Source organism: Mirounga leonina, unplaced genomic scaffold (assembly GCF_011800145.1).
Source record: "Mirounga leonina isolate KUSES-001 unplaced genomic scaffold, KU_Mleo_1.0 Mir_174, whole genome shotgun sequence".
Taxonomy (NCBI): domain Eukaryota; kingdom Metazoa; phylum Chordata; class Mammalia; order Carnivora; family Phocidae; genus Mirounga; species Mirounga leonina.
Window position 1 is genome coordinate 84,093,858 of NW_023270451.1, and position 68,240 is coordinate 84,162,097.

The following is a 68,240-nucleotide window of genomic DNA, read 5'->3' on the forward strand; positions in this document are numbered from 1 at the left end:
GATCTCTCTGCCATGGGGCCTTACCTTGCTCCTTGAAGAGCAGGCCCGGGAGCTTCCCCCAGGGACTGTGCTCATCTGGAACTGTACCCGCTGGTGAGGGCCAGGGGGCTGGGGTGGGGAGGGGGTGGAGGGCAGAGCTGCTGAGAATGGCGGTGGGGAGCAGGGCCTTGGAGGCATCGGAACCCATGCTTCTGTCTTCCCAGTATCTGCCGAGATGGAGCCTTCAACTGCTCCCTAGCCGACTGTCATGGTGAGATATGGCTGTCTAGGCCCCTGCCAGTCCTTCCAAAGGCAGGGGGGGTGGTTGGCCCTGCTGAGGGCAAAGGCAGTGCTATCTCTTTCAAGAAGCCCCTTCCCTGCTCTGTCCACAGTGATGCTGACGGCATTCCTGTGTGTGCACAGAGCAGGGCTGTGAGCGATGCAGGAAGTGGAGGGTTCTTTCCCTGCAGAGGAGGAAGCAAAGGTTGAGAGCGTGAGCTCAAATAGGATCCTTGTCTGGCAGTCCCCAGGCAGGTGGTATCTGCCCTGTGCTGTTTTGCCCCCATCTGGTCAAAGTCAACAGGCCTTTGCTAAGGGCTACCTGTGCCCCGCCCTGGCACACTGGGCTCTGTGTGGATTCAGAGACACACAGGTATGGTGAGCCCCGAGTACCCCAGCCTGGTGCTGCTGCTGAGGGCAGACTGACCCACCAGAACAGAGACAGGAGACGGTTTCTGGCCCACTGACAAGCAGGCTGCACCCACAGGACGGGAAATCAGTGCCACAAGAGGAGAGGTCGAGGTGGACAGGACTAGTCAGGGGAGGCTTCCTGGAAGAGGCAAGATGCGAGTTAAGTCCCACTGGTATTTGGGAAGGTGGATAAGAGCAGAGGGCTGTGTCTGGAGGCCTACAAGTGCAGAGTGGGCAGCACTGGGGAGGGAGGAGGGACCCTAGGGGTGCCTGGCGTGGGACGGGGGAGAATCGAGGCTGGACCCAGGGCTGACCTGAGTGGTGGTGGTGGGGGGGGGTCTTCCCTGGCAGAGTGCCCCTCCGGGGAAATGTGGCAGCAGCTCCCTGGGGAGCTGGGGCTGTGCGAGCGGACGTGCCGGGAGCCCAACGCCACGGAGACCCAGGGCAGCTGCAGTGCAGCGCGGGCCCCGGGCTGTGTGTGCGGGCACAGGCACTTGCGCAGCCAGGCGGGCCTCTGCGTGCCCGCGGACGGCTGCGAGTGCTGGCGCCGCGGGCATCCCCACCCGGTGAGACACCGCTGCCCTCCTCAACCCCGGCCTCCCTCCCCTCCGCGGGCTCCTCCCCTCTGCGCCAGGGCCATCCCACCGGGACAGTCTCTGGGCTCCGTCAGCCCCCCTCCCTCCTGAAACGCCTGTTGCCGCCTTCAGTCTCTGGCCGCTCGTTTCAGGGAGGGGGTAGGAGCGTAGAAAAGCCTAACCAGCAGAGAGATGGAGATCGAGGTGGAGAGGAGGATGTCCCGCATTCTCCCCAGCCCGGATCCGAATGGCAGGAGGACTGTGACAGCTGCCGCTGCGTCCGCGGGAGGAGTGTCTCACCCAGCGCTGCCCCCCCCCTCACCTGTGCCCAGGTACCGCCAGCAGCCCTGCTGCCCTCTCAGAGCGGCTCCCTGGGGTCCTTCCTGCGTCCCTCCCCAGAGGCTGGTCTTAGGGCCTCGAGCAGGCAGTGCCGGGGCGCCTGGGCCATCCTCCTGAGTGGGCTGGGGACCACTCCCTCTGCAGGGCGAGGTGACTGTGCAGGAGCCAGGGAGCTGCTGTCCCACTTGCCGCCAAGAGACCCTGGGTATGCAGGGGACCTGGGGTACTTCCTGCCGTGCCTCTTCCTGCTCTGGGCCCTTCTCCCAAACTGCCCCCATGCCCACCCTAGGAGGCCTGCCTTCCCCAGTGCTGCCTACCATGAGGATTAGCGGAGTGGAGACCCCTAGCGCTGCCTCATGGCACCTGGCCAACCCTGTCCCAACAGCCGCAGGTGCCCCTCGGGTCCACACGCTGCTGTCCCCTTCACACAGAGTCCCCTCATGTTGGCCTTCTCTCTCTGCCGTGCCCCCACCTCCTGCATTCACCTGCTCCTCCCCACAGAGGAGCAGTCAGCCTCCTGCTGGCATCTCACCGAGCTGCGCAACCTCACCAAGGGCCCCTGCTACCTGGACCAGGTAAGAAGTGAGCTACTGTCCATCCAGCACCAACGTCATGCCTGAGGTGAGCCAGGGGGCTGCCGTGCACCCTGAGGGCCTACCACTGCGAGCCTAGACCTGGGCAAAGCCCCGGGGACGTGAGGGACGCGGTCAATCTCAAGGGGATACAGATCAGAGCCCGGGTGAGTTTTTACCAAGGTGGTGGCCTCCACCTGCTGCTTGGCCCTGTGACCCTCCGCCGGGCTTGGGCTCCAGAGCCTCCTGCAGGCCTCCACCCCTGCCAGGGGGGTCTTCTCCTGCTGTGGGCCTACCAGGACATGAACAGGAAAGGCATAAATTAGGAGCTAAGTTAGCCTCCGAAATCACAGCCCAGCCTATAGTGAGAAGCTCTGTGGGACAGGCCGTTTACACACAGCCTCGTCCCAGACATTCCTGGCAAGGCGTTATGAGCATGTCCCAGAAGACGGACTGGGCTCTGCCCTGCACTTGCTCTCCTCGGGCCCAGAGCCCTGCTCCTCCCCGACCCGGCTGGCTGCCCCGCTTGGCGAGGAGTGTTGGGATCTGGCCCTCCCCGGGATGGGAAAGGCCACCGGAGGGAAGGCGGGTGTTTTGGGCAAACGCGTTTGGCCCCGCCCCAGCTCAGCCACGCCCCCCCGCAGGAGCCGTACCTGCAGAGCCAGCGAGGCTGCTGCAGCTACAGCCGGGCCCCCGAGAGCCCCGTGCGGATCCTGACCCTGCGCTGTCCCGGCGGCCGCGCGAGCCGGTGGTGCTGCCCGCCATCCGCAGCTGCCAGTGCGGCGCCTGCCAGGGCGGGTCTGGGCGGGGCCGGGCTGGGGCGGGGGCAGGCGGGGCGCGCGGGGGGCTCCGGGGGCGGGGCGGGGCCCGGCGGGGGCGGGGCCGGGACAGGCCTTCCGAAAGGCGGCCCGTTTCCCAACTCGCAGGCCCCCGCGGGATTCTGCCTTCCTCACCCCTTCTGACCCGCTCCATCCCGCTTCTTGGCTCTCTTGTTGGGTTCTTCTCCAATCATACGCACGCTTGGGGGTTTGGAGTCAGTCAGAGCTGCTTCATAGCAGCCCTTCTCTTTCCTTCTTTGCTCAGCGTCCGTGACCTCAGCCTCACCGCCTGGCTGACAATGTGCACGGGCTTGTTGGGAGGGCTTAGTGAGAGCGCACGTGTGAAGCGCCTGCCAGGTGCCTGGTTCTCGTTAGGTACCCGAGGCCACACTGTGGCAGGTGAGAGAAACAGGTGCAGGGACACTGGTACCGCCTGGACGGAGCGCAGGGCTAGAGCGGGCCTTTCTCTGGCCTTCCTCCTGGCGGGTCTCCCTCTCCTGCCAGTTTGCGCCGCTGCCCATCCCTTCCGGGCCTGACCACTGCCTCCTTGCTAGTGCCTCTCCCGCTCATTCGTCCTCCAGGAGGTGACTTCTCAAAGCACCGATGGCTCCCCTGCACGAGGCTGCCTCCACCCCTCCTGTCATCACCGGGCTCGGAGGCACTGACCCCCTCCTCCCGTGCCGACCCGCCCACACCATGCCCTGGTACCAGCATTTCCCAAATAAAGTGACACTGGCAGCAAGCCCGTGTGCAGAGTCTGCCTCTGGGGACAAGGGGGTAAGGGGGGCAGAGTGGGTCTGAGCCCTGATCTCGACCCGCACAAGGACTGTCTCCAGGAGGCTTCTGTTAATCTGCCATGCTGGTGAACTTGGGCCAGTCACTTCCCATGTATGTGCCTCAGTTTCCACATCAGCAGGTTGCACATAAAGTCTGAAGTTCTCTGGTGCATGGCTTCTGCTGGCCAGTTCTGCCCCTTTGTCCCGCAAAGAGCCCTCTTCCAGTCTAGCTGGTGCTGCCCAGCTCCACCACCCTCTCCTGCTTCCAACTGCCATTTCCCCTCATCCAGAGAAGAGTTCAGCTGGTGGGTCCTACTCCTTGTCGTGGACATTCCACGTGGATAATCCATTCAGTTCTCACCCCTTTATGTACAGTGACCTTCCCCTTCACTCCACAAACTCAGCCATTTTCAAACACTTTCAAATACTTACGTACTGATCATGACTTCCCATCCTTCCAGCTTATGTGCTCTAGTACCCCACTGCTATAATTTATTTCAAATTCATTGAGCCCACCGGGTTCTCACTTTTCATTAGCTCCCTCCTGTCTCCCCTCAGGAGTCACGGTCTGCATGGTGATTCTCAGCACCAACTGCACATTAGAATCACCCGAGGAGCTTTTGAAACCCTACCAATGCCCAGACCCCATCCTGAGCCCATTAAATCAGATTCTTTGGAAGCCTCGTGGGTAATTCCATGTGCACCTAGCTGGAACTGAGAACCACCTTTCTGTCATTATAAATCTCTCCAATGCAAGTACCGTTAAATCCCTCACTTTTCTATCTCCATTCATCCCCACCTGGCAATATTCCAACTCAAAAATCTGCCTAAGTTTCTGCTTCTAGACAGAATTTTGCAGATAGGCTGTTTTTACCTTAAATTTGTGATCACAAACCTCAAACAGGCCTTTAATTCAATTTGATCATCCTATCTCTTCTGTTTCCCTATAAACTCTATTTCCTGTTCTCTGCAATGACTATACATGCCTTCTCTTCCCCCTCCCCTACATTTTCATGAGATGACCTTGTCCCACAGAGATGTCATCAGATGGGAAAATCTATAGCAAATCTATAACAAAACAAACCGACATCCGCTCCATCTCCTTCTTCCCTCGTGGTGTCATCTAGAAGTATCCCTACCTCTGGAAAGGGCCCTTGGTACTATGGTCCTGGCTCCTCTTGCCTCCTCAAGGTCTTGGGTCCTTGCATTGCCCCACCTGGGCTTAACCATCAGTTCCCTTCCCATCAACAGAAACACGATCTCGTGTCTCACATCTTAGCCTCCTCTCTTGACCCCACATTTCCCTCCAGATACTGTCCCATCTTTCTATACCTTTTCATGGAGAAACTCTTTCAGTTACCAACCCTAGCTGTCTCAACCACCTCACCTCCAGTGTTTAACCCCCCAAACAAGAATTTGTTATAAGGAGGCAGGGATAACTCACGGGCAGAAATACAGCTCTCTGGGGTACATACAGAGAGGGATAGCTATGACTGAGCTGGGAGCTGGAGGTTAGAAGGCCACCTGGAGTCCTCGATCTCATTTCTGTGCAGCTGTCTCATTTTTCTTTCTCAGAAGCACAGACTCCCCTACCAGTGACTGCACCTGGCCAGAGGGAGGCTGCTTAAAGCACTCAAAGCTATGAACTGAATTGTATCCCTCCCAAACTCCTCTGTTGAGGCCCTAAACCCCAATGTGACTATATTTGGAAATAGGGCCTATACAGAGGTAATTAAGGTTAAATGAAGTCAGGAGGCTGATAGGATTAGCGTCCTTAGAAGAAGAGACACCAGAGAGCTCATTCTCTCTCTCTCTCCCTGAGAACACACAGAAAATAGGTCATATAAGGACACAGTGAGGCGGTACCACCTGCAAGCCAGGAAGAGAAATCTCACCAGAAACAACCAACTGGAGACTTCCAGTCTCCAGAACTCTGGGAAAGTAAATTTCTCTATGTTGTTATGGCAGCCTGAGCTGAGGTCAAATATTACAGTTCTACTCACATGGATTGAATGCTCTCACATTTCTAGAAAAGGTATTCCCATTGACCCCTGCTGAGTTTAGCTCTATTCAACCCTGGCTAGAAGAGCAGAGTCGTATAGTATAATGGAAAATGGTTACTTGGGACCTGCTCAGGGGTGATAATCAAAATATTTAACAATCAGTATGGCAATATGTATTAATAAAAATTTTAAACATAAACTATGTTTGCTTGATTTTTTTATTTAAAACTTTGAACTGTGACTTAAAACGCACACATGTAAAAGTACATCAAACATTTTTATAGTTAATTTTACCAACACCTTTATAATAATCACTTCCTTATTTTCTGTCATTTTCTGGCTCCAGGGGTCCCAAACAGACCAGGTTCAGCCACTCACTGCAGACAAAATCCAAAGACAGAGAGACGAGCGGTGGTGAAAAGAGAAAGGAATTTATTTCAGTGAGGCCAGCGGCAAGAAGACAGCAGATTAATGTCTCAAAGACTATCTCCAAAGTGCTGAAAATACTTCTAAGTTTATAGAAGGCAAATGTGGGACAAAAGTTGATGGGCACATGCAGGTGGGCAGGAAAGGTCAGGTTGATCGGTGTCTTGAGGTCAGTCATGTGGGGTCTTGCTGGCTCAGGGCAGTGGTTACTGCTCAAGGGGACAGTCTTGGTTCCCATCACAGAATGCTTTGCCTGAGTTAAGACATGAGCTGGAAAGAACTGAATCAGTTACGAAGTACAAACTGAGGTCAAAATGGAGGCAGGTGAAGTCTTCTTTCATGTCTTTTAAAGATCAGAGAAGAAAGAGCAAGTATATTTTTATAGAGTTTGGTCTTCTTTCTTTCCTCCTTAAATTCACCCTCTACTCTGCAGTAGGACTGATCCAACTAAAGTGCAAATTTGCCCACAACATTCACTGGCTTAAAACTCATTTCAAATGCCCTAAGGGAGCATACACTGCCTTCCACATCCAGCCCCCAAGTATCTCTCCAGTGCCATTTCCCATAATTTCCTGTCTCACACCATCCCTGCTCACACCATTTGCTCAGCTGTCTGGCTTTGCTTATGCTATTTCTTATGGCCAACTGCCCTCTTTGCAACACCTTTCTCCCCCTCCTGTTTTAGTTAACTCAGGCTACCATAACAAAATACCATAGACCGGGTGGCTTAAACAACAGACATTTATTTTCTCACTGTTCTGGAGAATGGGAGTTCAAGACCAAGATGCCAGCATGGCTGGGTTCTGGTGGGGACTCTCTTCCTGGCTTACAGACGCTGCCTTCTCGCTGTTTCCTCATATGGCAGAGAGAGACAGCAATCTCTCCGGTGTCTCTTCTTGTAAAGACACTAATCCCATCATGAGAACCCCATCCTCATGATCTCGTCTAAACCTAACTACCTCCCAAAGGCCCCACATCTAAATAACGTCACATAGGGGTTACATACAAATTTGGGGGTAAAAAATTCCATCCATAGCACTTCACCTCGCTACCGCCTACCCCTTAATTCAGTTCAGGTGCCATTTCCTCAGGAAATCCTTGACTAACCATCCCGTAGATTCCCACCACCATACTCTAGACAGTGACAAAGTGTGCGTTAGTGGGGTCTTGTGCTTACCTCTTTCCTTGCACTTGTGTCTTTATTTTATAGTTATCTGTTTCTGGTCAGTTTCCCCAATAGACTATAAGCTCCTCGAAGGCAAAGTTTTGTTTCATTCAGCTGTGCATTCCCAAACCTCGCACAGTGCCTGGCACGGGGCAGGCAACCAATGATGCTTTTTGAATGAATGTTAAAAAAAAAAAAAAAAAAAAAATTTCCCTCCTAGATTAAATAAAATCTGAAACCTTCAAGGCTGACGCTGGCCCTAAAAGTGAGAGGGAACAGACGCAAGAACAGGCATTCTCACAGCCCAAAGAGAACGGTTTGCCCTCAATGCAGGGTCTGGGAGAGCGTGGTGCGGGAGCTACCTAATAACCACCGCCCTCCAGCGAGGCGGGAAGGGCGGAGAGCGAGCTGCTCGGCGCCCAATCAGGGCCCAGCATTTCGGGAACCAATAGCTGTTTGAGAGCCGCTTAACTAGGCGGGACTACGCTTCCCGTGATGCCCCGCCGTGTAGGGCCAAGCGGCTGCCGTAAAGCGGTTCGCTCGGTACGGCTCTAGTCCCCGCCGCTCGCCTTTGCCGGCACAGGGAGCGCTCCCGCTCTCCCGACGAGGGAGAGCAAGTTCCTGGCCGTGCTCCCTCCCCGTCCGGGCGCCCTGCCCTCCGGGGGCCCGGGTCCCCAAGGTGGTCGCGGCGGCGGCATCCTCAGGCCAGGCCGCGGGGGGAGGGGGCGGACTGGAGGCAGTGGCGGGGTCAGCACCGGCCACCGCAAGCGGGGCCATGGAGCCCAGGGAGTCGGGGAAGGTAGGCCTGGAAGGGCCCTGGGGCCGCCCTCTCCCCTCCGGTGGATCCCTGACCTGGGCTCCGGCGAGGCGGGCGCTACGGGCGGAGTCCCCGCTGATGAGCCAGCCTTGCAGGGAAGGACTCGCCCGCTCGCCCGCCACCTCTTCCCTCCGCACTCGGGCGGCCTTCTCCCCGCGGGTGTCGCAGGGAGGAGCGAACGCACCGGCCCCGAGCCCCGCGCGGCCTCGTTGCCCCCCTCCCTCTCCCGCTGGCCGAGCCGCCTTCTGCCCAGTGGCCCGCTCGGTTGATACTGGGGTGGGTGACCCGCTCAGTGTAATGATGTGAAGGTGCTTCCTGTTGTCCCACACCTCCGTCGGGAGTTTCGAAGGGGCCCAGCGTATTTTAAGGCTGGTTAAGACCGAAGTGGAAGCCAAGGGGTATGGGGTTACGGAGAGGCAGGGTAAGGGTTTGGCCTTGACTACGTAGATCCCCCTTCCCAAGAAAGGGCTGAGAAGAAAAAGAAGGCATCTGGCGTATTTCCTGCCCACTTAAAGTTGCTAGCTTATCTACTTCGTATAGTAGTAGAATCGCCTGGAAGCATATTCCATAAACTTCCTTCAGGCTTGGGGCAGGAGGCTGTGAGCTGGAAGAAAAGGTGGGAGGAAGTGCTTGACAGTAGAGTGAAGTGGGTTTGACAGGATTGCCAGAGCTCAGAGGCAGTGTCGAAGAAAAGACCAGCTTGGTTGTAGGCATTTGATTTGGAGACAGTGGCAACCTCTTGGGACCAAGATCTTTCTGGATGTTCTTTGCTGCCTGCTTCCAGTTCTTGAGGATTGCTTCTTTGGAGCAAAGGGAATTCCTTCCACGTATTTTCCAGTGTGTATTGAGTCTCCTTAAAAAAAAAAAAGTTAATAAACATGTGATCAGTGGTTTACTGTGAGGGAGATGGTGGAATACAGGATAAACAAGAAGTGACCACATTCCCTGAGGAGTTCTTCCCACAGATCTGACTTTAATAACTAGGACAAGCCTGGAAGGCTTGTCCCATAGACGAAAGAGAGAAAGGATAATGAGGTTATTATTCACGCTGTAGCTTCTCCTGAAAAGGCTGGGAAGGACTGAGTTAACAAAAGAAGGTACCCCTTACTTAAGCCTCTCTTCCACACTCCCTCCCCTTCACAAGCTACAGGGATGCATTTAACAGTTGAAACAACCAAAGTAAACAGTCTAAGACAAATAAAGCTCAACGGAACCTAACTAAAAGATTGAAGGTGAACTGTGTGCCAGCCTTATGTTAAGCACTACAGGGGATATCAAAGAAGTAAAGGAAATGGCCCTTACTCTCAGGTAATATCCCTGGATTCGTTTTGACTGAACCAAGTTTGGGGAGCAAAATGTAATGGGGAAGAAGGATCATAAGCAATTGGCACTGAAAGTTGGAATTAGTAATTTGAGGTTGATTTCAAGCTATTCTGTTTAGTTGTAGGCTTTCTTAGCTTCTGTTACCACATTTTATTTTATTTTCTGTTTTTGGGAGAGAGAGAGAGAGATTATGTGGAAGAGGGGCAAAGGCAGAGGGAGAAAGAATCTTAAGCAGGCTCCATGTGCATAGCCCCATGCAAGGCTTGATGACCCTGAGATCATGACCTAAGCTGAAATCAAGAGTCAGTTGTTTAATTGACTGAGCCATCCAGGTACCCCTAGGCTTTCTTGGCTTTTAATGGGAGAAGAGAGAAATGTAAACATTTTGGGAGGTAGGGGAGAGATTTGATGTCCTCTTTAGGCCCAACCACTAACTGAAAACCCTGGGGACTGGAACTTTCACTCTAGATTCTAATCTTGATTGCAGGGTGTCTCAAAAAGATGCTCACCCTTCCACAGTGTGTCAGTTTCCTAACCTGGGAAATTAGAAGGTTATCCAAAGATGAAATAAAGTGATTGCAAAACAAACTGGCAGTGTTAGATATCTTGCAAATGAGTGGCAGCACCTAGGTTGGGTAGAATGTCTGTGTTATATTAAAGTTCCCTTGTGAGTATATATATACATGATTGGCTCAAGCCTGGGAGACTGGGGGTCTACTTGAGGTAGTGGCTTGGTCTATTGTTAGTATCTTCCTTTGGTGCTATTTTGTGATATTTATTAACTAAAAGCAGTCTTGGGCTATTGGATTGGGTGTGGGGTATCTTGCTTGCCATTGGCAGAATAATGGATAGAAGTCAAAGACTTGCCGCCATCACTCTATCCCATTATCCTGTTTTATTTTCTTCCCAGCCCTCATTACTATATAAAATTCTCATATTTATTTATTTACATGTGTGCTGACTTTACTCTGTGCTATATCCCCAGCTAGGACAGTGGAGCCGCATCTGGCATTTCATAAGTTCTCAGTATTTTTGGAATGAATGACTCATAAAATAGCATCATTCCAGGAGCCCTTCTGCTACAGGGTGTGAATGCTCTGAAGAACACTGCAGTCTGAACCTCCTGTGCCCTCTGGGAGACATTTGATTTTTGGTGCTGCCAAATAGGAGTATTTATCGTGTATGTATTTACTGCCTCCGCATTTCTGGTTCCTACCCCCTCTGTCTTTTCCATGGAAGTGGTCATTCTGATCTCATTTTTCTCTGGGCCCAGTTCTGTTATTGCACTTATATCATTGATGCCTGTCACCTCCTGATAGATTTTAATCTCCTTAACAATAGTGGTTTTGTTTTCCATGTCTTAGGATCACCATGCACCAAACACGTGAGAAACAATAGTAAATGTATGTTGAATGAAGTAATTAAGTGCCTATGAAAAACTGTCTGCATAATGTGGTGGGGGGACGGGGTAGGTGATGGTGAAGAGGTTATAAAATAAGCCAGTCAGCCTAGGCTTCCCGAGTACCTCCAGCTCCATGAGGGATGCAAAGGCTTCCTTGCATAAATCAGGTGGTTAGGGAATCCCTCTTGAAGGAGATGGAAGGTGAATAGGACCCTGATGAGTGGGTAGACTAAGTAGGTAGGAGGAAATAGGCAGAGTCAGGGAATCTAAAGGTTGGGTGTGTAGAGGGAAGAAAGGTGCAAGATATGTTAAGTGATTGCAATTACACTAATCTATCTGCAATAGAGATTCCAGGTGGAGCTAAAGTTAGGAAGGTGGGTTATGTTCAGATAGAGGGAACTTGGTGCTGGCCTATGTCAGAGTTCTGCCCTATAGACAGTGGGAACCAGTAAAATAGAACATCCAGAGATATTCTTTGTTTTATATTATAGATAAGAAATTGCTCTTATTCAAGATTTGTGTTTTCTTTACATTGGAATCAGAAGGCTCTTGCCACATATTGGTTAAAAGAGAAATACCAGAGTTAGGGCAGTCACTCTTGTTGGGAAGACACTTCTTTATTATCTAAGCATTCAGTCCTGCCCGTACTCTTTATCCTTGTGGATGCTAAAGCTAAAGTGATGGATCTCTTGGCTTTCATTATAAGCCCACCTGTTCCCTCAGGAAGAAGGGGGGTTGGGCATCAATAGGGAGTCCTGCTTGTCCTTGGTCACAAGTTTAACCTGTCCCAGTCGGAACAGCTTGCTTGCTAGTCCTGGTGTACAGTAATCATCCTGGGATCTGCCTTCAGTATGATCTCAAATGTTCTCTTCCCCCTTCCCCATGTTGGCTCTCCTTAGCCCATTTATTTTTTTTAGATTTTTAAAAATTTATTTATTTGACAGAGAGAGAGAGACAGTGAGAGTGGGAACACAAGCAGGAAGAGTGGGAAAGGGGGAAGCAGGCTTCCCGCTGAGCAGAGAGCCCGATGCGGGGCTCAATCCCAGGACCCTGAGCTGAAGGCAGATGCTTAACGACTGAGCCACCCAGGCGGCCCTCCTTAGCCCATTTCTTATGTGTACCCCTTTCCTGTCTGACTGCCTTGTTTCGTGGAGCCCATCTTCCACCAGGATTTTGGAAATATAATCACATTTTGCTTTGGAAGATACTCTAAGAGCAAATAGTTATTTAAAACGTACACATTTGGCAGGGACAGTTCTATTTTTTTAAATTTTATTATTGAAATATAGTTGCCATACAATGTTATATTTGTTTCAGATATACAAACATAGTGATTGGAAAATTCTATACATTACTCAGTGCTCACTGCAAGTGAGGTTACCATCTGCCACCACACAACATCATTAAATATTATTGACTATATTCCCCATTCTGTATTGTTCATCCCCATGTCTAATTTATTTTATTACTGGAAGTTTGTACCTCTTAATCCCTTTCACTTATTTCTCCCACCACCATCCCTCCATCCCTCTGGCAACCATCAGTTTGTTCTCTGTGTTTATGAGTCTGTTTCAGTTTTTTTGTTAATTTGTTTTGTTTCTTAGATTCCACATACAAATTAAGTCATTCTATTCGTCTTTTTTGTCTGACTTATTTCACCTAGCATAATACCCTCTAGGTCCATCCATGTTGTCACAATGGCAAGATCTCATTCTTTTTTATGGCTGAGCAATATGTATATAAAACATCTTCATCCATTCATCTATCAATGGACACGGGTTGCTTCCATATCTTGGCTATTATAAATAATGCTTTAATAAGCATGGGGGTGCATATATCTTTTTGAATTAGTACTTTTGCTTTCTTTGGGTTAATACCCAATAGTGGAATTATGGATCATATAGTATTTCTATTTTTAATTTTTTGAGGACCCCACCCATACTGTTTTCCACAGTGGCTGCACCAATTTACATTCCTACCAACAGTGCATGAGTGTTCTCTTTTCTTTATATCCTCACCAGTACTTGTTATTTCTTGTCTTTTTTCTTTTAAGATTTTTAAATTTTTAAGTAGTCTCTACACCCATTATGGGGCTCAAACTCACAACCCCAGGATCAAGAGTCACATGCTCTACTGACTGAGCCAGCCAGGTGCCCGTGTTATTTCTTGTCTTTTTGGTACTAGCCATTCTGACTGGTGTGAGGTGATCTTTCATTGTGGTTTGATTTGTATTTCCCTGATGATGAGTGATGTTGAACATATTTTCATGTGCCTGTTGGCCATCTATATGTCTTCTTTGGAAAAATGTCTATCCAAATCCTCTGTGCATTTTTTGATCAGATTTTTTTTGGTGTTTACTTGTGTAAGTTCTTTATGTATTTTGGATATTAACCAGATATATCATTTACAAATATCTTCTCCCATTCAATAGGTTGCCTTTTTGTTTTGTTGATGGTTTCCTTGCTGTGCAAAAGCTTTTTATTTTGGTATGGTCCCAATAGTTTATTTTTGCTCTTACTTCCCTTGCCTGAGGAGATATCTGTAAATATGTTGCTAAGGTTGATGTCCAAGAGATTACTGCCTATGTTTTGCCTTAGGAGTTTTATATGATTTCAGTTCTCGTGTTTAGGTCTTTTATCCATTTTGAAGTTTTTTGTGTATTGTGTAAGAAAGTGGTCCAGTTTCATTCTTTTGCATGTAGTTGTCCAGTTTTCCCAGCACCGTTTATTGAAAAGTCTGTCTTTTCTCCATTATATATACTTGCCTCCTTTGTCATAAGTTCATTGACCATATATGAGAAGGTTTATTTCTGGGCTGTCTATCCTGTTCTGTTGATCTATGTGTCTATTTTTGTGCCAGTACCATACTGTTTAGATTACTATAGCTTTGTAATATATCTTTATCTTGAAATCTGGGATTGTGATACCTCCAACTTTCATCTTTTTTCTCAAGATTGCTTTGGTTATTCTAGGTCTTCGAGGTCTTTTGTGATTCCATACAAATTTTAGCATTATTTGTTCTAGTTCTATGAAAAGTGCTGATGGTTTCTTTCTTTTTTTTTTAATTTTATTTTATTATGTTATGTTAGTCACCATATATTACATCATTAGTTTTTGATGTAGTGTTCCATGATTCATTGTTTGCTATAACACCCAGTGCTCCATTCAATACGTGCCCTCCTTAATACCCATCACCGGGCTAACCCATCCCCCAACCCCCTCCCCTCTAAAACCCTCAGTTTGTTTCTCAGAGTCCATAGTCTCTCATAGTTCGTCTCCCCCTTCATTTTCCCCTTCCTACTATCTTCTTTTTCTTTTTTTTTTAACATAAAATGTATTATTTGTTTCAGAGGTACAGGTCTGTGATTCATCAGTCTTACACAATTCACAGTGCTCACCGTAGCACATACCGTCCCCAATGTCCGTCACCCAGCCACCCCATCCCTCCCACCCCCACCACTCCAGCAACCCTCAGTTTGTTTCCTGAGATTAAGAATTCCTCATATCAGTGAGATCATGATACTTGTCTTTCTCTGATTGACTTATTTCGCTTAGCATAATACCCTCTAGTTCCATCCACATTGTTGCAAATGGCAAGATTTCAGGTTTTTGATGGCTGCATAATATTCCATTGTATATATATTCCACATCTTCTTTATCCATTCATCTGTTGATGGACATCTTGGCTCTTTCCATAGTTTGGCTATTGTGGACATTGCTGCTATAAACATTTGGGTGCACATACCCCTTCAGATCACTACATTTGTATCTTTGGGGTAAATACCCAGTAGTGCAGTTGCTGGATTATAGGGTAGCTCTATTTTCAACTTTCTGAGGAACCTCCATACTGTTTTCCAGAGTGGCTGCAATGCTGGTGGTTTCTTGATATGGATTACATTGAATCTGTAGATTGCTTTGGGTAATATGGACATTTTAACAGTATTGATTCTTTCAATCCATGAGCATAGTATACTTTTCCATTTGTGTGTGTGTGGTCTTCATTTCTTTCATCAATGCCTTATAGTTTTCTATTCCTAAGTCTTTTATTTATTTATTTTTTTGGTTCAATTGTAAATGGAATTGTTTTCATGATTTCTCTTTCTGCTACTTTGTTATTAGTGTAGAGAAATGCAACAGATTTCTGTATATTAATTTTGTATCCTGCAACTTCACAGAATTCATTTATTAGTTCTAATAGCTTTTTGGTGGAATCTTTAGGGTTTTCTATGTGTAGTGTCATGTCATCTGCAAATAGTGACAGCTTTACTTCTTCCTTACTAATTTGGATGCCTTTATTTCTTTTTCTTGTCTGATTGCTGCAGCTAGGGCTTCTGGTACTACATTGAACAACAGTGGTAAAAGTGGACATCCTTGTCTTGTTTCTGATCTTAGAGGAAAAGCTTTCAGTTTTTCATCACTGAATATGATGTTAACTGTGGGTTTTTCATATAAGGCCTTTATTATGTTGAGATATGTTCCCTCTAAACCTACTTTGTTGAGAGTTTTTATCACGAATGGATGTTTATTTTGTCAAACGCTTTTTATGCATCTATTCAGATGATACCACTTTTAGCCTTCCTTTTGTTAATGTGACGTATCACATTGATTGATTTGTGAATATTTAACTGTCCTTGCATCTCTGGAATAGATCCCATTTGATTGTGGTGAATGATGTTTTTTAATGTATTGTTGAATTTGGTTTGCTAGTATTTGTTGAGGATTTTTGCCTATGTTGATCAGGGATATTGGCCTGTAGTTCTCTTTGTTTGTGGTGTCTTTGTCTGGTTTTGGTTAATGCTGGTCTCATAAAATGAATTGGGAGGTTTTCCTTCCTTTTCTATTTTTTAGAATTTTGAGAAGAATAGGTATTAACTCTTCTTTAAATGTTTGGTAGAATTCACCTGTGAAGCCATCGGGTCCTGGACTTTTGTTTATTAGGAGTTTTTTGATTACTGAATAAATTTCATTCCTAGTACTCAGTCTGTTCAAATTTTCTATTTCTTCCTGATTCAGTTTTGGAAGATTGTATGTTTCTAGGAATTTCTCCATTTCTTCTAGGTTGTTCAATTGTTGACATATAATTTTTTATTGTATTCTCTTATAATCCTTTCTATTTCTGTGGTATCTATTGTTATTTCTCCTCTCTCATTTCTGATTTTATTTGTTTGAGTCTTCTCTCTTTTTTTCTTGATGAGTTTGGCTGAAGGTTTATCCATTTTGTTTATCTTTTCAAAGAACCAGTTCTTGGTTTCATTGATCTTTTCTATTTTTTTTTTTGTCTCTATTTCATTTATTTTCACTCCGGTCTTAATAATTTCATTTCTTTGGGCTTTGTTTCTATTTCTTTTTCTAGTCCCTTTAGGCATAAGGTTAGATTGTTTGAGATTTTTCTTGTTTCTTGAGGTAGGCCTGTATCACTATAAACTTCCCTCTTACCTTGCTTTTGCTATGTCCCAAAGATTTTGGATCATTGTGTTTCCAAACCATTTTTATTTTTAAAACTGTTCATTCATACATACTTATAGACAAAAGACTGGAAGGTTACATACCAAATGTCAATAGTACTTCTTGTTTTAGTAAGGGGGTTGTGGGTGATCTTAACACTTTTTTTCTGCTCACTGTCTAAATTTCCTGCAGTGAACATGTATTGACTCATAAGAAAAGTACTCGAATTATTTTTTTAAGTATACAACTCAACAGTGACTGGTAAGAATTATCTGTATTGTTTTTCTCAAGAAGTTTCTACTGTTGAAGTTAAAACAGATATTTCATGTGCTTGAAATTTGACCATAAAGTTACAAGGCGATTTTAGACAAATATACTAGAACTTGTCCTAGATGGAAAAGAATGTGTCCCTTTCACAGTTGTCACTCTGGAAGGACTTCTACTTACCCCAAGATACTGTTTCCCAAGATGTTGTTTTGCTTTGGCGGTGGGGAATTTATTTTTTGTTAATAATTTTATTTATTAAACTAGGTGATAAATGTTCATGGTATGAAATTAAAAGGATAAACAGAGCAATGGTTTATATTTCCTTTTCTGGTTATTTCTTTTATAAGGGTTTGTTGCATGGCCACAGTAGCTTACCTCTCTGAGGCTACGATGATAGTTTTATTTTTGTAAAGTTTTCTTCTCCATGCCTCATGTTCATTTCCTCAGTTCCTGCCTGCTTCTTGTCCCTGCAACTGTCTGTTTTGGTCTCTTCAGCCCTGTGAGAGACTTTCCTCAGATGTCTGGTTGTCAAGCTGTTAGCTAACACTTAATAGTCAGAAACCCAAATTCTAACTGGAAGCTCTGAGCCCATAGAAGGGAGGCTTGTCAGCGCAGAGCCGTGCAGGGGAATCTGGACAGTCTTTTGTTGGAGAACAGCGTCCCACCCAACCCCTTCTTGTGGTCTTAGCCTTACTGCCTTCACTCCCAGGATGGAGGTTCTTGGTGCTGCAGATCCTGAGCCTTTTTTGGATTTTCTGGCATAAATTGGGTTGTTTCTCAATTTGTCTGCTGCTGGGTGAGGATTTGATTTTCTTGGATCTGCTCAGTTATTTTTCATGTGCTTTTCAGTTCCCAAAATCATATTACTTTTGTCCTCTTGTTTTGTTTCCCACCCTGGTGGGGATTTTGCTTTGGAGTGTTTTGGTGGGGAAGGTATCTTCTAAATTCACAGGAAGGATACAAAATTCAGTGTACTTGTTCAATCTGCCATCTTATTCCAGTACTCCCCAAAATATTTCCTGAACCCCATACCCTTTTTTGGCAGAACAGAGCCACTTTACAAGCCCCATGGGATATAGTTCTCCACTCCAAAGCTTTGTCTATCTTGATCACTGATTTCATTGACAGACATAGTTCTGAATGACTTTCAACTGTTTCTAGGAATCAGATACATCCTCCTTACCAGGTTCAAGATTTTGTACAAGAATGTGCCGTAAGTTGTTGCTGAGGCCCTGGCTGAGAAGTGCTGCGTACTGGGGAGGGAAAGAGCATGTTAGGGAAAGGATAATGGAATCCCTGAGTCAGCTTTCTTGATGACTCCCATTTTGGTGTGTGACCCTTCCTAGAAGAGAGTCATTCCCACTGTGATTTGGACCCAGGAGGTGAGAGAGGTGGGGTGTGGATCTTATATGGAGATGGACAGTGCCCCTCCCCCAATCTGATAGGTTCCCAGAGTACAGGTGCCTTCAAGTGGTCATGAACACAGGTGTGGAAGGCTAATCTAAGGAGGAAGTTGGAAGTTGGCTTGTGTCATTTTTCCCTCCAGGCTCCTGTGACGTTTGATGACATCACCGTATACTTGCTTCAGGAAGAATGGATGCTGCTGAGTCAGCAACAGAGGGAGATCTGTGGTTCTGACAAGCTGGTGGCACCACTAGGTATGGGTTTCTTTTCACTTTCCTGCCACCTGAATCTAGATCAGCATTCCAGATTGTATTCAACTATGACATACTTGAGAATTTTCTGGACTCCTACCGTTTTTTTTCAGACCTGTTTACATTATTCATCTGCTCAGTCCCATATGTAACTTAACTGCACGTGGATTCACATCCCACCCTTTCTCTTCTCCCCTTCAATTGGCCAAGAGAAGTGGGGAAGTCGGGCATGTCAAGGCTGGACCTTGATGCCTCACCATATCACAGGGTGCCAGGTGGGAAGCTCCACCTGTGGTCTGTGGAGCTGCAGGGTGGATTTTGTTTCAGGTGCCCATAGGGCCCTGGGAAGTAGTGAGTGGTGGTAGAAAGAGGATCATCTGGTATGTGGGAATCTGCTCTTAATCCCAGCCTCCACCACATGACACTGGTGTGCCTTCGACCAAACCCTTTCACTTTTTTTTTTTAAGACTTTATTTAGAGAGAGAGTGTGTGCGTACGGAAGGGGAGGGAGAGAGAGAACCTCCGGCTGACTCCGTGCTGAGCGCAGAGCCCAACACCAGGCTTGATCACACAACCCTGAGATCATGACCTGAGCCGAAACAGAGTCAGATGCTTAATGAACTGAGCCACCCAGGTGCCCCAAACCCTCTCACTTTTTAAGCCTTGGTTTCCTTCAGAGGGCTGTCATAGAGGCTTAATGAGATAAAACAACTTCAAACTTGGTGCCCATGTAGGTATTTTTCATCTTTTCTGTTTTCTGAGGGTCTTTTCTCTGCTCCTGTGGGTAGACTTTCGGTACCATGGACAGAGGTGATGGTCGTTCAGCTGTGGGTACAACATACATACTATTTTCTCAGTTCGCCTCGATGACCACCTGCTGTACCTTTCTCTTCTTGTCATGTTGGCCCCTGTCCAAGGCTAATGGGAGCAACAGTCTCAGCTCTCTGTGGGTGGAGGGATTGCAGCTGGGTTGGGTCTTTTCCCATGCCTGCCAAAACCAGTTTGAAAACTTCTGATTCTTTTAAACCAGAAGTTGCAGAGTAGCAGCTCATGGGCCTTTTTTTTGGCTTTCATCACTTTTGCTTGGTTTCTTTACAATTAAAAAAAAATTTTTTTTAAGCTTATTTAAGTAATCTCTACACCTAACATGGGGCTTGAACTGACGACCCTGAGATCAAGAGCCACACGCTCTTCTGACTGAGCCAGCCGGGTGCCTCAGTTTCTTTACAATATTTAATAAGTTGTCAATATTTAACCTGTGGGAACTTTCACATGGAATTATGATTTCTGGTTTTTCTTGAAAAGCAGGACAGTCTGGCTATGCTGACCCTGAGTTCCACATGGTGGCCTCCCCCTGGGGGAGAGCAGCGGCTGCCCCCACACACAGGTCACCACAGCCTCCTCATCTGGCCTGGTTTCCTCAGTTATGTTATCAGTCTGACCCCTCTCAGCATTTGAGTTTATGAGCCTCTCTTCTGAACCAGTAGTTTTCATACCTCTTCAGCCTCAAAAGGGGCACAGAGCCTTGCTTGTGCCCCTCCTTGCATTCACTCAGACCCCCATTCTTTTGGGGACCTCATGGATATCTGAGTTTCTGTCTGAGTTTCCAAACCACTGTGCTAAAGCATCGAGATTCCTACCTGTGTCCTTGACCAATTATCTTACAGTGCGGAGAGGATGTCCCAGGTAGACCCTTCCTTAATGTTGTGATGTGACCTGGATCCAAGACTTCATAAGTGCTTCTCTCTGTTCCTGACTCAGGACTAACTATTGCCAACCCAGAGCTGTTCTACAAGTTTGAGCAAGGGCCAGAGCCATGGCTAGGCAATGTCCAGGGCCAGAGGAATGTCCTGAGCCACCACCCAGCTAAGTGTGGATCCACACCGGAGGAGGGGTGCTAGCTGGAGAGAGGGAGCAGAAAGATGGGCACTAGGACTCCTGTCTCATCCTTGGCCTCTCCCTGTTCTCTGCCAACTCACTCACACGAATGCTGTCCTTCCCCAGCCACCACCTTATCTGAAATATGCACACCTCCCTCAATATCGTCCTCCAACCTCTCCATCTCCCTTTATTTTATTTCTTCCTGAGAGTATATGTTGATTTATAATTCTATATGCGAAGTTCCATGGAGGCATGACTTTGTCTTGTTGACTCCTATAGTCCCAGTGCTGAGACCAATGCCTGGCGTACGGCAGTTGCATGATAAATAATCACTGAATGAATGAACAGATGTTTGTTAAATTCTAGGGATTTATCTTGGCTTTTCTCCTCTGAGAAGCCTGTCCTGTTGAGGGACTGGCTTGGCTAGAGTCAGGCCAGGTGACATCTTGTCATTAGATGAGATGGTTGAGTGGAGCAGCCCCCACTGTAGGAGAAAAGGGAGGCCAGCTCTTACAGGAGCCGACTCACAGGCATCTGCTGTCCCCTGTGATCTGTCTCAGAGGGACCATAGGGAGCCCGAGACTTAAGAGATACTAATTTATTTTGTTTTCCAATGCTTGGCTCTTTTAAAAAAATATTTTATTTATTTATTTGACAGAGAGAGCGCATGTGCACAAGCAGGGGGAATGGCAGGCAGAAAGAGAGGGAGAAGCAGGCTCCCTGCTGAGCAGGGAGCCCGATGTGGGGCTCCATCCCAGAACCCTGGGATCATGACCTGAGCCGAAGGCAGACCGACTGAGCCACCCAGGCACCCCCAATGCTTGGCTCTTAATTTTGACCCGGCTTTCTCTTTATTAGCCATTTTGTGCTCCTGAGTTGGCTACAATTGGAGCAAATACCATTGAGTCCTTGGCCACTGGGCATCTGCACTTACGTTGATGCACAAGAAATGGCTCTGGAGGATTTTAGAGCTGTCTAAGCTGCGTTTCAACTTAGGAGTGAATAAAGAAACTTCTAGTTTAGCTTGAGGAAGAAAAATATTAGTGAGTTCATGAGAGTTGTTGCCTCTTTGGAAGGGCTGTGGTGTGAGAGAGGACTTGTGTTTCTCTGGAGGGCTGAAGTAGAGACCCTGGGTGGAAGTTACTTAAAAGTGGAGCACAGCTAAAGGCAAACTCTGGGGACCAAAACCATCTACCTAGGAGGTGGTAGGTGGTACCCTTGCCCGAAAGGTACGTGAGCAAAGTGCAAATGCCTGTCTGGCAGGGGTGCTGGAGAAGGGGATTCCTGCTGAGGATGGAGTTGCAGGATTTGGCTTTAATTATCTTCCTTAACTGACATTTTATTAAGTTCAGCGTTCTTATCCATAAGTAAGTTGGAACTCCTGAAGATGGTTGCACTATCTTAGGTTGCAGAGATGAAACTGTAGAGATCTTTTTGGCCAGGCGTATCTGCCCTTTAAACTTCAAAAAGGGGGAGATGCTTAAAGTTCATTTGATTGTCTTCTGGGTCAGGTGAGGTGGGCCTGGGGAGCTAGGGGTCTGAAAGGAGAGAATTCCAAGTAGAGCCTGGGCCACTCTTGTGTGTGATTTCCAGCTCTCATATTTGCTACACCGAGAGGCCCATGAGGTGCAGTGGCTCTAACTATAGGATTTCTGAGCAAATTGCGTTGGTCTCTTTTCTCTAAAGGGAAAAACGAGATGGGCTGCATGGAAGAAAAGGACTCACGAAGTCCTGCCAGAGAAGCCGGACTAGATCTGCCCCCACAGAAGAAAGCCTGTCTTTCCCACTTCAGCACAGAGCGTGGCAACATTGAGGTAGACTGTACAGGGAAAAGCAAAAAGCCCTTGAAGTCCCGCTCTATCCAGAAGTCTTGGTTTGTGCAGTTCCCATGGCTGGTCATGAATGAGGAGCAGACGGCTCTCTTTTGCGCTGCTTGCCGCGAATACCCATCTGTCAGGGACAAACGGTCAAGATTAATAGAAGGTTATACAGGACCATTCAAGGTGGAGACTCTCAAATACCACGCCAAGAGCAAAGCTCACCTGTTCTGCGTCAATGCCTTGGCAGCACGGGACCCCATCTGGGCGGACCGTTTCCAGAGCGTCCGAGAGGAATCTGGAGATGTCCTGGCCAGCCCTGAGCACCTCTTTACGGCAGACTATCCCATATTGTACCCCCCGGGGCCTCTGGGAGCCTATGATAACATGGCCCAGCTCCTGCCCAGCCCAAGAGCTGACCTGGAGGACCCTGGGGGGAATGGAGCATGTCCTACATTGTATCTAGACTGCATTTCTGAGTTGAGGCAAAAAGAAACTGCTGATGATACCCACAGGTCCTCAAATGTCAACGTTTTGCGTGATGCTGCTGAACCCGGTGGCCAGGTAATGTGTTTGTAATGATTGCTGTGTCTCAAGGGGAAGGATTCCATACTAGCAACAACACGTGTTGCGTGACAATGACGGGAAAATTACAATAGCCATACCCGCTGCAAACATTATAATGTTCTAGACCCTAACATCCTTCGGTGCACTAGGCGTTTTATGTGCTTTACTAGTGTTACCTCATTAATTAATTTATTTAAAGATTTTCTTTCTTTATTTTAGAAAGAGAGAGCACGCATGGGGGGAGGAGCAGAGGGAGAGGGAGAGAGAATCTCAAGCAGACTCCCTGCTGAGCGTGGAGCCCATGCGGGGCTTGATCTTACCACTCTGAGATCATGACCTGAGCCAAAATCAAGAGTCAGTGATTAACCAACTGAACCACCCAGGCACCCTCTGTTATTTATTTAAGACAACAGCCCTATTCTTTTCTTTTTTTTCTTTTTAAAGATTTTATTTATTTGAGAGAGAACACATGAGAGGGGGGAGGGTCAGAGGGAGAAGCAGACTCCCCGCCGAGCAGGGAGCCCGATGCGGGACTCGATCCAGGGACTCCAGGATCATGACCCCAGCCGAAGGCAGTCGCTTAACCAACTGAGCCACCCAGGCGCCCCAGCCCTGTTATTTTCATCTCCTTTCGCAGATAACAAAACATAATTAGTGGGACAGAACGTTCCAACATCTGATATAAAGAAAACTTCTTAAGTTCAGGACGATAACCTTTATCCAGAATCCAAAACAGTCACAGAACTCAATAAATAATACGTGACCACGGAACAACCACAGAGCTCTTAAATAATTTCTAAAATGCTTTTAACTTTAACTTCAGAATCATGCAGCAGCGTTAAACACTGCAGAACTTCCTCACACGCGTTGTTTTATGTAATGTTTTTGATGCTGCTCTGAGGCTGGTGGAGCAAGTCCTAGTACCTCGTCTTGTTGGGAGGACACAGAGCGTGGGAGGACTGACCTGGCCAGAGCCCAAGGGCTCGTGGTGCGCCTGCGCTGGAGCGTGGCCACCAGCCGGCGGCACCGCCCCTCCACTCCCTGCGCACGCGCACACGGGGCCGGAAGCTCTAGCGCTCACCTCGCGGGTACCTTGTGAGTTCTAGTTCTTTGCAAAGGTGGCTGTAAGGAACCTTGTGTGAACTGGAATTTTGATTAACGACATCCTTCATTTCTCAACTATTTCATATAAGCAAGATTTTACTAGAAACCATTTTGAGTACCCCTTGGGTATTCCCATGAGAATAGCTCAGCTGTTCCTCAGGCCACACATCATAAGGGCCCAGCCAAAGTTAGTAAGCTTGAATTTTTCCAGAATCTAGAAAAGTGACGAAGCTCATTTCTCTTCATGTTCATGTTCCTTCTACTTTTTAGTATTAGAAGCTAATAAATAGGTCTAACCGTTTATATTTGAATTCCTTTAGCAATAAGGCATGTGTCAACCGAGTCACTGAATACAAGCATCTTTCGTTCTTCTGTACTACTTCTTTTTTCTTCCTCTCCCAGTGGGAAATCTTAGCAGGTGCTAGAGGCAGATGGTCACCATTGTAGTCATGGATGAGTAGAAGGCACCGCCTTAGGACTGTATAGGGCAAGGTGCAGTCATAAGGCTCTGCCAGGACCCCTGTTCTTCAGTGCATTTTTATTTCCTCCTAAGAGACCCTAGATCAGACTGAGGCTCTTTTTTTTTTTTTTTTTTTTTGGCCTACTAACTCTGGGCCTCACAAATTTGCTTCTCTGACTTTCGATGGATACATTAATTCCTCAGTTACATCTGGGCCTCTTGGCAAGCCTCCCAAGGGAAATAGGCCTCGAGAAGGACCCTAAAAGTATCACGCTGGGTGTCTGGCGTAAGAGGCGTATTGAGTGACTACTGCTCTTTGTTGCAGGATCCTTCTGAAGAGGGGCTGTTTGAGGAGGTTCCTGTGGTGTTTGAGGAGCTCCCGGTGGTGTTTGAGGATGTGGCGGTGTATTTCACCCGGGAGGAGTGGGGCATGCTAGTCAAGCGGCAGAAGGAGCTGTACAGAGACGTGATGCGGATGAATTATGAGCTGTTGGCTTCCCTGGGTAAAGATTCACGTAGACCTTTGTTCGCCACCATCATCTGACATGGGAAACCCACAAGGGCAGCTGTGGCTTGTGGTCATCTTCCCATTTCTGCCCTCTCCCTGTACATAGACAGAGAGAGAGATTATATTTTTTGCACCCCAGAACTCTCCCTGCCTTGGGATACAGTACTTTATCCACTCTTCATCCATCTCTCCATCATCCATCCTCCACCAAACATTTATTGACTACCCCCTATGTGCCAGATGGACACAAATGAAGCAAGGTCTCTGCTTTCAGGGGGCTAGCAGGTTTTCGGGAGAGACAGACACTTGAATGAGAAACTCTGAAAATAACACAAGCGCCGTAAAAGAAGTTCAGGAAAAGTGCCCTGAGGCTGCTGAGGAAGGATGATTTCATTTTGCTGGCTGTTGGAGGGAGGGATCAGGAAAGTCTTTATAGGGTATGATATGTTTTAACTGAGTGGGGCAGGGGACAGGACAGGTGGACAGGGAGAAGGAAGGGCATCTGGACATGCCAGAGGGAGGGACGGCATGGGCAGAGGCGTGGAGGCGCCTCTCCTTCTTCTATGCCAGGGCTGTTTCCTCGTGCCCAGGGGCCAGGCAGTGTTGGTGGGCTTGGCCCAGGTGTTACTAGTGGGGGCACTGGAGAAAGATGAACATAATAGAGCTTGTTACCTTCTCAGAAGAGTGCTCTCTCTTGCATCTACCTCTTGGTCTCTTTGCCTTCTGTTTCCGTCAGATACCCAGGGTTTTCATCAAAAAGGGAAGGCAGGGGGCGTCAAAAAGGGAAGACAACTTTTCATCTTAGAAAGCTCTTATTTACTTACTAGCATATCTGGTAACAGCAACCTTCCAGAAGAGGCTGCTGTGCATGACTTAGGAATACAGCAGCAATCTGCATCCTGACTTCTACGGGATAAGAACTAAGAATATCTGTGATTTTACTGATGTCCTAGCCCTTGGTTTATACCACCCTTTCATGCGCAGCTAAAACATGGATTATTTTCTGCACATTCCCGACCCGTATGCTTGTTTTTATCATTGTTTATCATTTTTAAATGGCTCCCCAAACATTCAGAAATGATGTAAAAACTGGTTTCTTTTGCGACAATAGAGGTGTCCTCATGCCCTCGGCCGAGGGCACTTGTATGAAGTACGCCTTCAAAGAGCATCACTTCCCCTGGCACTGTTTAAAAGCAATGAGAATGAAGGGAAATCCATTTTTAAGAAGTACACACCCACTTACAAGAAGTTGGCTTTTGCTTGAAAGGAATGCGCACTAGTGATGTGCTTTGCCCTGGGGACCCCTGTGGAAAGCAGCGGGTGACTGGTATTGAGCACGGGGTGTCTCCCGACGCTGGGGCTGGCCGAGCTCCATGTAAGCACTTGGTCAGTTTCTTTTTAACTTATGTAAGTGAGGAAAGGGGGAACTCTTCGCTCCCTGGGGGAAATAAGGGACAGTTCAGTCTGGGTTATGTTTTGTTTGGATGAACAGTAAGTATAATCAGAGGAAGGGTAATTAAGTTTGCTTGAGGGTTGCAGCTAGGAGTCAGGGAAGGCTTTATAGAGAACGGGGCTGTCCTCGTCAGTCATCTGTGGGACTAAAACGGGTACAGAAGTCTGGAAACAGAGTTGCATGTGTGATCCCTTTTTGTGACTTTAATTAGGTCTTCAGTGATTATCCTTTAATTGCTGTCTGATTTAGACAGTTTTCATGTGTGAAGTATAAAACTTTAAGGAGAGGGCGCCTGGGTGGCTCAGTTGGTTGGGCGACTGCCTTCGGCTCAGGTCATGATCCTGGAGTCCCTGGATCGAGTCCCGCATCGGGCTCCCTGCTTGGCGGGGAGTCTGCTTCTCCCTCTGACCCTCCCCCCTCTCATGTGCTCTTTCTCTCTCATTCTCTCTGTCTCAAATAAATAAATAAAATCTTAAAAAAAAAAAAAAAACTTTAAGGAGACTTCAGAATATAACTGGGGCCAAACAAAAATGATTTGTATGTTTAAATATGAACTTTTAAAGGACATTGAGCTGATCACTGGGATATAAAACAGTGTTGAAATACAGTGCAGGTGCTATTTTGCTTTGGTGAGTGTTTTTTCTCCCACATTGCATCCTCCTGTGACAACCACTTTAAGAGTTGAGAATCAAATAGTATTTGGTGCTATCTTTCAATTATTATTATTATTATTTTTACAAATAGGACTTCTCCTTGGAGTGAACTTAAATTTTGAAAAAGAAAATCCCATCATAATTTTCACAGCCAAGAAAAGTTCTTTTGGCCTTTGAACAAAATCTCCCATCCATTTTTAATGTTTCTTATATTTTGTCTTAAAATACTGTGTGTGATCTGCTTATACTGGGTGTTTCAGGAAGCTTCTGTGTCTTTATTTTATTCTTATGTCTGGAAATCATAACAGCGGCTCCTGCTGGTCACTGAGTATCTACTGTGTGCAGGTCCTGTGTTGAGTCTCATATATATATCCTCTCTAATCCTTAAACCAAACCTCTCAGGCAGGTAGTAGTAGTCTTTTCAGATGAGAAAACAGACCAGGGAATCCCAGCCATCTAGCTGGAAAACAGAGAAACTGAAATTCTTTCTATTCTGTGCATTGTGTGTGCCTTACACTCCTTACACTTCCTGCTTGTGGATGTTTACTGCCAACCGGACTCCATCTCTTTCTGTTTCAAGATTTGTGCTAATCATGTTGTTAATATATTATTATTATTATTATTATTATTATTATTATTATTATTATTATTATTATTATACACCAGGTATAAGACGAGATTATTTAAGACTTCAGTGTAAGAATTTTCTAAAAGTCTTCACTCCCATCCCCAGTCCCCCTTGCAGGAGGTTGCTAGTTTTCCCGGCTCTTTCAGACCTTCTGTGCAGGTCGCTGTTAGCTCCCTCCCTCCACGAGAACTGGCTGGAGAAAGGGGACTGGCTGCCCCCAGTGATCAGTTCACGTTGCTGCAGCTCAGCTCAGCTTAGGTGGTGGGACATCAGGGTCTGCTGGTCATCGTGCTGTTGATTTCCTGTTGCTCAGATCCTTTGAGGAAACCCAGCTAATTCTTCCATTGCTCTTGTTAGGGTTTGCAACTAGTAGATTTGTTCTTTTAGATTTTATAATTGTTTTACCTGTTCTTAAAAAGACAGTCTCAATTTGATGTGGTCAGACTTAGTATTAATTTCTGTCAGATGTTTGGCAGTTAAATTGCATGGACCGAAGCTTTTCAACAGATGGAGTGTTTCCAGGGGAGGTCCACTCACCTGTCACACCCTCCTTGGCTTCATCGGCTGTCTTATCAATAGGACTGAACATGTAGAGGACAGTCACTTTGTTTATGGAGGAAAAAAGAGGTGTGTGTTTTGTTTTTAACACTTTCCTTTTTTTTTTTTTGCACAGAACTTTTACCTTTGTTATCAGCTACTGAGCTATGAGATACAAACCAGTCAAAAACATTAAAGTTGCTTGAAGCAGGTGTGTACGTTTACACTACACAGAAGCCAGAGTCCTATCTTCTGATCCCAAAGCCATCCCTCTGGGGAAGGATGGCCTCAGCTAGGGGGTAAAGGAACACCGTTAAGTTACAATAGTAAGAGTCTCATCCACCTAGGAAAGTAGTCAACAACTGCAGCCGCGTTTCTTATGGGCACCAAAAACTTATGTGAAATCAGTTTTTATTTTTTTATTTTAAGATTTTATTTTATTTATTTATTTGAGACAGAGAGAATGAGAGACAGAGAGCATGAGAGGGAGGAGGGTCAGAGGGAGAAGCAGACTCCCTGCCGAGCAGGGAGCCCGATGCGGGACTCGATCCCGGGACTCCAGGATCATGACCTGAGCCGAAGGCAGTCGCTTAACCAACTGAGCCACCCAGGCGCCCTGAAATCAGTTTTTAAAGGTTCTCTTAATCATTAAGTTTTCAAATGAAAACAGGAACCCCACTTCCCCCATAGGCATTCCAGCTCACTACCCAAGAGACTTGAGCACTTCTGTTAAGGCAACTGGGAGCCCACCCTAGCTTTGAATGGTGACTTCTGCCCAGTGTGTGACCTGTCCTTCGTTCACCAGTAAATGCAATCCAACAGAACATGCCATGGGGGAAACAGGAGTTTATGCAGTGCTGCCCTCTGATAAAAAGGGAACACAGCCCTCAAAGCAAAAGGCCACGGAGGGCTCCCTGAGAATCCAGTAGATCCAAGAGAAGTAGTGTATAAGCCAATGAGAGCGCCCAGCTTCCAAGAACTGTTAAAGGGGCTTCCAGAGTCAGTCTGTCCCATTCATGGCACACCTTTGCTCTGATTCTTGCTCACTACAAACCCCTCTGGAAAGAGGGGTTTGTTTCTAAGTCTAGAACTTCAGCGCAGGGCTGAGAGACCTCATGAAGTATTCTTCTCCGTGTCCAGCCATCTTTGGCAGCTCTCCTCATAATGCTTTCACCTTCCCACTCCCCTGTGGAGAGACAGAAGGACAGGTGATGGGAGAACCTGGGCTCACACTCAAAGGAGATGGACAAGCTCGGCTGCCCAGGGTCAACTGCTCTGGCCTCATAGTCTCTAATCATTAGTCTCTTAGGAGCAACAGAGAACTGGAAAGCAGCAGAATTTAGAGCAGGATGTTTTTAACACTTTCCTATTTCAGCCTTTTCTTACGTAGACTTGTTTATTTAGAGCTATTTATCATTCTACAGAGTTTCTGACTATTTTATTTCTGTACTTTATTTTTTTAATAATTTTATTTATTTATTTGAGAGAGAGACAGAGAGAGAGTGAGAGAGAGAGCACAAGCAGGGTGAGGGGCAGAGGGAGAAGCAGGCTCCCTGCTGAGCAGGGAGCCCGATGCGGGACTTGATCCCAGGATTCTGGGATTATGACCTGAGCTGAAGGCAGACGCTTAACCGACTGAGCCACCCAGATGCCCCTCTTTCCATACTTTAAATTCTGGTTTCAGACTTTGGTCATATTTGATGACGTCTCTTGCTTTCCCCCAGAAAGAAAACTCAATTAGATTCCATTGTTAAGAAACTAATATTTGTCAGTAACGAAAGTAGACATGCCAGTAGAGGGACTTGGTGGAATCCCTTGTTTTTATTAGTAAAAGTGTCATTACATGCTAAGTGGCAGGTCGTGCGCTTCAGGTGGGCAGTGCCTTTTCTACAGGTGAGGTCATCAACTACAGCTAGACGTCACAGAGCTGGGGCCAGAAGTCACGCCTCTAGGCGGAAACCAAAACTGAGTGGGCGGGCCCTCAGTGAGAGATGAGCAGGAGTTCAGATGCTGTGTAGGAGGCCACTGCTGCATGGTGGGCCGGATGTGATGGCCCCCAAGTCGGGGCACTGCAGGAGCTGGGAGAGAACCAAGGCAGGGCGCCAGCTGTCTCCCAGTGATTCACGGGTATGGCCTGCCAGCCTTGGGGTGGAAGGGTTAGAAGTCTGTGTTTAAGCCAAACCATTTTTATGGACTTTATGGAATGCGCGTGTGTGTGCGCGCGTGTGCATACACTCACTACAGTTAGGTCCCCTTCGCCATTTTTCCATTACTAAGACTTAGAAAAATCTGTTTGAAATTTCCCTCTGTTCACTCGTTCTGAAGGGGACAAAAAGAAAAGGTTTTGGGCAAGATTTTAGCCACAGCTTCCAGGAAGTCCAGTTGGGGTGCACAATTCCTGGGGCCAGTGTGGTGGTGGCGGGGCAGGCAGAGGTGGCCGATCCCCAAGGAAGATATAAATGAGGTGCACAGATTTGGGGATATTCAACCTCCTGTGTGTTTCCAGTTATTTACAGATATTTCTTCATAATTACTTTTTTTATCTACGTAGTTCTAACAATACTTAAACCAAAAATGACAGTACCCTGTCCCACCTTTCTCTGTTGCTGGGTCCTCCTCTCCAGGGGCTCTTAGCTGCATCCTCTAGTAATGTGCCTCATGATTTCTAAGAAATACGCACAGACATTATTTTCAAAAGAGCGAACCTCATAGGATGCACTCAGAAAACAGCTTTATTCTTTCCCATCACTACTTGTTTGGATCAGCTCTGTGCAGCTTTTTTTCCTCACCCTTTGGGTTGTCAAAAGAAAATTCAGGGAGCTTTACTTGATACGAATACCATATTGAGCAAGAAAGGAGCTGTTCATGAACAGGGAGACTTCAAACCCAAGGTGGTTAAGAGCTTGGCTCTCGACATTTAAAGCTCAGTTTATAAAATATGAAGGAGGGAGTACTTCGGGTTTGTTTTTTTTGTTTTTTTAACTGTGATTGGTTACTAGAAATTTAGATTCTTCTTAGGGTAGTAGCCCTGTGTAAGTTTTCTTGCGCATAACCAATTGGCTTGGAACTCTACTAAGGTCACACTGTCATGAAGAAAGCTTAAGTTTTGTTTAAAGCCAGCATCCCATGTAGGCGAAATGAGGGCAGTTTAAGATTTGATGGCGCGTTTATGAGTGTCTGGTCTGGGGCTCTATTCAAACTGTGGCCTCCATTCTGGTTTCTCTTTAGCAGGTGAAATCAGTTGCCACACAATATTATCACAAATCCAGTGGCTAAATTTTTAACTTATTTCTTATCTTGCAGTTCTAGAGGTCAGAAGTCCAGATGGGCTCAGCTGGGTTCTCTGCTTAGGGTCTCATGTGGCCAAAGTCAGGGTGTCCATCAGACTGGCCTCTTATCAGGAGGCTCTGGGAAGAATCACTGCCAACTGCATTCAAGTCATTGGCAGAATTCAGTTCCTTTCGGTTGTAGGACTGAGGTCCCCATTTGCTTGCTGGCTTCCCACCAGGCATCATTCTCAGCTCCTACAGGCTGCTCTCATGTCCCCTCCACACGGCCTCCATCCTCCGGCCAGCAGCTGTGTGTCGAATCCTGCTGGCGCTTTGAAGATCCGACTGGCTCTGCTTTTAAAGGGCTGATGTGGTCAGATGAAGTCACCCAGATAGCCTCTCTTTTGCCACGTAATGTCACATAATCATGGGTGTGGCGTCAGGTCACAGGTTCTACCCAGACTGCAAGGAGCAGGGATGAGGAGGGGCTGGGGTCATGGGAGCTCATGTTAGAATTCTGCCTACCCCAGGAGAGGATGTCTTTTTTTCTTTTTCTTTTCTTTCTTATTTATTTTTTGTTCATTTGAGAGAGAGAGAGAGAGAGGGCACATGCAGGGGGAGCAGCAGAGGGAGAGGGAGAAGCAGGCTCCCTGCTGAGCTGGGAACCTGACATGGAGCTCGATCCTAGGACCTGGAGATCATGACCTGAGCTGAAGTCAGACACCCAAATAACTGAGCCATCCAGGCTCCCTGAGAATGTCCTTTTCCTTGAGTGATACATGCAGAAGTATTTAGGGATAAAGGGGGTATGAAAACATTTTCCTCTCAGTGGTTCAGAAAAATATTGCATCTGTATTATTTATATATTATTCATACACATACATAGAAGAGACAAAGGGAGGAGAGGGAGGGCACATGAATGAATGAGCATGATACAGCAAATGGGACAAAATGTAAATGATTGGAGTTCTTTGTATTATTATTGAAACTTTTTAATAAGTTTTAAATGCTACAAAAATGTACACCCTCCCCCTAAATTAGGAAACAAAAGTGTAGTTTTTGTGTAGTAGTCAAAAATCCGGACTTCAGCTAAAGCTAAAGTTTCTCACCTCTCCTACCTCAGCCTGGCCCAGTGTGGAATCTGGAATGTCGTGGTAGGAAGGAGGGGGTTCTCCTCCTCCTCCTCCCCCCAGCTAGTTCCACGACTTCTGCTGTGTCCTGGGTGGGAACAGTGGTGGGTGAGTGGAGAGGAGAGGTACGACAGGGGTTTGACCTGGCATCCATCTGTGGCTGGGATCGTGGCAAGCTGATTCTCTGGGTGAGTTTGTGGGTTCTCTGCACCCCTGCCATCACTTGCCACAGTCCCCTCTACACTGGTGACCGTCTGCTTTGGCAGTCAGCCCCATGTGGGCTCATTCCTGGGCTGCCAACAGTCAGGGGCAGAGTCCCTCAAAGTGGCTCCAGGTTTCTCTTTCCCTCGGGGGCCATGTCTGGACCACGGAAAACATATCCTTTGCTCCAACAGACCCTGGGAATGTAGGCTGTTCCCGACATGGCCACCACAAAGGAGCCCATCTGTCAGATTCTGCCTTTAGTCTTCTGCAGGCCTGGATTCATGAGGAGCCCCATATCCCAAGGGATAAAGGTCAGCATGTCATTCCCATTAGGCTTAAGGTCAGGGGAAAGCAGCCCACAGCACTGCTCCCCATGGTAGTGTGGGGGGCTCACAGTACACTTGACATCTCTTTGCAGAAACATCTCTAATATCCAGCTTCCTGACCACTTCCAGCACTGTGACTCCTTTTTGTCGAGGGCTAGGGTCACAGCCCCGTGTTTCGGCCACCCTCCTTTTCAAGTCAGGCCTCGGTGGTCTAGCTTTGGGATGGGGGACAGTTGGCTCCTATCTTTTTGGACCTTGAGCCAAACAGGCAGGCAGACTCACACTTTAAAATCCTGTTGCATATGTTTATTGCTATTCCTGATTTGTTGATTTTACATGGATATTCTCTCTTGATTCCTACCATGGAAGATGAAGATCCAGCCCTCTTCCATCACCCCGGGCCCCTATTCCGTCCCTCCACCCTCTAAGAACAAGTACATCACACTTTCTTGATTAATTCAATGTAAATTGTTTACCTAATTATGATTATGTATTATTTCTGATCAAAGTGGCATATTATGATGATTTTCCTTTGTTGTAGGGTATTTCCCCCCTGGAATTGAAATATTTTCTTATTTTTTATTTTGCTAGTTTTCTGTCCTCTCAATGATTCTTCTCTAACTCTCCCGGGGAATTATAAAACTCGTCTGAAGAGTTTTTTTTTTTTTTTTCAAAGATTTTATTTATTTGACAGAGAGAGACACAGCGACAGACGGAACACAAGCAGGGGGAGTGGGAGAGGGAGAAGCAGACTCCCAGCGGAGCAGGGAGCCTGATGTGGGGCTCGATCCCAGGACCCCGGGATCATGACCTGAGCTGAAGGCAGACGCTTAACGACTGAGCCACCCAGGCACCCACCTCTGAAGAGTCTTTTCCCCGTGATCAGGCATCCTGTGACAGATCAATTTCACTCTTTTTCTGGGGACATCCATTATCAGGCCTTCCATCCTCCTGCTCTGTCTAAACTGGCTGTTATTTAGGCTGTTATTTAGTGGTCTCACACTTTCCTTTTGCCCACTCCCATTCCCTGGCTCTATCTCTTCTTCCAGGTTTATATCTTCATTTCGTTGGAGCTCATCTTCCAGTAACTTCCCAAGAAAGGGCACATGGGAGAACATGCCTTACTCTGTCCTTAGAATCGGAAGCTTAGTTGGGCATAGAATTCTAGGTTGGAAAGAGTTTTCCTCAGTATTTTGAAAGCATTGCCTTTGGGTATTACTGGTGCTGAGGAGATGTCTAAATGCCTTTTTATAACTAAATCTTTGAACACAGCCCATTTTTTCTACTCTGAAAGATTTTAAGATCTAGTCCAGTGTTCCAAAGTGTTTAATAATATCAGTGACTTTTCACTTCTCGTCCTGGGTGTCTGGACACCGTTCCCTTCCAGGCAAAAACTCACGTTTTCCAGTTTTGGGAAATGTTCTTGTACAATTTCTTCCTATCGATTTTCTATTCTCTTTCTTCAAGAAAGTCCTATTAGTTAGATATTGGACTTCCTAAATTGAGCCTCTGGTTCTATTTTATTTTTTTCTTCTTCTATTTTCTGCTTCTTTTTTGTTCTACTTTCTTGGAGATTTTCGCAAGTTTATTTTCTAACAAGTCTGTTGAATGTTTTAATTTCTATCATATTTTTTAAAAAGATTTTATTTATTGTGCATGCTGGGGGAGGAGCAGAGGAAGAGGGAGAGGGAAATAACCTTCAGCAGATTCTGTGCTGAGCGCCGAGCCCCACAGGGGACTCGATCCCATGACCCCAAGATCACAACCTGAGCCAAAACAGTCAGAAACCTAACCGATTGAGCTACCCAGGCACCCCTCTTCTCTCTTATTTTTAATCTCAAAGTCCCTGTTGCTCCTTTTGCAGATGACTCTCAACGACTTTTCTCTCTGGGAACATGAATAATGGTTTTTTAAAGTTCTGCTTTGTTCCCTGCAGTTTCTGTAGTTTCTCCGATCCCTTTTCCTACTGGTTTCATGTTAGAGGCTTGTCTTAAATAAATATCCTGCGGTTCATTCAGGTTTAAGAGTAAAGCCTTGAGAAACCTGGCAGGCAGCCCTGCACAGTGGCTGGGGCTCGTCAAGCTTTCTCTGCTGGTCTCACTGAAGAGCTGCAGAGGTCAGTGTCCCGTGGGCCTCTGGGGCAGGAGGGGATGAGGAGGGGCAATTCTGTTTCTCCAAAGAAGACTCGCCCCAGCAGCCCAGCCTGTGTCCTTGGAGCTGAGTAGCGCACCTTTCAGAACACAGACTCTTCATCACTGCAGCCCTTCTCCTTCTTCCAATATCCCCACCCTCCCCGGGTCTGGAACCTTTCAGTTCAGTTTTTCCGAGAACTAAATCTCCATTCTCCTCCTCGGGTGAGGGTGGGTGAGGGTGGCGACGTTCTCCGGTTTCCTGGAATGGGTGGGAGGCCCCGGGCTGGAGTGGTCTCTGCAGACTAGGCGCCCTCCCCTTCCCACCTGTTCCTTACCCGCCACCTTCCGCCGCTCCTGGCACCTCCAGTCCCGGGGTCTTTGGGGGATTCTGTAGTCAAATGCACTTCTTTCTCCTTGCTGCCCCCTTTGTCAGCATTTGCTGTTCAGCTCTGTTTGTTCTGCTCTTTTATCTCCTTTCCTTCTTCCAAAAGTGTATTAACGTTTCTTTGTATTATTATTATTACTGTTACTCCTTTGTCCTCATCTTAGAGATGTTTTAAAAAGGGTGTGTGTTCAGTCTACCACACTTCAACAATGTATGTAATTATATTTTTATTAGTAGTAAATATATGGATGCACACACACATATAACAAATATAAATATATACATATATTCAAGTGATCCAAGAGATGCAGGGCGACAATAATGACTATGGCCCGAGAAGCCGTTCGTGTCCCTCCACAGAACGTTTATGCACACATTCACACACATACCAAGGCATGTAAGTAGATATTAATGGACTTTATTTTAAATCAAGAAGGCAATTTCTTTTCATACCCCTGAGAATATTCGTATCTTAAATAAAGGTCAGTGCTTAACCCAAAGGCACGACTCTCTTCTAGTCGGATTCCAGGTTTCACGGCAGGTGGTGGACATCTTTACGGGGCCTCTCAAGTGCCCCTGGAAACAACCCATGCAGTAAGGCACCTGCCCCACGGCTAGCTGTGGTGGCTCTGGGACCACGGGCACAGCAGAGTGCTGGCCAGTGGCGGTCTCCCCCATCTCGTGTGGCCCTCTTCATCATCCCTGCCCTCTCCTCCTACTGCACCCTGTGTCCCCCCCGACGGCCACCTCCCTCCAGACACGCTCAGCCGAGCCCTGGCTCCCGTGGCTGGCCCACGGAGCTAAGGGTGTGATTTATCCTGGCTGAGGGGTGCACCTGACTCTGACTGCCTCTTGGGTTTTAGGAATAGATTGGCACACAAGATGGGAATGTTTTCATCGTGGCCCTGACTGAGTAGACTTTATTAAGAGATAGACTCAGAGGCTGAACTGAACATTTCAGTTTCCACAAATAGCTTCGGGCAGGCTACCTGACTTGATTCCATAGCAGTGACCTCAGTTTGACTCTCCGTCCCCGCACTAGGGCCTGCTGCTGCCAAACCAGACTTGATCTCAAAACTGGAACGTCGAGCTGCACCCTGGATCAAGGACCCAAACGGGCCGAAGTGGGGGAAAGGTCGTCCTCCAGGTGAGTCTTGCCCCACCGAGTTCTGAAGGGCACATCCTGGGGCCCGTGTGGCCATGGCAAGTCATCCGGTGTCCGTTCGGCTGCCCCGTCCTGCTCCTGTTGCGCACCGGGCCTTGTGTCAGGCTCTGCTGGACAAAGAGGAGTAAGAAACTAACTCTGCCCTCCGAGTGTCAAATAGGCACTTGCCCCACGGCTAGCGGCAGCTCAAAACCAAGCTCAAATAGGGAAACAGGGACAGTATGGGACAAAGGAGGCCCTTTGATGAGCAGAAGTGCTAACGGGACCCGTGGCGGAGCTGACGGGGGGCATGCGGGAGGCCCTGGTTGTGAGGAGCTGTGTGACCCGAGGGCCTGTGAGCCGCCCTTCTTCCCTCCTCCTCCAGTTTCCAGCGGCAGCACCACTGGTCTGTGCAAGCTGGCTGTTTTGTGTATCTCAGCCAGGGGCTTACTGGCTCATAGCTACCGTGTAGACTGCTCGACCTCCCTTCTTTCGAAGGCTCATAGGAAGACTTGCAGATGTTTAACCTCATTTCTTTGTGCTGCCTCGAAAGAGGATTAAAGTCACCTGTTTATCCAATAGCATCTATAGCCAAGGTGGCTGATTAAGCTTATTAGCGGCTGATGTCCCCTGATCGCAGCGTAGCTGTGTGGCTAGAGACCGGGAGGCTGGCTAAAGAGCCCACAAGGATTAGCACACATCTCTTCGGGAGCAAGCTAACTTGCATAGATAATAATGGGAAAGGGTTTAAAGAGAAGTCAGTAATGATCTCTAGAAAGGTGGATCGCAGTCAACTCTGCTTTTCCTATGGGACACTCAGTAAATTGGGATGTCTTAACTGATGGGAGAATGCAGAGTTCTAGGCAGCAAAACCAAGCTCATTTTTATTTGCTCCAAAGGGAAGAAGAAGATGGTGGCCATAAGAGAGGCAGACACACAAGCCTTGGCTGTAGAATCTGCAGTGCTTCCAGCAACTTCTATGGAGACCTGTAGCTCCTACTGCAATTCCAGCCTTTGTGAAGTCGAAGTAGATGGCCCTAGGAAAATCAAGAGGACTTACAGACCCCGTTCCATTCAGAGGTCATGGTTTGGGCAGTTCCCATGGTTAGTAATTGACCCAAAGGAGACCAAGCTCTTCTGCTCAGCTTGCAAAGAAAGACCGAATCTCCACGACAAATCGTCCCGGTTAGTCCGAGGTTACACGGGGCCTTTTAAAGTGGAGACTTTAAAATACCATGAGGTCAGCAAAGCACACAAGCTCTGTGTCAACACTGTTGAAATCAAGGAAGACGCCCCTCCGGCTGCCCTGGTCCCAGAGATCTCCAGCGACCTGATGGCGAACATGGAGCACTTCTTCAACGCCGCCTACTCCATTGCGTACCACTCGAGGCCTCTGAATGACTTTGAGAAGATCCTGGAACTCCTCCAAAGTACCGGGACCATGATTTTGGGCAAGTACCGAAATCGCACCGCATGCACTCAGTTCATCAAGTACATCTCTGAGACCCTGAAGAAGGAGATCCTCGAGGATGTCCGGAACTCCCCTTGCGTGAGCGTGTTGCTGGACAGCTCCACAGACGCCTCGGACCAGTCCTGTGTGGGGATTTACGTCCGCTACTTTAAGGGGATAGATGTGAAAGAGTCCTACATCACCTTGGCCCCTCTCTACAGTGAGACGGTGGATGGCTACTTTGAGACTATCATCTCTGCCCTGGATGAACTGGACATCCCCTTCCGGAAGCCCGGTTGGGTGGTGGGCCTAGGAACCGACGGCTCCACCACGCTGAGCTGCAGAGGAGGCCTCGTGGAAAAGTTCCAAGAGGTCATCCCCCAGCTGCTGCCCGTCCACTGTGTTGCCCACCGGCTGCACCTGGCTGTGGTAGACGCATGTGGGGGCATCGATCTGGTGAAGAAGTGTGACCGGCACATTCGAACGGTCTTCAAGTTTTACCAGTCCTCAAACAAAAGGCTGAATGAGCTGCAGGAAGGCGCAGCTCCCCTGGAGCAGGAGATCACCCGCCTCAAGGACCTGAGCGCCGTCAGGTGGGTGGCCAGCAAGAGGCGCACGCTGAACGCGCTCATCGTGAGCTGGCCTGCCCTGGCCCGGCACCTCCAGGGCGTGGCGGAGGCTGGGGGCCAGACTGGGCACAGGGCCAAAGGCATGCTGAAGCTGATGAAGAGCTTCCATTTCGTCAAGTTCTGCCACTTCCTTTTGGACTTCCTGAGCATCTACAGGCCTCTGTCTGAGGTGTGCCAGAAGGAGATCGTGCTGATTACGGAGGTGAACTCCACGCTGGGACGGGCCTACGTAGCCCTGGAGACCCTCCGTCACCAGGCGGGGCCCAAAGAGGAAGAGTTCAACGCCGGCTTCCGGGATGGGCGGCTGCACGGCATCTTCCTGGACAGAATGGAGATGGCGGAACAGCGCTTCCAGGCGGACCGGGAAAGGATGATCCTGACTGGGATCGAGTACCTCCAGCAGAGGTTTGACACGGCCCGGCCCCCACAGCTCAAGAACATGGAGGTGTTCGACACCACGGCCTGGCCAAGTGGGATGGAACTGGCCAGTTTTGGGAACGACGATATTCTTGCCCTGGCCAGATACTTTGAGCTCTCGCTCCCCGCAGGATACAGCGAGGAGGCACTCCTGGAGGAGTGGCTGGGCCTGAAAGCCATGGGCAGGAACCTCCCGTTCTCCATGCTGTGCAAGAACACGCTGGCCCAGCACTACCGCTTCCCGCTGCTGAGCAGGCTCGTGGCGGTGGTGGTGTGCGTGCCCGTCTCCGCCTCCTGCTGTGAGCGGGGCTTCAGTGCCATGAGCCGGATCAGGACTGAGGAGAGGACCAAGCTCTCCAACGAGGTGATCAACATGCTCATGATGACAGCGGTGAACGGGGTGGCAGTCACGGAGTACGACCCCCAGCCTGCCATCCAGCACTGGTACCTGACCTCCTCGGGCCGGCGGTTCAGCCACGTCTGTGCATGTGCCCAAGCGCCGCCCCGCGCCCAGGCACGTAAGTGCACGTGACCGAGTCCCCGGGCAGTCTTACCGTCCCGATCCCCTGCTGGCCTTGACGTCTGGGAGGGCCTGGCAATGGCCGCCATCACCAGAGGCTTGGTCTCAGGTGTCCCCAGTGGGTGCTCGGGATGTGACACGTACCCTCCAAGAGCTTCGGACCCAGTGAGGCAAGCGGGACGCACACACACTGCAGGCAGGGGCGTAGCGCCAGAGCACGAATTTTCAGAGCCAGTCCTCCCCAGGCCCAAATTCTGGCTCTGCTAACTGGTGTGTGACCTCGGGCCAGTTCACCTTATCGTGCCTTGGTTTTTCTTCGGAAGAGGGCACAGCATCTGGCCCGTGATGCCAGTGGCATTCTGGAAAGGTCCACCCACTACAGGAAGTAACCAGAGCACCGGACAAGCTAGGGCAGTGACAGCACATTCTCCGAGGGGCTGGGTAGACTCTTTCGGGAGGGAAGAAGTCAGTGCAGGTCAGAGGTGCCCTGAAGAAGGTGCTAGGTGGAGGAGAGGGTTGGGGCATGCCGGGTGCGGAGGCGCCTCACAGTCCCCTCCGAGCACTAGGCTGGAGGGCTGGAGTGGGGACCGGGCTGGAGGGGAAGTTCTGTTACATGGCAGGTGAGTTACTGAGTCTTAGGCAAGACATTTTCCTCTTTTCAAGTAGTCACTGAAATGAAAACCAAAGAGTTTCTCCAGGCTGTTCATGTTTTACTTCCCAGTGACAGCAGTGAAGCTTCTTCCTTGACACCTTCTTATCGCTGGTCTCCTTCCAGCACTTGTGCTCTCGTGGGTTACCGCCCAGTCTGTGGTCAGCAGTGGACTGGGTCTCAGGGTTGACAGAGGCTCCATAGGAAGCAGAGTGGCCCCTATCTGGTTGCTGAGCAAGGGGAGGGGCCCGGGGTCGAAGTGGAGAGAAGAGACCGGGAGGGCCGAGGTGGGGAGCCAGGCAGTGCATCCTTCGCCCACACGTTTGCTGCATGAGCTGCTCCCTACATCCAGCCCTGTGGGGGTGAAGGAGAAAGACACTCTCAGGTGTGTTCTCATCGGGGCAGTGGGGCTGGTACATCTGAAGCAAATAGAGGACACTACCCAATTCGATATGATAAGGTCCTCTTTCCCAGGCAGGGTTCTCAACCTCAGCACTGTTGACACTGAAGGTCGGATCATTCCTCACTCTGAGGCCTGGCCTATGTGTGGTAGGATCTTGAGCATCCCTGACCTGCACCCCTTACATACTCACTGGGTCCCCATAGCACTCACCTAGCTGTAGCTATCAAAAGTGTCTCCAGGCATTGCCATGTGTCCCCTGGAGGGCAGAGCTCTGGCCATACCGTGGAGACGGGAGCCCGGGCCTCCCTCCCCCATTCATAGAAGGTTCCTAGGTGAGACCTGCGCCCGAGGGTGAGAGATGACCAGAGCGAGACTAGATCCGGCCTGCCCAGAGCAGCCCCTGTCCCGTCTCCAGACTGTTCTGCATGCCTTCCTCACCGAGCATACCTTGGGGTGCAGTTGGACTTGGGAAGGGGATCATCAATCTGTTTTCCCCTCAGTGTAATTGTGGGTTCTCTTTCCTCTTGCACAAGGAGCAGGGCTCAGGAAGGAGAAGATGGGGGCGCTCTTTATGGAGGAGGCTGTGACCCAGAAGCCACCCATTCCATCCTACAGGGAGCCAGTGGAGATCCTGAAGGACTGCATCATGGACCCTCCCGACAGACTCCTGTACCCCCATGCCAGCCAAGAGGCCCCCGAGCTGTCCTGACAGCTCCCGTAGGAGCAGGATTCCTAGGGATCGCCTTGGAGACCCCCTGCTGCCCTGCCCCTTGGAATCATGGTGACAGGCTCTCTGCAGAATCTAGGCTACCCTAGAATCTTCGTTTGGGGGGACTCTCTAAACACCAGAAGGGGGCAGTGACAAGATAGTTAAGCCCACCTCCCAGTGAGGCAGGGTAATCAGGAGCACAAGCCTGTTCACCAAGGCCCCTCTCTAAGCAGCGGTGACCTCACAGCGCTGAAATAGGCCGAAAGGTTCCGATCTCAAATTCATCTTTAAGGTGCTTCAGGAAATGATCCTATCAGCAAAGATTTCACCCCATGTTCTGGGAGCAAGAGGACTTCTCTGAAGTGGGAGAGACTGTTGGCGGGAGGGGCTTAAAGGAGCATCCCAGCCCCCGTGGATGGTTGGGGGGCCGCAGGGGCCCAGAGCAGGCACCTGGGGAGGGACGGAGGGTGACCAGGCTCAGGAGACAACTGGCCTGGCTCCATGGCAGACGCAGGGAAGCCTCAACTCCAGACGGGAGACTCACAGCAGAGAATTTCTCTACCTCCTCCCAGGGCCTCCCTTAGGAGGAGGCAAGCAAAACCCTCTGCACAAAGCACTCGAGGTCATCTCCTATAGCCCCAGGACCATGGAGGAAAGGCTTTCCGGGAGGGAGCCTGCTGCTTCTCACCGGTGGCAGCCCTTCTGTGTGACCTGCTCCAGTGTTGGACGTGAGCCTGGCTTCCTGAGGAGTGGACACGTGCAAGCTTGCCCTGGGGAGGCTTGTGATCCAGCCCAGCTCTGCTGCAGGCAGAGGTTCAACCAGAATTAATCCCTTCCTCTTTTCTGTGCCTCAATTTCCCTCCTCATGACATGGCAGCAGAGAATTCAAGTGCCTGCTGGCTCCTGGTCTGCCACAGGATGGACAGCGTCTCCGGCTCCCTGAAAGCAGACCTTGGGCGGCACAGAGTGGGCTTAGCTGCCTTCAGCCCTTGTCCTTGTCCCTTGCTACCGACGTCCTTACTTTTGGAAGAGGTGCTCCCAAAGTGTGCCACTCTTCTCGAAGTTGCTCTGGGACCCAGCTTGGGAATCACTAGGGGTGCTTGTTAAATATGCTCCCCCCATACCTGCCCGATCAGATCCGCAGGATCGGGGCTCAGGATGGGCCGTTGTCCGCAGGATCCTCCAGAGCTTTGTGGGCCCACTCAAACTTGAGGACCCCCACCCCATCTCTCCGGCCTCCTGGAAGTAAAGCACTTTCCCCTCCAGGGCAGTTTCATTTTGGCAGGTTCCTAGGCTGCTTATCTGGTGGGGATGATGTGGGGCCTAGGTCCTGCCTTCCTAACCACGGATTGTTTGCCCCCTGCCTTTTAGACAGGCAGGAAGTGGTGCGTCCCGGCCTCACACTTGGGGGCCCTGCCCTGTGCTGCAAGTACAAGTTGTCTGGCCCTTAGCCAGCAGTCTGTTCTCCTCCCAGTCCTAGGGTGGTGCTGGGATCCAGTGTCCCCCTGGTTCCTGATGTTTCTGACTCTCCCTTCCCACCACCCACCCTTAGCACTTAGCCTTAATGCCATCGCCTTCCTGTTTTCTTTAGCTGTGGGCCAGGAATTCACTCTCACTCTCTGCCTTTTATTCAGCCTGTGGAAATGTCTCTTTCCCAGCCCCATGGTCTAGGGTCTGAGGTATACCATGGGCCCTTGCAGCTACAGCTCTGGCCATACCGTGGAGATGGGAGCCCGGGCCTCCCTCCCCCATTCATAGAAGGTTCTATGGGAGTTCAGGAGTCTGCCTGAGGCTAGGTGTTGTGGGTGTGAATTGGTGAGATGGAAGAGAGAAAGACCCCTCAAAGTGGGGACTGTCAGCCCCACCCTATTCCTAGATTCCAAATTGAGGTGAATTTCTGGCAAGCTTCCTCCCCGTGGCCTCTCCCATTCTTTAAGAATCCTCAGAGCATGAGGCCAGTCCCTCAAGCAGTGTTGTGTGTGAGTTCCACACACACAATTCCCTGTGCTGCTCTCGGCGTGGAGGTGGAGGCCAGGTAGGGAAGCACCCAGCCTCCACATCCATGTTCTGAGGAAGCCTCCAATGCCAGCTTTTGGGAAGGCTGGGCCCCTTGGAGGGGGTGACTGAAAATGCTGTTCATCATAGAGGTTTGCACTATCCACATTTCTCGTGGGGCGCAGGCATGCTAGCTAATGGCAAAGATGACTACCCACCTTTTTGTGCAGGACCCAGGGCTGACACGTGGTGAGCACCCTTACCGGAGACTATTACCCAACCCGAGCTCTTTGTTTTGTTTCAAGACACTCGCTGCGCTTCAAATCCAGGGCCTGGAGATACCCTGGTTGGTGAGCCGTCCTATTTTTGCCTCACAAGGACGAAAGCTGAAGGGCACGGGGAATAGAAGGAGCAAGCCTTTGGCCAGAGTCCTAGCTACGCCTCCACTCTCCCTCCCTTCCTGTAATCTTCATAGCGTCTCCACGTTCTGATCCTGGCACTCCCCCCATCCCTACCCACACCCCGTAACTGCTGCCCACAGGGTCTGATGTTCTGAGTTTTAACCGGCATTATAACCGATGGTTTGATTCCAGTAGCCATAGAGACCAGGCGGGAGGGAACGACCTCGGCCCCCTGTCCTCGCCAGACAGCTCAGACAGTAACCTACTCTAGACCTTTGCTTCTCCCCCAAGGCCACGTGGAGTTCCTAGGGTGCTAAGTATTTGGCAAGATGGTGTGAAGATTGGCCAATTGCCTCGTGCAGGTGTCTGTCAGCCAAGGATACTCAGGGTGATTGGCAAGGGGATGTCCGCTCCTCTTCTGGTTTCAAAGAGGTGCAAATGAGGTTTAAAAAACCATGTTTGATTCTCAACCTTTTGCTACCTGAATAAAGCAGAGTTTATTTCGGCACATGCCTCTGTCCTGTAAGTCCCGCAGGTCAAAGCTTATCAAAAGCTGATCGAAGCTAACGAAATCGGGCCGCTCGGCAAGCCCGCCCCCGCCGCAGTGACGCGCTCGCGCCTGCGCGGGGGCGCCTGTGCGCGCTCCCCTGGGCCGCCCGGTCCTGCTGCGCATGCTCGGCGCCCACTGCCCGGCGGGGACCCCGCGCGCCCGAGCGTCTGCGGTTCGGCCCTGCGCCCCAGCTTGGCGTCCCGCTCCCGGCCATGACGGCTCATTCCTTCGCCCTCCCGGTCATCATCTTCACCACGTTCTGGGGCCTCATCGGCATCGCCGGGCCCTGGTTCGTGCCGAAAGGACCCAACCGCGGGTAAGGATGGCGGGCGGGCCCGGCCTCCCTGCGGACCCCTCCCCGGGCGGCGGCGGGAGGTGCAGTGAGCACTGGGCCGAGGCGCGCCCGGCGCCGCACTCCTGCGTGTCTGCACCGGCCGCGTTCAGCTCGGAACAGGCAGGCGGTCGGAGCCAAAGGGCAGAGCCGGTGGTGCTTTGGAAAGGTGGCGAGCCGACCGACACCGGAGGCAGTTAAGGGGCCCTCCCCCCTCCCCCCTCCAGCCAGGGAAGCTAGAGGCCATGACCCGCGCCTGATGCGGTTTGTCCACCCCTCACCAGCAGTGACCTTGAGCGAATGTTACCCCTTCAAGCCTCACTTTCTTCATAGGTAAAATGTGGATGAGGCTGATACCTGCCTTTTAAGGCTGCTGTGAGGGTTACCCGAGATTATGCTTGTAAGACCTTTACAGCGCATGGCACGTATTATGTATTGAATAATTTTTAGCCGGTGTTACTGTTTTTTGAAGGGCCCCTAGCAGATCTTTGTATCTGTTGCACCATTTAGCAGTGTCTGCATCATATTATCCTCTTACGAAGTGCTCTCTCCTCTTGATTACAAGTTCCTCTAGGTGGAAGATTATCTCCTTCACCACTGTAGACCCCAGTGCCCAGCACGGGACTAGACCAGGAGGCTTAGTAATGTTCAAAGAATGGATCAAGTGTAATTTTTCTGGCACTGACTTTCAGGTGCTTTAGACCAGGGCCTCTGGGGCCTGGTTTGGATTAGGTTTAGCTTTGGCTGGAGGCTGCTTGGATGTATGGGCGCGGTCTCTGTTCTTCAAGATCTGCAGGGCCGGGGTCCCACGGCATCACTTTGTGAACCATTTTAGTGTCTCACCTCTCCTGCAAACCCTGGTGAGTTCTGTCTAACTGAAGCCTCTCCTGCTGCATCTTAAGCTTCTGTCTCTAGTCCTCTTCGGGTGGACACAGGTAGCTAGTCCTTGCTCCCTTTATAACCACTCACGCTGCCTTCGAAATGGCTCACGGTCTCCTTGCCTCTTGCCAGCTTCTGTTTTCCGTCCCCTTGCCCAATGAAGTTTGCATTCCAGACACCACTCCATGGTGGGTTGCTGCAGATGCAGCTGGGGGTGGTGGTGGTGCTGCATTAAGATGGGGAAAGAGTGGGTGTGGAGAAGGGAGATGAAGGGAGTTCATAACACAACTTGGATGTGGACAAGGTGGGCTTCCCCCTAAGGTGACCCTTAGTTTTTATCTTCCATCTTACAATTCTCACCCTGAATAGAACTCAGCCTCCTGTGTTCAGGCGGCATCAGGAAGGCCAGCAGGAAAGGGGCCGACACCAGGAGCTCTTTAGCTCTGGCCCTGGCCAGGCCTTCGGAGGGTGCTGGTTCCACCCATCCTGATCTGACAGCCTCTTCCATTGCAGAGTGATCATCACCATGCTGGTAGCCACCGCGGTCTGCTGTTACCTCTTGTAAGTACTGCTCTCAGGCTCAAAATCTTCCCTCTTCTCCCCAGCCCTGCTCTCCCCTCTGTCCTGGTGGTGACAGATTCCACTTTTGAAAGGCTGAGTCTCTAAAGCCTAGAAGAGAAGGCAGTTTGAGACGTCAGAGAAAGCCATGGGCTGGAAATCATGGACTTTGGGGGCTGCTTCCAAATGTGCCACCTGAACAGGCTTTGTCCCGTCCATAGGCTGCAGTGAAGTGAATGCAGTGAGCCAGCTCAGTCCGGGCATCAGGCTCTCCTGGAGAGACTGTAAAACACAGCTTTCAGGGCCACGCCCTAGGCCCACTCAATCACAGTTTTCAAGTCTGCACTTAGGAGTTCATATTTTGAATACATGCCCCTGGGTATCTGTGATGTAGCCGGTTTTGAACCACCAGATGGGCGGGAGTCTTCAAACTGGGGAAGGGGGCCCTGGGGATATCGAAGAGTTGCAAGGGAGCCAAGGACCTGGGCAGGGTGAGGGAGTCAGCGTCCAGGTCCCGAATGTCCGGATGTTCCCTTCCTAAAACTGCCATTCACCATAACACCTCCCCCGTTATGAAAAAAGACACCCCTCCTTCCACCCCGAGTCCTTTCATGTCACCTTGCTCCATGTTTAAATCATCCTACCTGCCAAACCAGGGAATAAGTCCAAGTTCTGGTTTTTAGGGAAGGCTCTCCAGTGATCAGTCAAGCCTCTGGAAGCCTCTATGGCTTCCCATCATCCTGGGTCTCATACACTCTTTTTATGGGGTAGGCTTGGCACAGTTGGGGTGTTCTGAATTCAGAACAGTCAAAATAGGACAGGTAAGGGGTGCCTGGGTGGCTCAGTCGTTAGGCGTCTGCCTTTAGCTCAGGTCGTGATCCCAGGGTCCTGGGATCGAGCCCCGCATCGGGCTCCCTGCTCCGCGGGAAGCCTGCTTCTCCCTCTCCCGCTCCCCCTGCTTGTGTTCCCTCTCTCGCTGTCTCTCTCTGTCAAATAAATAAATAAAACTCTTAAAAAAAAAAAAAAAAGAGAAGGATCCAGAAAAATTAAAAAAAAAAAAAATAGGACAGGTAACGACGTGATGAGCTACTGATTCTTTAAAAGGTAACGGGTTGTTTTAAAAGTAACTGGAATTGAGAAGTAACAGTGACTGGAATATTTCTCAAGACTGCCAAATTTTTCAAAATACATAGCATAAGGCCCGCACTTAACAAAAATTTTTTACATGAGGGCTTTCAGATTTGGGGTACGTTTTGTAGTTAAAACCTGTTTTATCTAATTGGATCACCAACTATTTATTCCTGTTAGCCAGTTCTCTCCTTTCACTTTATCTAATGTTAAATATTTTCTACCTCCTATTAACAACAAAAAAATAAAACTTGTTAAAAATAATGACGACTCTTAGATGTCCGCTTACATATATGGGTGTGTACGGTTTTTCAGAATTCTCCCCAGACAGAGCGTCTCTAAGGCCTGTTATGCTGTTTCTTGGTCCTTCGGGGCTTGAGAATGTCCTCATCGGTCCCAGGGAGGGCCGCAGAGGGGCTGGGGTTTGCTGGCTCAGAGACCGGGACAGAGCGGGTGGTGGCTGGGAACAGGCATATGCTCAGGCTGTGCGTAATTCCAAACACCGTATGGACCTCTGGGAAAGGGAGGCTGGCTGCAGAGCAGGTGCACACAGGCGGCAAGGTGGGGCAGCTTAAGAGAATGCTGGGCCTAGAAATCATGTTTACAAAACATCAGCTCAGGGATCATGCAGATGATAAGCAGGCTGTGGTTTCTGACAGCTTCCGTGGGGGCACTCAGGGGAAACAGCTAGAGCCTTCCTGATAGGACACCAGATAGAGCACCGCTGGGGCCTGTGTGAGGCATGTGAAGCCGTGCCCCTCTAGAGTCTTCAGGGGCCTGCAACCGTGGGCACACAGAGTCATGCCAGTGGGGCCCGACCCCCCACCCCTGGATGTGCAGCCCACCGACGGTCCCTGGAAAGCTCACGGGCCTGACCAGCTCCTGTCCTGTCCCCAGCAGGCCTCAGAGTGGGGCTCTCTGGTCGTCAGCCTTCCACAGGAGGTGGTTCCTTCCTCTTGCTCCTAAACGTAGGTGATTCTGACATGCTTCCCGTCTGACCTGTCCTGTCTGCTCCCAGGTGCAGGCTGGGGGGGTGCCTAGACCAGAGATATACTAGGGCACAGCCAGGAGTCATTTTCAGCATACCTCTGGAAGCTGCCTTACTTCTCTCATCCCAGAGCCCAGCCCCAACTCGGGTCTTATCAGTCGACAAAACATCAAACCAAACCTAAGCCCGAACCCACAAGCTCCCAGGCCAAGCTCATGTGCTGGCTAGGGGCCCTTCGCTCCCACACACGGACCCTCCACCTGCTGGGTTGGCCATGTGACCAGAGGCAGCGTGTGGGGTGCGGAGGGTGGGGTTCTTCCTATGACCTGGCTCACCCTCACTGTGCTGTCCCTGGCAGCTGGCTCATCACTATCCTGGCTCAGCTGAACCCCCTTTTCGGGCCGCAGCTGAAGAACGAGACCATCTGGTACGTGCGCTTCCTGTGGGAGTGACCACTGGCACTTCGGCCCCAGGTACTGAGGGCCCAGGCCCTGCGGGTGGGAAAGGGGACTGCTGTGCAGCAAGAGACCAGGCAGGGCAGTCATGAGAGTTCATGTTTATTTTATTTTTTTCTATTTTTTATTTGAGAGAGAGCACAAGCTGGGGGGGCAGGGGGTGGGGAAGAGGCAGAGGGAGAAGAAGAAGCAGGGAACCCGATGTGGGACTCGATCCCAGGACTCTGGGAAGGCAGATGCTTAACTGACTGAGCCACCCAGGCGCCCCAAGAGTTCATGTTTAGATTCAGGCACTCATTTATTTGGCAAAAAAAGGAAAAAAGAAAAAGATGCAGAGCACCTAATCTTCTTCCTGCCGTGCCATGCACGGCAGCAGGGATTGAGGGAAGAGCAGGGTCCTCAGGGGAAGCAGGTCGGGCCGAGCCACAGCGGCAGGTTTGCGGGGCTGCAGAGGCGGTGGCCGGGGATGCAGAATCTCTTCTGAAGGGGGGAGCACTGGGGCACAGGGCCGTGAGACACTAATCGGACAGAGGGACAGCTGAAGTGAGCTGAGCGGCCAGGGCAGAGACAGGGACAAGGAAGTTCTCCAGGGAGGGTGTGAGAAGGGGTGGTGTGAGGGGGTCTCCACAGCAAGGAGGTGACCCCTTCATGTGATGTGTTTTTCAGGTGCCCCAGCTCTCTGGATGACTTTGGCCGTCCTGTCCCTGATGACCCCTTTGTCCCCACCCTCACAGCTCTATCTGGGTCCCTCCATGGCTTCCTCCCCCAGGATCTGCCTGGTTCTAGCAGCTCCTGCCTTCTGCATCCAGTCTGGGCCTCAGGAAGCCTGCAGCTGAGTCAGGCTGGAACAGAAGATACCAGCCCTCAAACTGCCCCTGCCTCTCCCAGGTAGACCCCGGCCAGGAGCTGACACGGGTGGGACTTGCCTTTTACAAATGAGGCAGCCTGTCCTGGGGAGAAGGGGTGTCCAGCCCGGGATGCCCAAAGCCTGGGGCGGGCTGGACCAGGGAGAAAGCCCCGGATGGGGAGTCCGCTGGTTCCCACCAGCTCTGTCACTGTCCTGTGCGGCCCTGGGAAGCATCCCTGCCTCCGTGTGAGATGGAGAGACCCGATCGGGGTGTCACAAAGGCCTTTCCTGGGATTCTTTAATTTTCGGACACATATAGATGTGAAATTTCTGAAAAAGTCGAAGTAATGGAAAAACATTCACACAAAAAACAACATAGTGATTTGGGTCGGGATTGAAGCCAGTATGTTTAGGATTCTTTATAGTCACTTAAATGGGCTTGCCCAGAAAGCTGTATCTCCTTAGAATATGCTGTTCCACCTTCCTCCCCTGTCTTGGTCCCTCCTCTGTGGGTGGGCTCCCTGCTGCCTGGAGGCTCATCTTGAGCACGGCCCCAGGCCTGGATTCCCTCATTTGACAGCAGTGGGGTGGATTTCAGAGTCCCCTCCCCTGACCCAGTAGCAGCAGCTAGGTCGCCTGGAGTTAGGATGAAGAGAGACAGGTGTGGGTGAGGTTTGGGTGCCACTGTGGCCCTCTGGGCCCATCCTGGCCCCTGAGGCCAGCCCCAGACCTGTCTGCCCTGGAGTGGCCTGGGCTCTGCGCTCGGATGGTGAGGGTAGAGGGGCGCCTGGCCTGACGAGGCCTGGAAGGCAGAATGTGCAGGCACCAGACCAGAGAGAACCTGGGACCCCCGCCTGTGCCCTCCTCCCAGGGGAGTTGAGGCTGAGCCCTCGTGCACCTCCCCCCCCCCGGTCCTCCCACCCCCACCACATTGCCTCCCTGGGGGAAGACGCCAATCTTGAATATTTATTGAGTGTATTTATCTGATTCACATTCCATTTAGTGGGCATTATCTTCGGAACAGTGGTCAATTGCGATACTTCCCACGTAGATTTCTTGGTTCTGGGCTTGGCCTGTCTTTCAGAGCTCTTGATTTGGGCCTCCCTTTGACATCCCACCTCACCCCCCTTTCAGACTCCTTTCCTGGGGATGTTGAGTATGGGTTGTCCTGAAAACCTGATCCATGTCGAGTGGCTCATGAGTGGTGGCCAAGTCCTGGCTGAGGCTGAGTTTGCTGGCTGCCGGACCTCTGTCCATCCAATTCCCGCATGCTCAGTGGGTGGGTTGGAGGGCACAGGAGAGGGGCACGGGGATGGAGGCTTGGAGCTGCAGCTCTGGATGGTGGACACTGAAAATGACATTCTCCTGAGACCTGAAGGAGAAGGTACAGCTGTCCCGGGTTCTGCCCAGAAGCAGTCCTGGCAGAAGGAAGACATGGGATTGTTCAAGCAGAACTCTGACCACCACTCGTCTGTACCCCAGATACAGAGTGCAGAGCTCCTGAGGCTGAGCAATAAAGCAGGTCCCCCAGATCTCCAGAGCGTGGCCTGCCTCATTCCTAAATACCTGAGTGCGCCCGTCTGCCTGCTCCCTGGCCCCTGGTCAGTGACCAGCTTCCTGCAGGGGGCTGGAACAGAATGAGCAGAAGGGACTGGCCCTCCAGGGCCAGGGAGTGTAGTTCATGGGTGGAAGTTTAAGAGGTTTAGGGGTGGGGAGGCACATGGAGGAGGCACTGGGACAAATGAGGGACCAGACCATCAAGGGCCTGGACACCATCTGAGGAGCTTGCATCGATCCAAAGGGCAGTGCAAAGCCACGAAAGGGAGTGATGTGACCCTATTTGATTTCTAGAATGATTTCTTTTTTTTTTTTTTTTAAAGAATTTATTTATTTGACAGAGAGACACAGCGAGAGAGGGAACACAAGCAGGGGGAGGGAGAGAGGGAGAAGCAGGCTTCCTACGAAGCAGGGAGCCCGATGCGGGGCTCGATCCCAGCACCCTGGGATCATGACCTGTGCTGAAGGCAGACGCTTAACGACTGAGCCACCCAGGCGCCCCTAGAATGATTTCTATAGGGTGTGTCACGGACAGGAGCCTGTCGATAGGGTGCCGGATGAGAGGTGGTGAGGACGGTGGTGAGGATGAGGGGAGTGGGCCGATGGAAGGTCCGGTTAGGGCTGAAGGTGACCAGCCTGTGGGCTGTGGGAGAGGGGGAGGCAGGGATGGATGTGGACTGCTCTGGGTGGGGGACCATGTGGTGAGCAATAGATCAGGAGGCCCCTGGTCCTGGTGGCTGGCCGGGCTCCATGAGGGGCCACAAAGGAGCAGGTTTCAGAGGGGAAATGGTGGCCTGTGGTTTCCTCTGTTTCCTGGCGAGTCAAGTGCGTCCAGGGCATCCGCGTGGAGCTGTCCAGTGAGCGGTTAGGTCAGGGGTTTGAAGAGTTGAGGGTCTTCAGCATAAAATAACAGATGGTCCCTGAGGCCATGGGGTGGAGTGCAGTATGAGACAAGGCTGGGAAAGAACGTTCAGGAATGCCAGTGATCACGGGGTGGGCAGATAAAGATACAAGAGGTTCTCGAGGCAGGAGGGGAGCTGGGTGCCTGTAACTGTCACTGAGTTCCCGGAAGTGATTCAAGAGGAGGGAAGGTCCAGCATGTCAGAGGGCCCCTCCCAAGCAGTCAAGGGGGAGGGGAGAAAGACAAGTGCCAGCGGGACCCTCTGAAAGACCTTGGGAGATAAAGGGAACGATACAAGGAGGGGACCTTCTTGGCTCGCTTTTCCTGAGTCCCTGCGGGTCAGGCCCTGGGCCTGGGGACATGCCCCGTAAGGCTGCGTGGCATCTCCATCCCTGCTGCTGTAACTTAAGCTAGGCCCATCCCCCTGGGACCCCTGCTCCCCCAGTGGCTCAGGGATGGTGAAGATCATGGGCCCGGGCCCAGGGTTGGGGGTGGGGGGGCGACATATGGTTGCTTTCCCCACTCGGTTTTCCTTCCCTGGCTTCTCAGTTTCCCTGGTGTTGGACTGCTACAGCTCCTCTCAGACTCTCCCAGGATGTGTGTCTGTCCCTCTGGTCAAGTGGAGTCCTGGGGAGCGTCCCCTGCTCTCCAGGCCACCTCTGAGCAGCTCAGGACTGGCAGCTCCTTCCCCAGCTCAGTGACTTTTCCACCGGTTCCCTCCATTCTGCCTGCACGGCAGGGACAGAGGAGAGCAGCCGAGCGCATGGGTGCAGACTCCCAGGATCTGATGCCGCCCCACCACCACTTGGTGAGGATTGCGTTCCTGTCAAAGCTCTCATGCCCACACCCCAGGCAGAAACTGCAAGGTGAGCAGGATTTGTCCAACATAAACACAGCTGGGCATCAGTTAAAGCGGTGAAGGCAGGTTTTATTCTGTGAGTACTGACGGCAAGGGAAATCCGAGCTCAGTCCCATCTATGCTGAGGTGAGGGGCAGTTCAAAGGGAGAATGAGGGAGGAGGGAGAGGGGGTAAGCGGAGGCTCAGGTAGAGTCAGGAAAGTGAGATGACAAAGGGTTGGTCGGTGGAAGTGCCACTAGGCCAGCTGTGTCTCCCACTGGGGACTGGGACCAAGGCCCAATCCTTCCTGATTTCATTTCGGAGGAATGGGGCTCAGGTCCTTGAGAAAGACATTACTGGATTGCGGGAGATCCATACACATATGTCTCACAGGGACAGAGGAAGGATTCATGATTGGAAGCAGTTCTTTTTAGTAAATGCTCTAAGAAAGGGCAGAGGGCAGAAGGTCAGAGGTCTGTGGTCAGGTATTGGCTAGAACAGACACTACGTTCTTCTGACAGCCCAGAGCTTTTTCAGACAAGAACTCAACGGGGCTAGGCTGTCGCAGGGATCCAGCCTTAGGCTGTCTGAAGCCTCGCTAGGTTGGTTGAGTCTCTTGGTGCAGGGTCTGGATTGAAGCATTAGGTGCTGAGATCAGTTCTTTTGCAGTTAGTTTCCCGCATCCACTGCCCGCCACATGGGAGGCAAAAGATCCGTACGGATGGGCGGATGGGCGGTGGCAGAGAGTAGGATACCCCTGCACCATACCTCGTGGGGAAACAGCCTCGGAGACCACCCTGGGATCGGATAAGCCCAGAGAGAAGACCAAAGGCAGCCAAGGTAAGCTAAGCTGCACACACACAGGTGGCCGACAGAGGGCAGTGCTCCAACGAAGGATCTACACCTCCAGAGACCCGTTTATGCCACCCCTGGGGATGCCTCCAACCGATGTTAGAGGTGGTGGCCTTAGAACGTGGCTGTTAGTGGCGGGGGGGGGGGGGGGGCAGGGACAATTCTCCAGAGGAGACCACAGCCTGGGTGAAATGTCCTTCAAGGATATGTACGAATGCCCACGGCTAATGTTTACTGAGCAGTTGTAGGTGCCAGGCACTGCTTGGGAAAACCAAAGGGCAAGGAGCTAAGGAAACTTGCCAACTTGCTGTTCTGATGCCAACCTTGCAGGCAATCTTGTGTGCCTTTTTCCCACCTCAGCATCCCTTCGGGATCTGGCATATTCCAGTCTATAGAAGGGACACCATCAGCCCAGATTCGGAACGGGGGGGGGAGGAGATACAAACAGAAGTGTACCCTTACTGCAGGCCACAGAGTTACCCCTCCTTGATGAAGACCCTAATGCCCCTTGGTGAGTTTCAGTTGCTTGGAACAGAATTAGGATAGTTAGGGGGCGCCTGGGTGGCTCAGTTGGTTAAGCGACTGCCTTCGGCTCAGGTCATGATCCTGGAGTCCCGGGATCGAGTCCCGCATCGGGCTCCCTGCTCGGCGGGGAGTCTGCTTCTCCCTCTGACCCTCCTCCCTCTCATGCTCTCTGTCTCTCATTCTCTCTCTCTCAAATAAATAAATAAAATCTTAAAAAAAAAAAAGAATTAGGATAGTTAGTAACAGTGGGAATGTGAGGAGCCGAGGTGAAAGCCAGTGGGAGTGGTTATAAGCTCCATGTCTGTGTGCTTGGAAATGACGTTTGTTTATAAACCTTGCGGTTTCCCGGAACAAAGTCAGTTGACAGCCACCAGAGTTTTGCTTCACATGTAGTACCAGAAAAGTGAGGGCAGATGACCCAAGTCTTGCCTAACTCAGACCACTTCCTGTGTTAATGAACCTGTGTAGACATCACTCAGAACAAAACAAACCCATTGAATGCTAGGACCCAACTACGTAGCGTACAACAGAATCTCCAGAGATGGAGTGAAGATCCCAGACTTGTAATATGCACTCTGGGTGGTTCTTAGGCAGGCCCACACAGGTCTAGGGACCAGAGTTTTGGAATCAGGATGGAATACAGTCCACGTAATAGAATTATCTGCTGTGCTTGAAAATGCGGATTCCTGGGTCCCCTTCCAAAGCCTGCTGGATTCGAATGTCACAGATGAGACTCAGGACTTTGCATTTTAAACAAGCCTCCCAAGGGTTCTTCTGCTAGCTGAAACCCTCTAGAGAGGGTTTCCAACTTCGGCCCTATCCATAGTTTGGGCTAAATAACTCTTTGTTGGGGGCCAGGGCTACTGCCCTGCGTTGAGGATGTTTAATAGCACCCCAGACCTCTACTCACCAGATGCCAGTAGATCCCTTCTCCCAGCTCCTGGTTGACAACCATCTATGTCTCTAGCCATTTTGAAATGGGGGCAAAGTCCTCCCCACTCGTATATTGGGAACCACTGCCCTAGAATCAACCACTCAGGTGATTGATACATTTTAATCAGTTTATCAACCCAGAGCTCCTGTGAAAGGGGGTTGGAAAGCTTGAGTGCAGCTGATATCCTGAGCGTCAGGTGCCCTGTGTGCCTTTCGCAGCAGGACCTGGAGCTCCTGACCTGCAGACCACACCCTGGGGAGAAGGAAGCACCCAAGCTTTAGGGGATTATTGGGAATCTGAGCAGACCCTAGTCCCAGTGCTATGCAGTCCAGCAATAAGCTGGTGGCTCATCAGAGGCCAAGTGAGTGAGGGAGCTCTGGTGTTGCATTGAGCCCAGTAGAACCTTGAGCTCACTCGGCCACCATCTTCCACCGAAAATCGTAGGTGGGATGGTTAGAATGGATATTATCAGAAGCTCACGGGAACTACCACCTTGGCTCCTTAACCTCGGGATTAAGGGTTGTGATAGCAGCAAGGCTCCTCCCTTCATCTGAAAAGGTCAGTCTTTCAGGTCAAGGTCAGCCCTGACAAAGACCTGGGAGACACTGAGGTGGTCAGTTTCTGTACCGGCGCATTCTGTGGCTCACACAGCAAGAACATTGGGCCTGGAAAGATAAATGCAGATGCTGTGACCTTGATCAGTTGTGATACCAGGTGCAACAGCTGTGTCCTTGGTCTGCAGGATTTGATTCAGCAAGCATATTTTTCTCTTTGTTCTTTCTGCCCAGCCTCCCAGAAGCCCTTTACCTTGCCTGAGCAGCTCAGCTCAGTGTCAAGGCTGAGAGTGCACAAGCAAGAACTGGGCTGCCTGGGTTCAAATTCTTATTCCACCGCCTGTTAGTTGAGTGAAAGTTACTTAATCTTTATGATCTTCAGTTTTATTGCTCAGTTGGTGTAGTAATAATAGTGCCTGCCTCATAGAGATTGTGAATATGAGCCAAGAGAATGGATGAAAGTGAGTGGCTCACCAGTAAGTGGGAGCCCTTAATCACATTAATTTTATATACGTTAGTTCCATGCCACTCTTTACTCTGCCAGGATCTCAGCTGCCTTTGCCTGTTTTTATTCCCGTCACGGACAGCATGCTGATCCACTCTGTGGAAAAGGAAGTGGCAAGCACTGTTGAGCATTCTGATAGGACCTGGGATTGAGGGCCATGAAAGATACCTGGGGCCTGCATTTCTATGTTTCCTGTCAAACATCCATGACATAACTTACACATGCAGTATCAATGAAAACACTAAAGATTTGGGGGAGGGGAGGAAGTTACTAGAATACACATCCTTATTTTCAAGTTCTCAGGAAAAAATGAACATGGCAAGAAATAACCAGGAAATTACTGAAAAAAAAAAATAGTATTAAGAGGGATACTCCCAGGTATTTGGAAGTATGATAGTCACGATTTGCAAAGCCACAGAAAGGAAAACAACGATGCTGGCACAGAGACATCTCTGAGGCATGGAGAGAATCAAGAAAGATTAAAAATGACTCCCAAAACTGTTAAGATGTATGTTCTTGTTGCAGAGGTCCTGGTTTTAGCCCAAACTGGAGGACTGACCCAGCCTGGAGTTGATTTGCCTGGGGCCAGAGCAGGGGCGCTGTAAGGAGAGGGAAAAAACGAGACCATCCCCGGGAAGATGAATAGGTAGGACCGCTCAGGGCCCGATAGTGACCCCAGGCTCGGTCCTTCTATGCGTCTGACTCCAGAGGTGGAAAGAAGCGCAAGGTAACCTGCCGGACAAGACGTGCGCACTTCGCGGGGTGGGGGAGCGGGGAGGATCCGTCTCTGCTCAGCCCAGGGAACGCGGCCTCTGTGGCCCCTGAGCAGTTCAGTTTGGGGAGGTGACAGAGGGGGCCCCAGGGGACGCGGGCAGGGACGTCCCCGGGGTCGTGGGCGAGGCCTTCGCGGCATCAGCAAGCAGCGGGCAACTGCCCGGGGAGACACCGTGGGAGGGCTTCCTGAAAGGCCGGGTGAGTCCTCCGGGCTGGAAGAGACTCTGACGGGAGGACCGTTACCGTTGTTGGGCGGGGGTGGGGGCTGGGGCTGTCTTCTGTCTGCGCGTGCGCGCCAGACGCGGGTCGCCGTCCCGCAAATTTCCCGGGCTCAGGGAGCCGGGTGGGAAGGGACCCTGGAGATCGGTTAGTGGAGAAGGACTAACACCGCTTAACAGCGCCATTAACTTAGTACGGAGGGACGAACCGTGAGAGAACCATGAGAGACGATGGACTCTGAGACACAAACTAGGGTTCTAGAGGGGAGGGGGTGGGGGGCATTGAGGAGGGCACATATTGAATGGAGCACTCCATCAAAAAACTAATGATGTAATGAATGGTGACTAACATACTAAAATAAAATTAAAAAAAAAATTAGTATAGAGGAGTCCCAGTCACGGCGAAAACACCGCGCGACTTCCGGCGGGCAGTCGGCGCAGTCCCATCGCTTCCGGCCGTGGCCGCCGCGCCTGCGCCCTGGGGGCTGGCTGCCAGCGGGAGGAGCTTACCATCCGCAGGCCCGGGTGGGTGAGGGTCGCTCCCGGAAGTAGCCCTTGCGCGTCCCGGAACCCGCGCTCCCTCCCCGGGCTCCGGAGGCTCCCGCAGCGGCTAGCGGGGGAAACGCGGCGGCCGGCGGGGAGGTGGCTGGTCACTGCCGACTGCCTTGGGGCTGTCGGCTGTGGCGGGAGTCGCACCTGGCTTCGCAGCTTGGGGAGCGTGGTCTCGGCGGGCCTAGGTAAGCCGGGGAGGGGGCGTTTCGGTGCCATTTCACGGACCGGGGCGCCCTGGCCTGTCCCGCCCCGGCCCTCGGACGGCCCGGCTGGGTCCCTCCCAGGCTAGCCGCCCGCCCGCTCCCAGTGCCCCGCGCCTAAAACACGCCCAGTGCGGCAGCCTGTCCTGGACAGTGGCTCGTGTCCAGCACGGCGCTCTGTGCCAGGGACCGCCCCGGAACACTCGTGTACGTGTTTTCGCTCACTTAAGCCTACGGGGTGGGTGCTGTAGTCCCTGTGGTGTCGGTGAAAAAGCCGAGGCCGGCTAGCGCAGGATCAGAGCTGTTGGGTGGCAGCCAGGGTTTCAGCCCACGTACACCGGCCGTGGACCTCATGCTCTCAATCCGTTATGGAAAGTAGCCTCACAGAAAAGAGCAAAGGGTTCTCCTGGGGTGTACTTTAAAACAGGTCTCGTTTTGCCACTTTTGCATAACGTGAAATCCAGTGATGCACGATTATTACATGTCACTTAGAGTTTGCATGTGAGTCAAACCCCAAAAACAAATAGTAGTTTGCTCTACTCTTTTCCTTCCACATGTGCCTCTCCTCCCATTCTTCTCCTCACCACCTTTCCTCTCCTCACAGGTGAGTGGGTGGGGGGATGAGAAGCCCAGGACTTGAGGGCCCAGCAAGCGCTTTGGGATCTCCTGGGGTCTGGGATGGATAGACAGTGCAGGAGCTGAGGCAGGAGGGGGACTGGGCAGTGGAAACTCAGGGAAAGGTGTGCCATAGTTATGGGATGCCCTGGGTGGGCAGAGCTCTGCACAAGCCTCTGGGCTGAGGCAGGCACGAGAGCAAAGGAGAAGTGGCTCCTTTCCTTCTGGGCGTGCCCATGGGAAAAGGGCTGCTAAGAGTGGTTGGAAGGAAGCCCCTAATCCATGCAGCCGGCACACATGTAAGTGTTGAGGCACCTCCCATCTCGGGCTAAGCCAGCAGGCTGCTCCCTCTGGAGACGCATACCTTCCCCTTGGCAATCTGTAGGCTCCAGGGCATGAACTGCCGCACTTCTTCCCCCACCCGCACTTCTTCCCCCACCCACACTCAGGGGCTTGCCTGGCACCACAGCCTGCCTTCCTTCTTTGCTCTCAGAAAAAATAGATTCTTTCTCGTCTCCAGAGATAAACCCGCTCACCGCCTGTGCCCTGCATCCCTGACCCTGTATCTGCCACATGTACTTGTAAAGGCTTGTTCCAGAAGAACCTCAAGTCGATATATTCAAAAGTGAACTGTGTTAGTAAATGGAATCACGAGAGAGTCCTCTATCCCCTGGTTCTCCCCCGCATCGGAACTCAAGCATAGTCTGCCTCCTAAACAGCTCTCCAAACTGTCCCCGCTGCCTCCGTCCCTCTGCCGTTACCTGCTCCAGTCCTCCTCGCCTCCTGCTTCCCGGGGCTGGGCCTGCTTCTCAGGGCCCCGCAGCGGCTCTCCTGACTCTGCCTGCTGGGTACCTTGGGGGTCTCCATCTTGTAGCTGTCCTTAGTGTGCGTATGTCGTCTATGGTGAGAAACGTCACCAGTAACTTCTTACTAATAATCAAAGTATTGGAGTCTTGGAATGATTCTCTTTTCAAATTTTACATTTTAGATTCACGTAGAGGCTCTCCACGGCGTCAGCCTCGTAGTCATCATCCCGCTGTGCTTCAGTGGAAGGGAGAGCAGTGGTATGACTGTCGCTGCCAGTGATCACACAAGACCCCAGATCTACCCAGGGAGCCCGTTAGGAGTTGAGGATCCTGAAACGTAGCCTAAGGTAAGTGATTCTGTCACAAGACAGAATCTAAAGTCCAGTGTCATAGATTCATTTTATCCATAGCTCAGCCTGAGGCCCGGCCTCCATGGCACACACACCCCTTGCCTCGCTGTGGCGTCACGGACCCACTTCCAAGTTGTCTTCTTGTCCTGAGCCCCGAGCACCAGCCGGGCACTTCCTGTCCTGTATGTGTGTCTTTAGGGCACAGTGCTGGCTGATGGTAGGTATCCGAGGAATTCTTGTTACATAGTCGAGTGGATGGAGAGTATCTACAGAAAACAGATGTGCGGATGGGACAAGGCTAATTGGAGAACAGAATGGGATCGGTGTGGCCCCGGCTGCAGTCCTAACACACAGGTTTTTCCCTTTCCTCGGCCGTCACCAGTGAGGCAGGTCTGGCGCGGGCCTGGTTTCAGTAGCCTGCTCTGAGTTCTCAGTGGGGATGACGCCTACAGACTGCTTCTGGAGGCCCGTAGCCAGCTCTGCTCTTCCGCTCTGCCACTGATCATCACGCTCCCACTCTGGATTTCCAGTTCTTCAGTCATAAGATCAGACTGAGGTAAGCCCACTCCAGTTCTGACATCTCAGGGCACTTCTGGGTCCAGGACGGTGTCTCCCATCTCATTGGAGACCTCGTCCGGCCCATCCACAGTGCCCCGTGGAGGTCAGACGTTTGGTGTGGCGGCTGAGTTCCTGGGCAGTGGGCCCGAGGTGATGCCTCTGGTCCTGAGATGGGGGCTCAGCATGAGCATCACGTTGCCCCCCCTCATCCACGGGCAGAATCTTCCTGGAGCTGCCTCAGTGGGCTTGCCACCTGTAAAGGCGGGCCATCCCTGCCCTCCCTGGTGATTCTTCTTAATGTTGAACATCACTCAGTGTCAGAACGTACTGGTTTTAAATCTTGTTGAGCCTATATGTCATTCTGGTGTGAGGAGACGAAGCCCACTTGCTTTTCGATGTGTGTGGTGGGGCTGTTAGGTCACCTTCCTATGACTCTCCCTTTGTCCAGAGAAATGCATTCTAGCGCTGGGCTTTTCCTTTCCTTCCTTTTCCACATACTTTTTTTCTGACTTCTTCGTGTCTCTTTTCTGTTGTGCCTGGATCTGAATGTGACCTAATCTCTGGGAGAACGAGCAAGGGAAGGGAGTTCGGGATTGTGCCTTGGCTTGGGGTCGGAGCATCTGGGCGAACAGCTGTCCCGTTGACGAGATTGCGGTGACCGTAGGAAGAGCAGGTGGAAGAGGGGAAGCTGAAGAGAGGTCTCGGAGCCAGACGGAGGCCCGTGTGTCAGTGTGTGAATGCAGCCCCAGTTGGAGAGGGTGTGCAGAATGAGATACGGGGCTTGGGCAGGAACCATGGGCAACAGCAGGAAGGAACAGGCGGGAGGAAGAGGGACCAGACCAGAGACTGCAAAGGAGTTGCAGGTGAGAGGAAAACCAAGAACGTGGGGTGCTCCAGGGCCACAGGAAGGTGGCGTTCCAAACAGAGGATGTGGGCCGGCAGCCCAGCGCTTGCAGAGAAGTCCATTGGAGGAGGTGCCAAGGGGGACGCCGGTGGCCTTGGCAAAAGCAGTGCCAGGGAGTGGCGGGGGCCGGAGTCAGAGGAGCAGGCTTCGAGGGGCGTGGGAGGTGAGGAAGTGTGAGCAGCCCTTCAGGAGTCTTTCTGGGACAGGGAGAGAGGAGTGACAGGACACCAGGGGGCATGAGTCTCTGGCCTTAGGGGCTGTCCTGCTCTGTGTTCCTGTCCTGCGTTTCTGAGTGCAGGCTGACTTCTAGACAAAGAACTGCAAAAGATCTGGCAAGGCCGCTGGTGGCGTCACTGCCGAGTACCTGGTATCGTGACCTACTTCTGGTCCCCTGCTGGGTGACAGGTACAGCCCAGGTGCGCGGGCTGCAGAGACCTAGGCTCCACTCCCTCCTGGCCTGAGCTTACAGCACCTGGCACTTGCACCTCTTCCAGGGAAACCTGCCTGACATCTTGGCGAGGTCGGTCCCCTCCTTGGGGTCTCACAACTGCAAGTGTCGCTCCTTCACACCTGCATGGTGGCTCTAGCTTTCCATGATGTGAGCACGAGTCTTTTATTCACGTCTGTCTCGCCAGGCAGCCTGGAAGCCACGGTCACACGGGGGCTTTGCCTGTCTTCTAGTGTATCTGCAACAAAGGAAACTTGCCACGTGCCTGCTAGATTCTCAGTGAACATGGAAAGAAAAGAGAGAAACCTCAGTTAGCTTGGCACAGAGGGATGTTGAGCCCGCTAAGGTACAGAGGGCTGTGGGGATTCCTGTTGAGGGCCGCTCCATCCAGTCTGCAGGAGTGAATGCCAGCCCTCACCAAGGAGGTTGTGGTCTTGAGAGTTTTGTCCTGGGGCTGATTTCCTAGGATCTCACCACGCCTGCATCTTCTGCTCGCTCCTCTCCCCTCCAGCCTTGCCTTCCCCCTCATGGTCCCCAGAGTTGAGTAGGGCAGCTGAGAGCCATTCTTTTCATCTTGCTTTGCAGCCTGCGCCCATCTTCTCATTTCCCCCAAGTTCCCAAGCATGTTGGAAGTAGAAACACTCAGGAAGCCCCCCAAGAGACATACACCTTCAGGATCAGTGGGGCTGGAGCCGCCTGTGTGTGCTGACTCCTCCATGACCAGACCCAGGAGCCCGGCTGCTCCCCTGGCTTCTCCTAGCTCCAAGTTTCACACCAGAGCTACCAATACCTCTCACGGACTTGGCTGGGGTGCTGGGGGGCGCCTGCTGGAGACTGAGGTTAAACTAGAGTTTGTAGACATAGAAGAGAGGGCCGTCAGTGGTCACAGGAAAATCAGATCCTCTGTATCCCCAAAGGGGAGTGAGAGGGATCTGCCCCTACCAAGGAAGAGACCTTATCCCCTCCCCAGTTCCTCGTCGGTCCCTTTACCTGGCCAAGTTTTCCTGGAGGAGCAGGAAGAAGGCACCCTGGGCCTCCATGTCTACAGCGAGAAGAGAAAAGCCTGCTCCCTGGGGAGCCCTGATCTTCATGCGGCTGCCTCCCATACAAAGTGCCTGGCCAGCCCTGGGCGGAATAAGCCGAAGGGAGACTCTGGCCTCTATAGCCTCAAATCTGTGCTTGGGCCGGAGCCCCCTGGGCAGCCTGAGAAGAAGGTGTCCAAACAGAAGGCACGTGGACAGAGAGAGGAGGGAGAGCTGACACTGAAGAAGTCGAGAGACCCAGTGCTCAGCTCTGGCCAGTCCCCCTTGACCCCAGCGCCAGTCCAGGCGGCCAGTCCGGACAGGTCCAAGGTGGGCCAGCCCATTGAGAGCGAGAAGGTAAAGCAGGCTGACGTCCTCATAGCCCATCTGGCCAGGGAGGTGCGGCGCCTCAAGAAGTGGAAGAAAAGGCATTTGCTTGCTGCTGTCGGGGAGACATCATCCCTGGTGAGCCTCCAGAAGCCGCCCTGCCTGAAGAAGCTGGTCAGGACTCTGAAGGCAGAGACCAAGGGCTGGGCCTTCCCCAGGCATTCCTCCGGCGCTCTGGACGCCGTGGGTCCGAAGCCCGCGTCCGATATCAGACAGCTCTTTACCACTGACTGCAAGAATGTCTGCCCTGTCCCCTGCACTCTGTGTCATGCCAGTGTCAGGCACGGCCAATTGAAGGGGCATTTCCAGGCCTCAGGCCTGGTCCACCACTTGGTGAGTAAGCATGGGCTGGAGAGAGAGAGAAGGCCGACCGCAGCCAGCCCAGGGGAGAAGAGGGGAGGGACTGGGGACAAAAAGCACAAGGGCCTGCCCGCCAGCGCCACTAGCCTTGCCCCCGAGGGGCTCCCCTCGCCAGGACGCTGCCCCGATGCCTCCCCTGAGCAGCTGTTCCCGGCTCCACCGCTCTTGCCCGCTTCCACCAAAGATGAACCTGCCGCGCTCCCGCTGGCGGTCACGGAGGCCCAGGGTGGCGCCGCTGCCCCCTGCCCGCCCCGAGCGCAGGCCTGGAACCACGGCATCGCGGAGTTGCTCTGTGGCCTGGCGTTGCCGCTCTCCTTTGTTTCGTCCCTGCCTTTCAGAAGGTTTATGGCCCAGGCCGACCCTTGCTACCGCGTGCCGCCTCCGGCCTTCTTCTCTGATAAAGCCTTGCCTCTGCTCCGTGAAGCGGTCGGCGAGCAGGTGTGTCGGGAGATGCAGTGGGCCGAGGGCAGCTGCGTCCACCTCACCATGTCCGCTGCCGCCCAGGACGCAGATGTGGACTATGTGGCCGTCAGTGCGCACTGGGGAGCGATACGGCCGGGCGGTCGGCTGGCGGCGGCGGAGAGCCCGAGGAAGCACGCCGTGCTCTGGGTTCGAGGCCTGCCCCGGGAGAGCACTGCAGAGGAGAGGCAGCGGGAGCTGCGGGAGCAGGTGAGCCTGTGGCTCAGCCGAAGCTCCCTGCGACCCGGCTTCCTGGTATCGGGCAGCTGCCTCAGCCTGGAGCAGGCAGTGAGGACGGAGGGCTACACCCACCTCCCCTGCTTTGCCCACTGCCTCGACTCCCTGGTGACAAACTTCCTGAGTCACCATCAGAGCGTCCAGATCGTCCTGGGTACGGTCAGGGCCATCTGCAGCCATTTCCAAGGCTCTGCAGGGGCCCGGCGCCTCCTGACCCGGCTGCAGCGGCAGTGCGGCCTCCCGGCCCACCAGCCCTTTTGGGAGCTCTCAGACCACTGGGGGTCCGCCTACCACTTGATGGAGTGGCTGGTGGCGCAGCAGCGGCCGCTGCGGGAGTACGAGGCGAAGCACCAGCTGGGCAAGGCCGGCGCCGCCCTGTCGCCCGCGTTCTGGAGCCTGACGGACAGTCTGGTCACGCTCCTGCAGCCCTTCCAGACGGCGGTCCGGGAGGCGAGCGCCGCGCAGGCGTCCTTGAGCCAAGTGCTGCCACAGCTCCGTTACCTGCACATCCTCCTGGAGCAGGTGCAGCGGCACTTGGAGGAGCAGGGCGGTGCGGAGGTGGGTGCCGCCGTCCGGCTGGCCAAGGGCTTGGCCCTGCAGCTCGCCACAGACTGCCGGCTCAACGAGCTCTTCCACCGCAAGGAGTTCGTGCTGGCGACCCTGCTTGACCCCCGCTTCAAGGGCAAGATCGAGGCCATCCTGCCCACGGGGGCCGACATCGACCACTGGAAGCAAGTTCTCGTGTACAAGGTGAAGGAGATCATGGTGTGCGAATACTCCTTGCCTCCCTCCCCCTCCCCGCACGGCCCCAAGAGCATGCATGCGGGCGCCAGGAGCCTTGGGGCCGAGGGGAAGGGCCGGAAAGAGCCTGCACACAGAAGCAGCTCTGGGTCTCTGCTGCTCGGCCAGAAGGAGAGGAGCTTGCTGGAGCAGCTGGAAAGTGTGGGGCTGCTGGCGTCCAAGAGAAGCGGGGCCTCCCTGTCCACCGAGAGCCACCTGGCTAGCATCATCGTCAAGAAGTACCTGCGTGAGAATGAGACGATTGGCGCCCAGGAGGACCCGCTGGTTTACTGGGAGAAGAGGCAGGAGGTCTGGCCAGCTCTGGCAAGACTGGCCACTGTCTATCTGTCCTGTCCCCCAACAGGGGCCTTCTCTGGAAGTGTCTGTGCCTCCCTGGACAGCCCTGCCTTTGTGCAGCCCAGTGCCCCTCTCCCAGTGGAGACCGTTGAGCGTCTCCTCTTCTTGAAGACCAACCTGGAGAATTTCCCCAACTACATCGCCCCTCCCCTCCTCTTCCCCCGTGGAGACCTAGCCGAGGGGGAGCAGACCAGCAAGGTGGACCTCCGTCTGACTCCCTGAAAGTCTGCCTGTGGGAACTGTGCCTGGGCTCGGGGGAGAACAGAATGTGCACTCTAGGGCGTTAGACGGGGATGGCTGGAGTCCTAAACCTGTTTGGAAGGAATAAGGACAGTTTCTCAATTCTTGACAGGTTGCCTTTTCCCCCAGGGAGATGATGTTTTTCCATCCACCCATTGCTTCATTTATTTCTAGCAGTTTGTGCATAGGAAAGGTTAACTGTGTCCAGAAGTGACTGGGAAGTTGTACTACACGCTTCTCTAAGCTGCAGCGCCCTTTCGCAGTGTTGGTGGGTAGTAAGGGCCCGTGCAACTTGTCCGTGTACGTCTCGTGCCCTTAAGAGCTCTGCTTTCTCAAAAAGTGACGAGGGACAAGAAGAGGCATGGGTGCTGGCAGATGGGAAATCTGCTCAACCAGCTAGGGCCTGCTAAGCTATGGAAGCTTTTGGCCACAGTTGCTTTCACTGTAGAAGAAAGAAGCCCTGAAGTAGAGTAGCCGTGTTAAGAGGGAAGCGTATGCACACACGCACGCACCAGTCTTCTTGGGGTCGGTACTTTCTTGTGGATTCCAGAGTGGCCAGAGCACCCCAGCTGATGGGACTGCCCAGCCGGTGAGGAGGTGTGAGTTGCGGACGGCCGATGGACCCAGTCCTCAGAACGGCCCTCTTACCCATGGTTTGTTTCCAGACTGCTGGAGACCCTGGGGTTTCTTCCTTTCTACAGTGAAAGCAGTCTCCGAAAGAGCTTCACGGCTATCCAGGCTGTAGGTAGCTACATGTATATCCCTCCTGCAGCGCCCACACCTCCCCTTTTCCCTGGTCACTTGCAAAGGGCAAATCCTCTCCCTGGAAGCACAAAAGGATGTGTATCAGGCCCACTGGTGCCAGACTGCCCAGAGTGCCTTCAGGGCAGGGTCCAGAGCTGAGTGCGCAAGCCCCAGGAGCTGGTGGGATCGGGTGAGGAAAGAAGGAAAGGGAGAGGCCGGAGGATTAGGCGGCAGGCCTGTCACCCCATGCACGATGCACACCTGGCTCTCCTGAGGTGCTTGGGTGCCGGAAGGGTGGCTCTGAGAGGGAGGGCCGGTAGGCGGAGGTGGGGCGAGGCACTCGAGGTCTAACCTGGGCTTGGGCCCCGGCTGTGGGGGTGAGCCTGGGACGCCTGTCCCCTGGCCTCCCTTGGAAGGGTTGGCAGTCATGTGTCGCTATGAGTAATTAACTGTAGGACATGTGGAAGTTACTGATGATGTAAGGAAGCAGGAAAAATTAGCCATAATCCTTGCACTCAGATAGTCTTGTTAATACTGGGGCATACTTCGTTTTTTTAACCTTGGGATTGTACTCTCTGTCCTGTTGAGTATGTTGTATTTTCATAATTACCTCATCTTCTTTCTTAAATAAAGGTTTGTAAAGATCATATTTAATGGTCGGAGTAGCATGATTTAAAGTCTGGCCTCCAAATTGCTTAGGTCACATCTCCCTGCCCGCCCACCCCCCACCCCAAGCTGTTCTAGGCTCCCCTGGGACTGGAGGGGAGGTTTGTCGCGGGGGGCCCTGGATGATGGCTGCACCTCTGACGTCCCTAACTCCAAATCAAGTGCAGCTGGGTGGTAAGGTCAGAGCGTGGCCCTGGGCCTCTCCCCGCTGCTCTCAGCTCTGCGGCGTCCTGTACCTCCCTCCCAGATTCTGACTCAGTACGTGGGGTGGGAGGCAGGAATATGAGGTGCCCTAAAGTCGCCGTTGGGGGGGGGGGGCGTGTTGCCCTGCACTGCAGTCCCCTGAGCTGTCCCTGCTGTGTGGTGTCACTGAGCCGGCTTTGCAGTGTTGGCAGGCGAGAGGGGCTAGGCAGCAGGGGCGGGAGCATGTGGGAGTTGGGGAGTGGAAGAGGGTGACAGAGAAGCTTGCTGGTCCCAAGCAGTAGCTCTTGGGGTGGGGGTGGGGGATGCGGTTTTGTCCCTCAGGGGACATTTGTCAATGTTTGGAGACATTGACTGTCACGGCTTGTTGGTGGGATTGCTCCTGTCCTCTCGTGGGTGGCAAACGGATGCTGCCGAACATCCTCCAAGGCACAGGATAACGTATCTGCTCTCGAGTGGCGGCAGTGTGGAGGTAAAGAGCCCTGACCTGCACTGTGAATGGGGGCGGGAGGGACAGGCCTGAGGAGGGGTCTCCAGGCTCCCTGCAGCAGCGGGAGCCCGCACTTGAGGCTGCTCTGCGTTGACCACCTCTCCCCGGGACAGAATTCTGGCCTGCCCTGGCCGGCTCGTGGGCGTCCTTTCCCGGCCCACTCCCTAGGTAGGTAACTGAGACTTGGCAAAGGCAGTCCTGAACAAGGGAAGACAGGCGTCCCGCAGGAAAGCCGAGCGGCGGCTGTGCCTTCGTCCTGGTCTCATCCACGTAACCAAGCCCTGTTGGCAGACACACGTGGGCCCTGGAGCCTCTGTGCGCTCCTTTCCACGGCAGGGCCAGGATAGGAGGACTCTGGTTCTTTAGAGAGGAACGCTGAAGCAGCTGGGTGTGGAGGAGCCATTCCATCCTGCGGGGCCTGCTCTGTGCTGCCGGCCTCTGTGGGAGCTGGGTTTGCACGGCTCGGGGGGCGGCTCGGCCATGCCCACACCTGCCTGGTTGAGGTGTGCAGATGTCAGGTAAGGTGGGACCGGGAGCAGAGAGAGGTCCATCGCCTGGAGAACCCATGTTTCAAAACCTTGGTGACTGTGCAGTGTTGTCACCGGCGAGGGCCCGGGGCCCGGGGTGGGAGGCGCAGAGCTGTGGGCCGGAGGGTTGTGGTCCCCTGCCAGGCAGGGCTTTGGGGCACGGAAGTCCTGATTTCCAGTGAATGTGCTCTTGGCTCCTCTGTTTCCTCTTCTGCAAAAGTGTTCCTCCCAGCTTTAATGTGGGGAGCACGTACAGTTCCCTCCCCCCCCCACCCCGTTCTGGTCCCCTTGTCCTTTCCCGCCACAGCGGCCACCTACATC

The 68,240-nt window shown here is 51.5% G+C and overlaps 5 protein-coding genes across 8 annotated transcripts in view; all 5 read left to right on the forward strand.

Annotated features, from left to right (window-relative positions):
* The window catches only part of LOC118020596 (SCO-spondin-like), a 52,609-nt gene extending 48,168 nt beyond the window's left edge, over positions 1–4,441 (forward strand). Inside the window, 11 exon segments of the mRNA XM_035020327.1 lie at positions 1–93; positions 204–250; positions 1,021–1,235; positions 1,481–1,576; positions 1,728–1,788; positions 2,085–2,161; positions 2,163–2,204; positions 2,800–2,893; positions 2,896–2,949; positions 3,555–3,677; positions 4,308–4,441. The exon segment at positions 1–93 is cut by the window's left edge and continues 50 nt beyond it. Coding sequence (XP_034876218.1) covers positions 1–93; positions 204–250; positions 1,021–1,235; positions 1,481–1,576; positions 1,728–1,788; positions 2,085–2,161; positions 2,163–2,204; positions 2,800–2,893; positions 2,896–2,949; positions 3,555–3,677; positions 4,308–4,441 — 1,036 coding nt within the window.
* Positions 4,442–7,838: 3,397 nt separating this feature from the next.
* Positions 7,839–42,961, forward strand: ZNF862 (zinc finger protein 862). 4 transcript variants are annotated; one of them, XM_035021352.1, is made up of 7 exons: positions 7,839–8,142; positions 18,143–18,254; positions 21,819–22,513; positions 24,406–24,583; positions 36,348–36,452; positions 37,349–39,463; positions 41,051–42,961. In XM_035021352.1, exons 1-7 carry the CDS (start codon positions 8,119–8,121, stop codon positions 41,224–41,226), a joined length of 3,405 nt encoding a protein of 1,134 aa, XP_034877243.1. In that variant the 5' UTR covers positions 7,839–8,118; the 3' UTR covers positions 41,227–42,961. The 4 variants fall into 4 exon arrangements, with proteins under 4 accessions (XP_034877243.1, XP_034877246.1, XP_034877244.1 ...); XM_035021353.1 differs by lacking the exon at positions 7,839–8,142 and adding an exon at positions 8,760–10,663; XM_035021354.1 differs by lacking the exon at positions 7,839–8,142 and adding an exon at positions 8,760–9,468.
* A 1,246-nt stretch (positions 42,962–44,207) lies between these two features.
* ATP6V0E2 (ATPase H+ transporting V0 subunit e2) lies at positions 44,208–50,890 on the forward strand (the record flags this gene model as incomplete). Its single annotated transcript, XM_035020328.1, has 4 exons — positions 44,208–44,488; positions 45,896–45,943; positions 48,415–48,529; positions 49,178–50,890. Coding segments are annotated over 3 exons (423 nt in total), but the record flags the coding sequence as incomplete, so codon positions are not given.
* A 9,042-nt stretch (positions 50,891–59,932) lies between these two features.
* LRRC61 (leucine rich repeat containing 61) overlaps positions 59,933–68,240 on the forward strand; it is an 11,958-nt gene continuing 3,650 nt past the window's right edge. The window contains exon 1 of the mRNA XM_035021357.1: positions 59,933–60,095. The gene's annotated coding sequence lies outside the window, so the exon portion shown is untranslated. The remainder of the gene's footprint in view (positions 60,096–68,240) is intronic.
* ZBED6CL (ZBED6 C-terminal like) lies at positions 59,942–66,684 on the forward strand. Its single transcript, XM_035021356.1, has 2 exons — positions 59,942–60,095; positions 62,035–66,684. The coding sequence occupies exon 2, from the start codon at positions 62,073–62,075 to the stop codon at positions 65,271–65,273; it is 3,201 nt and encodes a 1,066-aa protein (XP_034877247.1). The 5' UTR covers positions 59,942–60,095; positions 62,035–62,072; the 3' UTR covers positions 65,274–66,684.

What these genes read in the sequence shown, in the direction of transcription:
- ZNF862 (XM_035021352.1), top strand. Translation starts at nt 8,119, where the DNA reads ATGGAGCCCAGGGAGTCGGGGAAG. An exon ending in CAAGCTGGTGGCACCACTAG is followed by an intron (nt 18,255 to 21,818) that starts GTATGGGTTTCT and finishes TTTTCTCTAAAG; the next exon opens with GGAAAAACGAGATGGGCTGC. An exon ending in TGAGCTGTTGGCTTCCCTGG is followed by an intron (nt 24,584 to 36,347) that starts GTAAAGATTCAC and finishes TCCCCGCACTAG; the next exon opens with GGCCTGCTGCTGCCAAACCA.
- ZBED6CL (XM_035021356.1), top strand. Translation starts at nt 62,073, where the DNA reads ATGTTGGAAGTAGAAACACTCAGGAAGCCCCCCAAGAGACATACACCT.